Source organism: Homalodisca vitripennis, chromosome 4 (genome assembly GCF_021130785.1).
Source record: "Homalodisca vitripennis isolate AUS2020 chromosome 4, UT_GWSS_2.1, whole genome shotgun sequence".
Taxonomy (NCBI): domain Eukaryota; kingdom Metazoa; phylum Arthropoda; class Insecta; order Hemiptera; family Cicadellidae; genus Homalodisca; species Homalodisca vitripennis.
Window position 1 is genome coordinate 164,766,754 of NC_060210.1, and position 57,395 is coordinate 164,824,148.

General features: G+C 32.8%; 1 protein-coding gene across 4 annotated transcripts; it reads right to left on the reverse strand.

Annotated features, from left to right (window-relative positions):
• Positions 1-556: 556 nt before the first annotated feature.
• On the reverse strand, positions 557-39,266 carry LOC124360522. Of its 4 annotated transcripts, XM_046814219.1 has the most exons (7): positions 39,155-39,266; positions 21,319-22,477; positions 21,099-21,270; positions 16,689-16,796; positions 9,845-9,934; positions 8,000-8,128; positions 5,611-6,405 (listed from the first exon to the last, which is right to left on the reverse strand). In XM_046814219.1, exons 2-7 carry the CDS (start codon positions 22,452-22,454, stop codon positions 6,325-6,327), a joined length of 1,716 nt encoding a protein of 571 aa, XP_046670175.1. In that variant the 5' UTR covers positions 22,455-22,477; positions 39,155-39,266; the 3' UTR covers positions 5,611-6,324. The 4 variants fall into 4 exon arrangements, with proteins under 4 accessions (XP_046670173.1, XP_046670172.1, XP_046670174.1 ...); XM_046814217.1 differs by lacking the exon at positions 5,611-6,405 and adding an exon at positions 557-5,572 and having other exon boundaries at positions 21,099-22,477; XM_046814216.1 differs by having other exon boundaries at positions 5,610-6,405; positions 21,099-22,477.
• Positions 39,267-57,395: the final 18,129 nt, after the last annotated feature.

Below are 57,395 nucleotides of genomic sequence, written 5' to 3' on the forward strand. Positions count from 1 at the left end.
ACAAACACATTTATTAGAATTATTCCTGTTTCCATACAAAATTTCCAAAAATACTTTGTTAGATACGTTAAAAAATATTTTTCAAAATTAAAGCTTTAAAATAATTAAATAACTCAATTTGTTTGGTAAACTATAAAATTGCTCTGAAATCAGGGATTGTTGATTTTTTTTTTAAACCATTCTTTAAATATTGCATAAACAATACTTTTGGAAAACAAAAATTAGATTTTTCAAAGTAGAATTCAGTTACATTTCTCAGGAACATGTTTTTCTCCACCTGTAGTTTCGACATCCACATTTCTTCATGAAACCCCAAAAGCTATTTAACAACACGTTCTTCCATAAAAATTTTTATGTACTAATAAGTCAAACCATTTTATCAAACAGTAGTAAACAAAATATTTATTACGGAACTTTACATAATTCAGTTACGTTTCTCAGGAACATGTTTTTCTCCGCCTGTAGTTTCAACATCCACTTTTCTTCATCAAATCCCAAAAGCTATTCTACAACACATTCTTCCATAAAAGTTTTTATACACTAATAAGTCAAACAATTAATCAAACAGTAGTAAACAAAATATTTATTACAGAACTTTACATATATATACTTAAAAAACTTACTTTTCTAAAATTTTATAACTAAGATTATATTTATACTTAAGGTACAGTAAGCCAGAAACAAAAGGATATGCCCCATAAAAATTTAAGAGTATAATATTTCATCTATGTTATATTGTTATACTCAGAATGTATTCCATTTTTTTATAGTATAATTAAAAAATGATGTAAATAATCATATTATTATTCTATTATTACTTGAAACAATAACATGTGTTCCATATAGGTATTCTTTAACAGTCACCATGTGAATATATATATATATATATCAGGTAATGTGTATTAATGTTTGCACACATGTTGGGAACATATTCAAAGTGTACTTTGAAACTTTGGTATTAATATCTGCAATAGGAACAATAGCTGTAAGCACTAGCAGTACACTACTCAGTGAGTTATAAATTCTGATTTTAATATTTCTCCTTCATTTCTGTAATTATTTACAAGCAATTAATTACTAAGGCTGCTATTAGCCATGGACAACTAATAGTAAAACTTGTTGAACAACTGGTGTGACAATCAGATGACTCGCAAACTCTAGCCCGGTCAACCAGATGTACAACAACATTAGTTCAGAATCATCTCAGTTAGTGAGATGGCATTGAATAGTTAGTTGGCTCTACTTGCTTCCTGACCTTGTAATTAAAGAGTACGGGAAGAAAGATAAAGTATCAGAAACACTTGTTAGTACCTAGGTTTAGTGCTTTACATAGTATTTTATGACATCTGTGCTGATAAAATTTGTTTTCTATTACTTCCAGATGTCAGAACCTTCTTCATTTGATGAGTTACGTGTTTGCTTTGAAAAACTCCTTTGACACCTTAACATACATCATATTATAAGAAAGTATGAATTTTAACCGTAATAGTTTATCTTTAATTTATAGTTAAAAGTATATCTTGACTTGGGAGTTGTGCTACAATACTGACATTGTTAATACTTGTAAAAAGCCTTATAACAATCGATTGATTTGAGTGCTCTAGCCTATTGCACATTGCTGTATAACAATGCCACCACTAGAGTTGTCTGACTAATAAACTTGATATACAACAATGCCTCCCCCACCCACCGACCCAGCTAAGACACAAAAAGTTGACGGAGCTTTTGCAGGGTCTGAACACCCTTTTCCTCTGTCAACAAGTTGTACAATTAGTCCATAACTAATAACAGCCTAAGATCACCAAAGAATACAGTCTGAAAATTGAAACTTCTTATTCTTTTTTTCCTCTCTTGTTCTGGCAAATATATTACAAACATAACCATATAAGTATAAATATAGTCACAGCCTTTATAGAATCACATTAAAGTACAATTTAATAATACAAAACTACAGTACTGATAATATAATAGTAACTCCCAACATACTATTTTGAATAGTTTGTTAAAAAATATTTTACTTATAGTAAAATAAACTGAACACTTTCCACACATTTTAAATGTACTTGTAAAAAATTTAAAACTCTCTTAAACCGGTTTTTAGGATCTTGGCACTATATTTGTGTCTTTGGCAATTGAACAAATGTTATCAAACAAAAATGCCTCAATATCCATTTTTCATCATCATTAATACAAGGAATTACCAACAAATACAAACTGAGAGTTGTCAATGCTGTACTGTCTTGTTCGACATGATTCTATACCTGTACATAGTGCCGTTCTCGGTCATAAAACAATCAAATTCAAAATATTTTGTATAAATGTTGTGTTTTTTTAAACGTAAGAGCAATCTATATTAACTCAGCAATAAGTAGACTACATATAATAATAATAATAATGAAACAGATATATCCCAAAAAATTTAAATACACTCAATAGTATACAAGGTTTAGAGTAGTGTGTAAATTCACACTTACATGATGTAATTGTTATATGAATAGTTCAGTCACATCACAATATTCTCCAGAGTAATTTTCCAATGTCTATTAGTTGTCTTCTTCTAACCATTTCACCATTTATTTCAAGTAAGTTTTTATAAAACTTGTTATGCTAATAATTATTAAATAGGAACTAAAAATTATTTTGAAGACAATATAACTATATATAATAAACTTTGCTTTTGAGCTTGTGTGCACTCAGTTATATTGAAAATTTATTTATTAAAAAATTATCAGTCTATGGCACAGTCTAATGTGCTTTTCCTAATAGCAGCATCATTAGAAAAAGAAAATCTTTTCTTTTTTAATTTTATTCTTATAGAACAAGTGCTATAAATTATTTATACAATAAGATGTATACATTTGCAGATTTATCAAGTTTTAATAGTACATAAACATCTTAAAATTAGATTAATATAGCTGAAATGAAAATAAGCCTACTCTATCAAACGTAAAATGATTGCAATTTACTTTGGTTGTAGTTTCTAATTGTCTATTTTAACACTAAGTCCCTGTATACAAATTAGTGTTTTATTACACTGTTTTATTAACACACTAGTCACAGTTCTATAGCATTAAATTTTACTGCTAGGGATAATTTTCTATCAGTATGACAGTATTAGTAATCCTAATACAAACTATAAAACTCAATGTAAAATACACCTTACTGTACAACATACATGTGGAAATCTTAATATTATTCCTAAAAAAATTACTTACATTTTTCATATTCTATCTTGACTTAATAATCTTTGGAAGAGGTAAGTGAAAAAATATTAAAATAAAAAATTTAAAATATATTATCACATCAAAACATTTTATGCAATGAATAGCCAAATTTTAATTCAGTGTTAATCAAAAGTTGTTTGTCAAGATTAAGATTATTATTGTAGCACAATATGAAATAGAACATTAAAAACAAAGATTAAATTACTCTGTAAAATGCATGTTTCTTCTCTGCTTTTTGCTACTTTGTGACCTCCTTTTCTCATTCATAATTACTGAACTTGTCCTTAATTTTCCTATCATTCCTATCCTCTCCTCTATTATCCAATTTTCTGTTTCTTTCAGTTGATATTGCTGGTAATGTAGAAAAAATTAATATTAAACTTAGGTTAGTTCTAATTAGCAAGTCTTTTGTATTAGACATGCTGAACTGTTGCAGCTGTTCTTATTGCATCTTTAGGCCAGACAAAGTCTAGTTTTATTATACAGGGTGTACACCCTGTATATTAATAGACTATTTTATATTGTGTGGATGGATATACGCACCAATAACTATGCCTTATATCATGTTACTCAAAACTAAAGTATAGACTATTTATTAAAGAAATTAATTGATCACATAAAAAATACATATAAAGTAGCTTCCCCTCAACTGACCATGGTGGAACCAGGTATAGGACTGATATCCAAGAGTCCGTTAAATCGAAAATCGTAAAAATAACCTCAGAATGGTAAAAAACAATGCAGTAATTTAAATTGATCATATAAAAATACAATATCAATGATTATTTATGTTCATTAAAAAAAGTAATATAATAGTAATGATCAACTTGTTCACTGTTCCTTGTACTGAAATTTATAAAAGGCAGTAAAAAACACTAACACATGTAAAAACAAATCCTTGGTGTTGATTGGTCCAAGGGCAGTTAAGAGGGAGCTTACTGTACAGATATATTTTTTAAGGTTATTTATGAAATTGTTTAGGAAAAATATAACATTATTGGTGCACAGATAATTAAATATATCTGTTGAAGCAAGTGTAAATTTCATAAGCACAACACTTATTATTAGAAAACAAACCTATAATAGTAAATAAAAACATTATAATAGAAACACATTTTTTCAATACAGCACAAAGTGCAAGAATATGTCATTAAACTCAATTCAAACGTGCAGAAGACTGGCAAAATTAAACAATTGTACTGCTGATTTTAAATCGATGTTACATTATTAACAAAGAAGAAGCAAAGTAAAACATGTAAAAAAGAGAGTGCAGAGCCCGGCATTCTAACAATACCTAAGTCAAATTACTAAATAGAAATTGAACACTATGACAAATTAAATAGAGTACTTAGAAAACTGAACAAAACCATTATTTTCAAGCAGAACAGTACTGTTTTACCAAGTAAAAGTTTCACAAACTAAAAACATTTGTAAATATACTCACACATAGGCAAGCATTTGTGAACTGAACACACAAAGACAAAACCCACTCACATGCAATATCTTCTGATCTGATTAGGACATAGCTACATAGTTACCTTGTTATGGTTTCAAGCTAGAGGAAGTAAATTACTGGCATCTTTACAATACAGATTTATTTTGTGCTATTAGTATTGAATAAATAACAACCATTAAGAAAATGTACTAAGTTACAATTGTATTTACACAATAATTCATTGTAAATTACTCTTCATTTTGTTCAACTAAAAAACACCTATGGATAAAATTACAAATTAGCTATATCTATCACTTTAGACTATTATAAAAATATTCATCTTTCTAATGACAGGTAACTGTGTAGTTTCAATATCCATTAAAAGTCATTGACATTTTACAGATACTTTTTGACGACGGAAGGGATATGGCACTTTCAAATTTCTTCATGACACATGTGCAATAATAATAACAATAAAACAAATAAATAGTTTTAGTCAGTTTACTGTACATTTAAATTTGTTGCAATAGAAAACTATTAATGTACTAAGAAATAATCTTTTGTTTATAAGACACGAGAATGGTAATATTTAAATATTACTTACATCATAATTAATAATTTTCTAATCATAACAAGTTTTAATCTGGTCATATTTTATACAGTAACAATAAACTACTTTGCAAATTTAAAATGCTTATTAGTAAACTAACAGGTGTAAAAATAAAAATATTTACATAATATTTTACTGTACAAAAATAAATAACACACTGTACATAGGTAACTAGCAACACTATTAAAAAACATAGAATGGATGAAAATGTATAGTTTTAGATCAGCAAGTGTTGCTGTAAAACAGACTTGGATCTGTACTTCCACTGCAAGTCTTGTGATGGCTCTCGTTCCAATCCTCCTCCTATCAACAAAGAATAAAAATATAGCTATGTATTCAGATCAGCAAGAAGTACTGTTGAACTGGCTTGGATCTGTACTTCCACTGCAAGTCTTGTGATGGCTCTCGTTCCAATCCTCCTCCTACCAACAAAGAATAAAAATATAGCTATGTATTCAGATCAGCAAGAAATACTGTTGAACTGGCTTGGATCTGTACTTCCACTGCAAGTCTTGTGATGGCTCTCGTTCCAATCCTCCTCCTATCAACAAAGAACAAAAATATAGCTATGTATTCAGATCAGCAAGAAGTACTGTAGAACTGGTTTGGATCTGTACTTCCACTGCAATTCTTGTGATGGCTCTCGATCCAATCCTCCTCCTATCAACAAAGAACAAAAATACAGCTATGTATTCAGATCAGCAAGAAGTACTGTTGAACTGGCTTGGATCTGTACTTCCACTGCAAGTCTTGTGATGGCTCTCGTTCCAATCCTCCTCCTACCAACAAAGAACAAAAATATAGCTATGTATTCAGATCAGCAAGAAGTACTGTTGAACTGGCTTGGATCTGTACTTCCACTGCAAGTCTTGTGATGGCTCTCGTTCCAATCCTCCTCCTATCAACAAAGAACAAAAATATAGCTATGTATTCAGATCAGCAAGAAGTACTGTAGAACTGGCTTGGATCTGTACTTCCACTGCAAGTCTTGTGATGGCTCTCGTTCCAATCCTCCTCCTATCAACAAAGAACAAAAATATAGCTATGTATTCAGATCAGCAAGAAGTACTGTAGAACTGGCTTGGATCTGTACTTCCACTGCAAGTCTTGTGATGGCTCTCGTTCCAATCCTCCTCCTATCAACAAAGAACAAAAATATAGCTATGTATTCAGATCAGCAAGAAATACTATAGAACTGGCTTGGATTTCAATGCAAGTTTTATGGTAGCTGTCGTTCCAATCCTCCTTCTACCATTACAGCCCAAAACTTATATAGTCAAAAAATTATAAGATTTATATACCTTTCAAAATATGAGAACATCTGAATAACATAATGGTTTAATGTGATCCTTTATGTCAATTGGGATGCATTTTAAATAACGCTACTTCTGTCCACAGCATTTGGTATGGTTTTAATAATTTTTTTGAGATAAATTTATTGCATTTATATCTTGTACAAAGGTATATTAAGGTGCACAAGGTCACAAGAGTATTTTGTGATATCAATTCGATGTGCTTTATATATTAATTTTATATGTCAAAATGTATGTTTCAATGTAACTTTTTATTATTTGTAACTAATATTTCCTGTTTATGAACTGTTTATATATATATATATATATATATATATATATATATATATATATATATTTAAAAACATATTTAACTATACATTTTCTAAAACTGGAATAAATGTTGGTTTACTTGGAATATTTAATTTATTCAAATAACTAAATCTTTCCTAGATATTCCCCACCAATTTTTTCACTATTTACAACCTGTTTTTATAACATTTACATTACCCTTCGTACAGGACTAATAAATTCTATAATTTTCTATTAAGGCCAAGACAACTATAAAATATTTTTTACACTCAGAAATAATTTTTATTATAATTATGCTAAACGAAGTAATCACAAAAAATATAAAACTGACATTTAATTTAAAATTAGCATATTTACTGATAAAAAAGCTAAAAATAATTATTTACAAAATTGTTAATATGATCTGAATTCAAATTCATGGTACAATATAATAAAACAGAAATATTATATATAATTATTAGAGCATTTTCTTATTTCAGATTTCATAGATAAAGTCTATCATCTCATCATTTTAAAGGATTTTACATTTCATTACAAAATTAAAATTCTACTCATCACCACCATAAAACAAGATAAAAGATTTAATTTTAGAGCTTAAAAGAGATAAAAGAGAATTTTAAGTTTTTAATTTTTTAATTTTTTTGGGGGATTAAAAAGTAAATACTACTAGTTTTCAGAATTTTCCTATAAGTTATACAGCAAAAGCCACCTGCATTCCAAATTTCAAATTTCTACCACTTTTAAAAGTAGTTTATTAGTGAGTCAGTTTCACATGCGGCTGTATAGATATTAGATGATAAATTCTGGAACTCTAGCAAGGAGTAGAGAATTGCTATTAAATTTCAATTGATATTATTAACAACTCTTCAACACCTACATTCATGTACATGATAAAAAATAATAGTTCAAACATTATCTTTGAAGAAATGATTATTGATTTATGGTACAAATTTAAAACTCCATTTGGTCAGGATGTTTTAAATACATGCATATCTAAAACAAAAAATCGTTCTAAAATTTGAAATACAAAATATTTGAATCACAATATTCAAACTAATACAAAATCATAAACTAATATGATCTAGTTTAAAACAAACAATTGGGAAGAAAATATGTCAATACATACCCTGCATTTGAAACCACAGTATGCCCTGGTCTTGCACACACATATGATTAAAGCTTTCTTGCCACAATTGCTTCTCCAGCAAACTGGATCATAAGGCATTTCATGATCCTTTACCACCCTATGCCAATCCTGTAAACAACCATATATGTTATTAATAATGTCCTATACCAAGTAAATTAAAACAATTTTGAAAAACTTCATAGATTAAGGAAGTAACTAACTCCATAGTTAATAACTCCATAGAGCTATAGTACTTGTAAGGTTTAGACTGAAAGAAGTAACCACCTGATGAATGTGATATTTAAATCACTAAAGCTTTAAGGATCATATAAATTTACCCAAATCTACTTTTTATTATAATTTAATAGCTCCTAACCCATTCAGAAATGTATTTGGACATGTTTGCAGATAAAATTCTAGTTTCAATTATCATACTTCAATGCTACTCCCTATTTTCTAATATTTGTTAAATGAAAAATACATACATAAAACTAATTGAAAACATTTAAAACTATTTAAACTATCTATAATCTTACTACAATTGCTATTCAGAAATTCCAGACGTTTTTGAATAGTGTGGCAGTGGGCGAGACTACAGCCGCCATCTTGGTGTCAAAACACTGGCGTTCACTACGCATCGAGCTGTAGTCGCGCGCAGTCTTTATATCTTTTACTATTCCCACCACTTTTGAAGTGTGTTCAATGATAAGGTTTTTGTTGCCAAAAAATCATAAACCACTTGAAAATTGAAATCTATCGCCAACTGAGTGAAGTTTATGGAAATGGAATAATGAGTGAAAGCAGAGTAAGGCAGTGATATGTTGACATTAAAAATAGCTGCACCAATGTTCATGACGATAGCTGTAGCGGTAAGCCTAGCCTTGTGACTATGATGATGAAAATCAATGACAAAGTTTGTGAAAATCATCGTTTCAAAATTACTGAACTCTTGGAACATTTGCCAAAAATGTCATGAAGTTTACTTCATGAAATTGTTGTAGGGAAGCTTGGATACCACAAATTCTGTGCCAGGTGGGTTCCAATAATCCTTACAGAATTTCACAAAAAACAAAGACTTGCTGCATTGTTAATTTTACTGATGAATACAACAAACATGATAACGAACTTCTTGATCGTATCGTTACTGGTGATGAAATATGGGTGAACCATGTCAATTGGGAAGAAAAAATGCAGTCTATGGAATGAGGGCACACACATTCCCCAAAAAAACCAAGAGAATGTCTCCAAATTCTGTTGACAAAATAGATTATGGCACTGTTTTTGGGGGATGCTAAGGATGTGATTCTGGTTGATTTCCTTGAATGAGGATCAACAATCAGCGCAGGGTACTGTGAAACACTTTACAGAATTGCAAAAGCTACGGTGAGGGATACATAAGAAGCATGAGGGAAAATTGAGCTCAAAAGTTTTGTTATTCCACAACAATGCTCATCCCCATTCAGCCAATCGTACATGTCTTGGATGATTTTGATTGGGAAGTATTTGGTCATCCGCCTTATATCCCAGATTTGGCACCAAGTGATTACCACCTCTTTCCAGCGATCAAGAACTTGCTCGCAAGCTAGCGCTCCAATGGTAACGCTGAACTTCACACTGACTTTAATCAGTGGTTAAGATCTCAGATGACAAATTTCAACAAAGCTGGAATCGAAAACTTTGTGTCAAGTTAAGATAAATATATCAATTTGAATGAGGATTACATTGAAAAATAGCCTAAGAGTTAGCTTTTACATTATATAATAAATGTTCCTATTTCAGTTGGTTAATTTTTTATTTCAGAACGTCTCTTACTTTCTGGATAGCCCTTGATGTATGCCTACTCACCGTAGTGTGAGCTTCTTCCCAAAAGGCAATAAAGCTCTTATGTTCATTACATGAGATGTATTTATCTGCAACCATCTGATCGTCTTCAACCTAAAATGAAGATTAGAAAATATACATACATTTGCATTTCCCAAATTATTTAATCCTACAACTGGTAAGTGTTATAATCATGATTCATTTATACCACACTCAACCACAAACGTCAAGAATGTGATGCAATAAGTTGCACATTGATTACTGCATTATTAATATTACATAAAATGAGTTTTATATATTCTCATGTCCGGCAAGTAGTGTACCATTATGTGTATACATAGATGTATTATTTTATTCCCACAGAAATTTACCTTGGTAGCACTAACAAACATTAATATTTGTTTTGTATATATAAATAGTATAACATAAATTTGTATTTACAAATTTGGATTTATAATTTTGTATTATAACTTTATATAGACTGCTAGCAGTTTTACCCACGGCTGTGCACGCAATTTCACTTTGAAAAACAGAGACACTATGAGCATATTATTTTAAAATGACATTACAAACAATTCTGAGATAAGTAATATTCAACGAAAGACACCTCAATCTCTTGATACATTTTAGATTGAAGCTTAGAGATGGAGGGAGTCCTAAAATTGGAATGAAAATGTTATTTATAAGTACATCTGAAGTTTCTCAAATTTTTGCCAATATTTCACGATACTTTATTGAATAATTCCAATGATTTCAGTAACAATTGAACTGTTTTTGGCTATTGTGGAGAAATCTTAAGTCTGGGAGAAATAAATCGAAGTCCTTAGCTTTTCAGTTAACACACTTATGATTTAATAAATAATAGCATTTTATTGTGGTTGATAAATGTCCTAATAAAAAAGACCCAGATGAAGAAAAGCTTGTACACCTAACATGATATTTATAAAGTGTAATTAAAGTGACTTTGACAGATGAATAACAACAAACATTTACTATCACCTTTTTAAATGTTTATAAACTATTATACTTATTATTCTTGACTTTAGCAAGTGATTAAAAAACATTTACAATCTGCTGATTAAGCCAAGTCCATAAATGTAATGAATAACTGAATGTTAAGGCAGTTTTCAAAATCAGTGGGGCAGAGACTGGAGGGATTTTTAAAATAGGAATAGTCCTATGTTAACCAGGGACCCTAAAAATGTAAAATTTCAGTACAATCAATCTCATAGTTTTTACAAGATTGAGTTATACACATAGAAACACACAGACAGAAACCATTCATTTTTATATATATTTCTTGTGAGCGTGTGCATGTCACTGGACTTCTCCTAAATGACTAGACCGATTTTTACAAAATTTTGTGTGTGTTGAAGGAGATTTGAGAATGGTTGATTCACAATTCGGTCCAACTTAAATTTTTTAATTAATTATTTTTTTATTTATAAACTGTTGTTGATTTTGGAATGTTTTACATCAGATCCGGCAAACTGCACTATGACATGTAATTCAAAGTGAACTGATACTTAATAGCTGTTAACACTTTCATCTGAAATTCATCGAAGAGACAGAAACATTTGTTTAGATTTAAATTTTAGAAAATATTAAATTATTGTAAAGTTTTTGATCAGCAGTGAATGCAGATTTCGAAGTTATAATCACCAACATTATAATATTACCATCATATCATATGTTTAATTAATTTAAGTAGAATTTCAAATGTATTGATATTTATAGCCTTGAAAGCATGGATTGTATGCTTAACACATATAAAAATAACATCACTTCTTACTTCAATATTTTCTGTAATCACTTTGGAGCACAGAGGTTATCCAGATATAAAAGTTTTGTAAATTACACTTTTAATTGTAATTTTTAGTAAATATTAAGTATACAGCTTAATTAGTAGGCCTAATATAATGCAGGAATTAAAGATAATGTTGCTACATATATTTTGCTACAGATATAAAGACTTTTATAAAACCAAACTTAGATGTTTTTGTAAGAAGTGCGCTTCTCAGACCTTTATAGGCTATGTATATATTTCTTGCCAACAAACAACTGTGTCACCACAAATATCTTAGGCTGGATGTATATAACAATGGGTATAAGTATACACTTTTTGAAATATTTTCTTGATCGTGGCAGCAGGGCAAACTCTACCATTTCGTAGAATATATAATTCTTTCAAATCAGAAGTTCTCACCTACACGCAGAGTAAAAAATAAGAGCCATTAGCAATTTTGCTTATCAATTGAAGCTGTTAACCATGGACACTAACATAATACATAACAAAGAAAAGCTTGCTTCCATTTCTAAACTGCACAGAATCCTACCATGCATTATATCATTAATTGTAATTGGCTTTGACTTAAGGATACCTCCACACTTGCCTAAAATAGTTCAATTGTAACTGAAATCGTTGAAGCAATTCAATAACTATCATGGAATGTTGGAAAGAAATTTGAATCCTATAAAAACAGTTTTAACTCTATGACTTCAGGGTCCTAAAACACTGTTCTTTCAACTTAAATCTAAAATGAATCAGGAGATTGGAATAACTTTGAGTGACTTTCAATTATCTCAGGAGTATTTAGAATGTTGTAGAAAAAGAATACATGAATATAATGTCCTGTTTACCAACAGAAAATTGTGTGCGGAAGCCTCAGGTAACTGTTAGTAATAATATAGATTAGGGTGTATATAAAACTATATACAATTTGAAGCAGTATTTTGAGTGACTTGAAACCAACATTGTACTCTAGGGTAAAAATCTAATATTTCGTTCAAAGTAAAAAATGTTTTCTAATTTGTATTTTTTTTAATCGGTATTAAAGACATAAATAGCATTTATTTGTAGGTTTTATTTCTGCATAATATTATATCTTGTACTTTACTGAAAAATTATATTTAGTACAAGTTGGTATACTTTGTTAGAAATTTATTTTTTGTTATTTCTCATAAAAATGTGAAATGAACATCTGAGCTTAGCGGTTGAGGTAAACAGACCAACTGGTTGTAAGGGTTAAATGTATAAGAAAATCTGCATTACTTAAAACTAATTATGTAATGTATTCTAATTGCTAAATAACCTATGGTAAGAGAACTGAGCATCACGTCTTTCCAAACTTCCTACCCATAAATGTTGGTGCCATTATTGTTTCACTGCATACAGTAACTATCTTGCCCTTGGCAACACAAAGACACAAATGGATTGACACTTGACAAGTGCTATTCCCCTAAATGTCGGTGCCGTTATTGTTTCACTGCATACAGTAACTATCTTGTCCTTGGCAACACAAAGACACAAATGGATTGACACTTGACAAGTGCTATTCCCCTAAATGTCGGTGCCGTTATTGTTTCACTGCATACAGTAACTATCTTGCCCTTGGCAGCACAAAGACACAAATGGATTGACACTTGACAAGTGCTATTCCCCTAAATGTCGGTGCCGTTATTGTTTCACTGCATACAGTAACTATCTTGCCCTTGGCAGCACTAAGACACAAATGGATTGACACTTGACAAGTGCTATTCCCCTAAATGTCGGTGCCGCCTTTATTGTTTCACTGCATACAGTAACTATCTTGCCCTTGGCAACACAAAGACACAAATGGATTGACACTTGACAAGTGCTATTCCCCTAAATGTCGATGCCTTTATTGCTTCACTGCATACAGTAACTATCTTGCCCTTGGCAACACAAAGACACAAATGGATTGACACTTGACAAGTGCTATTCCCCTAAATGTCGGTGCCTTTATTGTTTCACTGCATACAGTAACTATCTTGCCCTTGGCAACACAGACACAAATGGATTGACACTTGACAAGTGCTATTCCCCTAAATGTCGGTGCCTTTATTGTTTCACTGCATACAGTAACTATCTTGACCTTGGCAGCACAAAGACACAAATGGATTGACACTTGACAAGTGCTATTCCCCTAAATGTCGGTGCCTTTATTGTTTCACTGCATACAGTAACTATCTTGCCCTTGGCAACACAGACACAAATGGATGGACACTTGACAAGTGCTATTCCCCTAAATGTCGGTGCCTTTATTGTTTCACTGCATACAGTAACTATCTTGCCCTTGGCAGCACAAAGACACAAATGGATTGACACTTGACAAGTGCTATTCCCCTAAATGTCGGTGCCTTTATTGTTTCACTGCATACAGTAACTCTCTCAGGCGGCGCAAAGATACAACTGGACTGACATTCCACATGTGTTAATTTTTTAAATGGATATTATGTCTTAGTCCCCTGACATGTATTTACCTTATAACTTAGCTGGCATAATTAGTATTTAAGTTAGTTTTAATTTTTTTACAATTTAAGAATTAAACCCAATGCAGATCCATTTAAAGTGGTGTAGATGGCACTAGTGGGTACAAATTACTTTGCGTGCCCATTCAAACACAAGCTTTGAACGTCCCCATTTAAAGTGGGTAGCAATAGGGTGCATTCCAAATCATATACATTTTTGGCAATATGATTACAACTACATCAAGGTTCCTACTCAATCTTAATCATCAAATTCACGGACCCTGATAACAGCTCTAATCGAGCCCAGACACAAAATTCCCAAGTAAAAATTACAAAAATATTGCATTGCGGCCAAACCATTGAGGGTAGGGCAAACAGTTACTAGACCTTTTTTGTAGATCACGTAATTTCTTAGTTCCTTTAGAAAATTTGTTTGAGTTAAAACCAATGGTTTGGCCATTATCGAGCCTGGGAACTACATTCTCATGTGAAAATTACAACAATTATGCATATTAATTATGTTTTGCAGTCAAACCAATGGAGATACAGCAAAAAGTTACTAGACCTTTTTTTAAGTTACATTATTTTGTATTTAAATCAATTTTTTTAAGCTACATAAATGGTTTGGCCACAATTGAGCTCAGAAACAAAATCCGCACATAACAATTACACACGTTTAGCGGCCAAACCACTGAGGATAGGACAAAAGTAATTTGACCTGTTGTGTAGATCGCACATCATTTTCTAATTCCCACTAAGAATTTTTTTTTAGCTACGACCAACGGTTTTGGCCACTACTGGGCCTGGAAACTAAAATATGACATGAAAATTATAACACTTTTGTATTTAAACCCGGTTTGAGGCCACACCAATGGTGATAGGGCAAATAGTCACTGTGCCTTTTTGATAGTTCATTTTATACCTGACCAACGGTTTTTGGTCAGATTCCAACTACCTCTAATGGTTCACTTGCTATCAGACTTTAAAGAAAGACCTGTAAGGATGAAAAGTGGAAAAGTTCGGGAATTTTTTAAAGGGGATTAAAAGTAAAAATATCCGGTTTTCAGACTTTTCCCAGTGGTTGTAAAAACTAAGTAAGTGCCAAATTTCGCATTTACAGCACTTTTAGAAGGGGGTTAGAGTTTGTATACCTTATCAGTCACTCTGAGTTAAGCATGAGGTTGTATATATATTTGACTGAATGACTGTATAAGTGGTTAGATTATTATATCAAGGTTTTATAGAATATGTTTTGGAAAAAAAAAGAGTATTTCAATTATCTTATTAATTACAGAATACTACTGAGTAACAAAATCTGATATTAATAATGTAATACTATATGAAATAATAAAAACATAAGAATTAGAAAATTATAAATAAAAATATAGTAATGCATTACCTAAGCTATAGCAGTTACACAACTGATACAATCAAAGGCACTGCATAGTAACGTAGAGGATATTTTCATTTTAATATGACTATAAAGCATATTGATTTTTATAGATAGCTAACTGTATGAAGCATTATTGTATGTGGGGTTTACTGTATAAACGCCATTTCCCTCTTTACAGACAATTTCTAAAATAGTGTTGACATCACCAGACAACTCTTAGTGTGAGATATACATGCCACCGACACATTATGTTCTGATAGGAAACATAATCCTGTACAAGTGACAAAGGCAAACATCAATAAAGGTGAGACAATAGCACAGTGTGCAAAGGGAGTAATGGTGGGACGCGATGGAGAGACAGATGAATGTCTTATACATTCCCTTTCAACTCAAAAACAACAGTGGTGACCATATACAACAGTCATCATCAGGAAAAATACAAGCCACTTCCGATAATGCCCACATGAAAAGAGCAGACCGTGGTAACCAATTGCTCTCTTAACACCCATATGAACACAAAAGTATTAGATGGAACTACATAAAAATATTTTTACATGCAAATGTTAGTGGTACTATCCCTCTACAACATGAATGTGATCCTTCTGATCCCCAGGAACCACTAAGAATGTTGCCACGAAATGCATTGCACAAGCTGACCAGGACAGAAGAGAAAGATGCTAAAAGCAACCGAATAAGAAAGCACTGCAGAGTTTGTTTTAGGAAAGCCAAAAAGAACTGTTTTTGTTTGTTGTACTTAACAAAGGACATTTCTATAAAAGTTTACAAAATGAAACAAATGTGTCTGTGGGTGGTATTAATTAAATAACGTTGTAAATATCATTCAATCATGTAGACAGTAAAAACAATAATAACAATGTTTTTTTTTTGCATACAACTAGTAGTTTTAGTGCCAATGAGACAAATATTGACTTGTGCAAGAAGCGACTGAGTTAAAATCGACCCACAAGCTGAGGTGTCATTTATCATGACACATCATGCTACATAGTGAAGTCATATGGTCTTCTTGAGATGTTACAACACCATCTGGGAAGTAAGATACAAAAATAAAATTTTGCTCTTAGCGTAAGTTACATAGTTAGACTAAAGAATTCAATGTTTTAAAACATAAAATTAATGAAACTTTGTGAGACTACATTAAACTCATAACTGATTTTGATATTTATTGTTATACATGATAAATACCTGACAAAAGTCTGGACAGCTGCAACAATCTAAGCAGAAACAACAGCGCTCAGTTAACTTGTTGACACACATCCCATTTGTGCAGCTTTGGAGTAAATCTTTACTTTCCTGTAAATCACAAATGATTGTAAAAATATTATATTGATCATATCAACGTTCTTAAAATTAAAATTTGAAAATATATCCTTGCTTTTAGACAGTTGAAAGATTTTCGTAATGATGAAGAAATTAAGTTGGAACACTATTCCTACATTGAACCATTTACAATCATTCAGTGATACAAAAAATCAATTACACCACTGAACGTTTTGTATCACTGGACAATGGCAAATGTTTGGAAAAATTCTGTTTCCTTCACAATCTTTCCATTATACGTGTTGTACCAAAATCTCCGTCAACATTTCAACAACTATGATCTCTTTCAGCTGCCATCAAGTCAATTTTCATAAGTTGTGTAAATGAAATTTTACATGTCATCAACATTATAATCAAAATATTTATATACCCGAGTTTTAAGGTTAACCGCAAACTAACCAGTAGAATTACTAAAGGTGTCCTGAAGTATTGTACATATGGATCACGTGTAGACTCAAGGGCAGGGTTTGGTATATATGGGTTAGGAGTAAATTTAATAGTGCCTCAGGGAAAACACACCACGGTCTCACAAGTGGAAGTCGTGGTAATAGAATCATGTGCTTGAAGGCTCATACAAATGTGGCCAAAATGAGCAGAACACTTAATACTTTCATTTGGCCAGGCAGCATTAAAGGCACTTGATACCTGCTCCTTTGACTCAAAAGCAGTATGGGAGTGTAAGAATGTACTAGTGGAACTGGCAAATAAAAACAAAGTTACTCTTGGTTGGGTGCAAGTCATGAGGGTATTCAGGGAAATGAAAAAAACAGATCACCTCGTCAAAATATGTACAGAAACCCTTCTAGTAAGGCCAGAGCCAGGCTGTGGAGTATCCTTCTTCTACATCAAAGCTCTAGTAAAAGATTGGGAAAAGAGGATTAGATCCTTAATTTGGAGAAAGGCCTCTGGACTTAAGACAAACTAAAATGTATATCTCCCCTTATCCAAAAGGGTGGTCAGCTCCCCTTGAACAGAGTAAAGAAGATTATGACTGGTATTAGGGATGTTGACAGGACATGGCCCTTTTAGGAAACGTGATGAAGGATGGTCTAAGCCAGACGGATAAATGCAGACCTCTGCGGAGAAGCAGAAGAATCAGTGGAACATGTGTGGCTAAACTGTTCTGCCATATGTAAAATTAGGAAACAATTCCTAGAGGTATATCTTCTCAGCCCGAAGTATATCAGAAAACAGAAGCTCTCAAATCTGATAGGCTTCTATAACAGTCTCTGTCTCTGATTCTCAGGCTCTAAACTTTAAGTATGGGAGACACAAGGGTCCTTTTAGGACTACATGCAGGAACTCTTGTCTCTTTTCATTTACAAAAAAAAGAAAAGAAAAAAAAAACAGTAGAGCTACAATAATGAGTTACATTAATATTCAGCTTGTTTAGTTCTGCTTTATAGACATATGAGGTAAATACATTACAAACATTAAATTCTACTCTTTGTTTAAAGTTTGTTATTGACGATGGAAGGTTGTAAAGAATAAGAATAGGAGTTTTTTTTAGCTTATAACAATGGCAAATGTCCCATAAGCCCTATAATTCTTTTAATAAATTCTAGTTTTTATGTAGATAACAAGTTTTTGCCACTTTTCAACAAAATTGCAACTTTCAAAATTCATAATTTTAATCTTGTGATCCTATCAATACCAAATTTGTATACAATATAGGTTTTACAAATGTACTGTCACTTTAACTTGTATAATTACATATAAACACTTGTTATTAAATTACCATTTTAACTTTTATTCTTAATCAGACAGTTCAAAAATATTGTCATTGGTCACGTTAAAGAGTTCTTGAAGTCACTGTCATTGGCCACCTAATTTTACAAAATACTATTTGAAACATAATTTCAAACACAGATTTAATAAAACAAATTTTGTTAGTTTAGCAAAGCTGACAGCCACTCATTTGAGCGCTCAGAGCAGTGTTGCCTTGGAAGGACCCTTTATTGCTGCTCGGTATATAATTACATTCAAATTCCTTGGCTGTGTCGATATCATTTGATTATAACGATTGTTTACTTTTATATGTAAAAGGCATCTTTCAATCATCTGGGATTCAAGAATTGAATAAAAAATAGATGATATAAATTTATTTGACTTAAAAAAGAAATTGGTGCTCAGTAGGGTTCAAGTCTATGTCTCAATTTCTGTTTGAATGTTTTTTACACTTGAGGGAGAAAACCATTAAATTTTCACTGTAAAATATTCTTTGTTAAGAAAATTACAATATAGAGCTGAAAGACTATTGCTACATGGTAGACAATGATATTATAATTCTATATATCATATCAAAACACATCATGCAACCTCCTCTCATCGTGGCTCTATGGCGAGGCATAAGGATAAATCCAGCACTGGTGGCTTCAATTGCAGTTCTCGTTTTATATAGTGTATTACCACCATTTTCAAGAACATTGTTGACAAAATGGAACATTCTTATTAAGAGAACAAACCTGTCCTGACTGAGCACTTTAGAAAGAATGGGTGTTTCTATCAGTGGACCAATACTCCAACACTGTTCAAAGTATTTTTTTCCAATGTGGTATTAGAAACGAAATAGCTAATAACAGTATAGCTTATCTGCAATAGTAACTGCCCATTGCTTCAGATTTGAGTATTCAAGAGTATTCTTCAGACTCTTATACATGTTATCAAACTCTCCTTCCGTAACAACATTTTTTCATATGATTTCAAAACTTGTGCTTTTGTCACTTTCACTATAGTCATAAAATGAATGTTTTATTTCTTCACTGCACATTTATCAAGTGAAGCAAAAATCTTGAGCAAGCAAGAACTACGGCTATATGAGGCATTGACACACTTAGCAGAGTCACTTGCCTGTATTGGAGTTGCCAGGAAACAAGAAGTGTGCAAAAATAGGGTGGAAAATTCTGACAGTAAATAAATGCACACACAATGCAACCTGGGCTCATTAGCAATTTCAACAAACCAATGCGTGCGCAAACATGAAAGTTGAAAAAGTGACCAATAAATTTAACCAATGTACAGACTAACCTGCTCATCAGTAAGCCTTATAGGCAATGTTTTCAGGAAAACAAAATAATTCAATGTCATGACGTTCTTACTCTTTAGGGCCACTTCTATGTCAATGACATCCATGCTCATTTTATAGAGTTTGTACAGACTCCGTAATAAAAGGTTCTATTCCATAATCAGGTGTCATATGAGTGAAAAATGCAGAATAACAGTTAATTACGATATCTTGAGTGCTTTTATAAAAACCAAGGAGTAAAAAAAGTCAAAAAATCTAAATGTTTTAACGTGGCAATGTAACGCGTAATAGAAGACTGCTAGCACAAATGGGAGCTATTGTAGACAATATTTTCATCTACCCACAATGAATATGGCATGCTCATAAACAATACCAGCTGTATTTCTAATTCCACTTAACTTCCACATCTAACTGTATTACATTCGTGTAACTTACATGACATGTTAACTGTTAACACTACGTTCACTGTTGGCAACTGTCTGGACAGTCACAGGGATTGTGCATACGAGTATGTAGGTGTCTTATTTTATATACAATTACTTTTTTTGGACATATTAAACAAATGTAACGCATATACATAAAAAATTTAGATTGAATTTTGCAGCATATCGGACCCACCTTTGGATGATCTTGCTTCATACTGCCTGAGGACAAATTATTGGAAACTATCATATCAAGATTGTGCCATGAAGGTATTTACTAAAAAACCTCTTTTATTGATGAATTAATCAACTGGAAGATTAAGTGGGACTTAATCACATAAGCATTATATTTATAATAATAAACTTGGCAAGAGGCAAGTAAAATAAACAAAGATGCATAACAAAGAAGATATGGTTGGTGGTGCCTCTGGCGGCAGTAGTGTATTCTATGTTGGAATGTTCTAAGTTGGAAAGAAAACCTCTCAAACATACTTTACAACCAAGAATAATGTTTCTTACAGTGAACACATTCAATTACATACAATCATGAACAATATATTATAACTTTAACAGCCAATATATGTGGCTTAAGATGGCCTCATATGGAAATCAGCTAGCCTTAATCCTTGCATGTGTATTTCTTCATATCTCTTAACTAATCCAACATTCAGACATTATAGATTCAATTCTACAGTACCACATTTATGTTAAAATATATATCATTCTGATTTATAATAAAATAGATATCATTATCATTTATACTGATATAGATATCATTCTAATAGAATGTGATCTAAAAAAAATAAATATGTACTGCCTATTACGTACCTTTGATTCAAAGTTGCTAGATGTTTGTTTATTCTGCTGCAATGAACCCTGTACATCCAAGCTTAGTGAGTCTATGTTTGACGTTGGCTTTTTGTGATCAACATCAACACTACTCACAACTGATGACACAGCATTAGAGTTTTCAGTCACTTTGATACTTCTGTCCTCAATAGTACATTTAGGCTGTGTATTCTCACACTCAATGTTTTGTAAAATACAATCACTTCCATTGTTTATTTTATTAAAACGGCCAAAAAATGTTCCATGTTTTGTATTGTACTTTTCCAACCATCTTTCATAAATAATAAGCATTTTTTGAGACTCAATATGAGTTTTGCTGAAAATTACATCATGTTCACAATTGTAATTTTCTAATATCAATAACTTCAAAATAATGCTTCTTACATCTTCTAACTTTACGGAGGTAACAGTTTCTGTCAGGAGAACTAAGTAGATGATTGGAATCATTTCTTTCTTATGAAAGTTCTGAAATATTTCTACAATGGAACAAAATGTTTTAAAAAACTTTTTACTGTACTTTTGCAGAACTGATCTATAAGAATCATGATCCAGTAGAATATCTTCTATTGTAATTCTATGTGAAGAAAAAACACTTAACCTTTCACAATTATCTGAGATTTCTTTTAATAGTTGTTTTAATAAGTCAATTAGATTATATAACTGTTGTTCAAAGAAACTATTAAAATAATAATCAAACATTCTACATACTTTTTCTACTAGTGAATTACTGCTACTTATTTGTTCTGCTACTAACAACTTAGTTCTACAATCCTCACTTGTGTTATACTTATTTTCTTCAACAATGCCCAAAGTTTGAGGGTGTTTTACTTTAATTATTGGATTTACAGAATTTGTATTTTTTCGTTTCCTTTTAAACGGTTTAGGAACTGTCTCAGCATGCTTCTGAAAAGGTACTGTTACCAATTTATGTTCATCAACTAATTCAATGACTGAACTAGAATTGCATTGATGATCATTGTTTGGAGTAAGTGGTTCGTTATGCTCAATTTTGACACAAACGTCTTCAAGTTTCTTAATACGTTGTATTTCTGAATTTGTGTGATCATCCAATTCTTCCTCCTTCAATTCACACTTTACATCTTTAAATGTTTCAAATTTTATATTGTTACCTAAGTAATTCTGAAATTCACTGAGTTCGCTTTTGACTGCATTAAAAATTGTATCTTTCTTTTCTTCTTTAATATCCTTATTACTATTTATGATCCCACAACTAAATGTCTTTAATTGTTGTTCTTCTACAAACTTTACACATTCTTTGTCTTCTTCACATTCATACAATCTCACATTGGTGTCATCTGCTGCCTTACAAATCATTTAAGAAATTATCACTATTTAACCTGAAACAAACATTAATATTCTTAGAACAAAATTTTAATGATTTGAAAAATATATACACAAAGTGTAATTCTTACATTTAAAAATTACGAAACTACTTAAATAATATGTAACAAAATAACAAATAAATAAATACAACATATTTATTGTAGTATCACTAGATAAAGGAATACGACATTTTCCAATATATAATTTTTTATTTTGTGCAAGATGTAAACATTTGATAATTTGTGAAGTGCTGATGATGGAATCTTTGATTCAAAAAGGCCTTGCACAAAATAAAAAATCATATATTGGAAAATGTCGTATTCCTTTATCTTAGTGATACTACAATAAATAGTTATTCCAATGCTCCAAGATTCTACATTCAACATGGCACTCAAGCCCAGTGAGCTAAACAGACTTCACAAATACAAACAAAAAGTAAGGTTATTAGATTTAGACATTCAGTTTTTTAAGAAAATGTAAAGAGAAACAAAGTTTTTCCAAAATTTATTAAAGTTAACATACCAATCAAAAATAATACTACAGATAAAGTCTTATATAATTCAAAATTAAATTGGCTTAATCTTGAAATAAAAAATCTTTTACTCTAAGCAAGAAAACTTATCGTTACAGGCCCTTAGAATTACACTTGGAAATAACTAAACATTTATCAACTATTTATCATGAGGTTTTTCAAGAGAAAATACTTTAATATTCTTGAAAGTATTGAGTTTAAATATAAAAAGAAACAACAAAAATTGGAAAACAAATTTAAATCACTTAAGAATGGCAATGAACCCACTTCTTTATGAAGAAAACAAATCGCCTTTTGAAGATCAACAACTGGTATGTAACTTGTCATCAGAAAGCTTCTCCAAAGAAGAAATGAATCTTTTAAATAAAGGTTTACATTTTAATCTAAAAAGTAAGAATGATAACGAAAATATGATAATAGATGTAGAAAGTAACATTCAAAATTTAGATGAGAGTAAGAAAACTGCAATTAGATCTGATATTTATTCTACTGTTTCTAAAAGTATAAATGAAGCAAAATCTTTGTATACAATATTCAATAAACACAGTTACACTGTAAAGAGTTTAAAACAAAAGGATGTATTTTATTTGAAAGCCGACAAAAGTAATACTATTGTTATTATGGACAAAGATGAATATTTTGAAAGAGTAGAAACAATTTTAAATAATGGGCAATACAGCAAATGTTTAAAAAACCCTATACTAAAGTACAATAAATCTGTTTCGGAAACCTTTAAAAAACTGCAAAAATTTAATCGACCACCAAATTATACAGAAAAACTTTACAGTTCCCAATCCTACAATTCCAAAATTATATTGTCTTCCAAAAATACACAAAACCTGGAAATGGAATGCGTCCCATAGTGTCAAAACATAAAACTCTCCAACCTATTTCTTATCACAATGGTTATCAAGAACACTTCAAAATTTAAAACCTCTTCCTTCATTTTCAGTCAAGAATAGATATGATTTTATACAATCAATTAAAGACACTATTATAGAAGAAGACGAATATCTAATATCCTTTGACGTAGTTTCACTGTATCCTAATGTTCCAATTAGAGATACAATGGAAATAATATTGAATTGGTTTGTCTTCCATAAATTTACAAAAAGAAATAGTTGATTAATATTCCATGTTAATAAACCTGTGTATGAATCATAATACTCTTTTCAATTTAAAGAGTCATACTACACTCAAATTGATGGTACAGCAATGGGAAATCCTCTTTCATGCTTCATTGCAAATATATTTATGAGTTATTTTGAAAACTACGGCTAAAACAAAAATGAAATATTTCCCAAGAAAGTGGATAAGATATGTTGATGATAATCTTCGCAATATTTAATAAAAATGAAAACCTACAAAACTTTATCTCTACCCTAAATTCGTTTTACCCTACCATTAAATTTACATACGAAATTGAGCAAAACAATAGTATACCATTTTTTAGATGTGTTAGTAATTAGAAACCAATCAAAATTTAAATTTGACATTTACAGGAAACCGACGCATATAAATAGATTTATTGTCAACGAATCTAACCATCCACCTCAACAAAAAAGAGCTAGTTTCAACTCAATGATTTACAGACTTTTGAATACTCCACTATCTATCGATAACTACAACAAAGAGTTAAACTAAACTACATCAAAGATATTGCTATTTTTAACGGTTACACCACACACAACTTATTGACAACATACTTCACAAATCAATCAAGAGAAAATCAAGAAAATCTAGAACAACATTACTACCACTTCAAGATAATAAACAAGAATTCATCTGTACAACATACAGTAACATTTCAAATCAATTGCAGAAAATTTTTAAAAAACATACAAACAAAATCTATCACTTATAAAACAAACAACAAAATTATCACAAATATTAGGAAATCCCAAGGACAAAACCACATTCGAAAACAAATCAGGAATTTATGAAATTAAATGCAACGACTGTGATAAATTGTACATTGGCCAAACTAAAAGGAACATTAAAACACGATTCAAAGAACACTTTGCACACATAAAATATGGAAGAAAATGAAAAATCTGCTGTGGCGAATCACTGTATTGAATCTGGACACACAATCTCTAATAAAAATTTACGATTATTAAAAGAAGTTACAAACACAACACACTTAAATGCTTGGGAAACATTTTACATTACCATAAATCAAGAAAAAATTATCAATAATGAAGACGGACCAATTCAAAATTCAGTTTTAACTCTCATCTCAATTTATAAAAAAATTAAAATTAAATTCTGATTAAATATTTGATACTGGCTAACCATACATCCAAATTTTTTACCATTATGTTATTATAAAATTAATTATTATTACAAAAATGTAAACATTTGATAATTTGTGAAGTGCCTGATGATGGAATCTTTGATTCAGAAAGGCCTTGCACAAAATAAATAAAATTATATATTGGAAAATGTCGTATTCCTTTATCTAGTGATACTACAATAAATAGTTATTCCAATGCTCCAAGATTCTACATTCTACATACAACATATTTATATTCGGTCAAATTAGATGTGAATGTATATATATATATATATATATATATATATAATATATATCATATATCCACTGTCAGAAACACATTTGATGCATTGTAATGATAATAACTGGAGAAAAAGTCATTCCATTACACACTATAATTAGGGGAGTAGATTATTTCCTGAAAACAAACAACTCGTATCAATGCATGATAATAAAGCATAAACACCATACCACAGAAACTCCCGAACGCTTAAATGTACAGGCATCGGTATAAGTCCGATAATGAAATTAAGAATAGATGACCAAAAATAATTATAAATTTATTCAAGCGCATTTTCAAAACTTCAAGCATTTTACTAACAACTAAAATTTAAACCATAATTCCAGATCATCCCGATCAGTACATACATGTAACCGTTACTCGGCGATACTGAGTAAAAATACTGGATACTTGAAAACAGTATTTCCTGGTAACGTTTAAAATACTAGATACTCTAAATTAGTATTTGTAACGCCTTAAATACTGGATACTTGAAATCAGTGCATGTTTGGTACATTAACACAGTTTTGTATTATGAAAAAATTAAATGAGTTCTCATTCGAAGTAAAAACATAAAATATTATAGATTACATAATTAAACACTTTTAACTCAACATACTATATAAACTGTTGAATTTTCTTTGAAACAATATATTTATTACTCAATAATGAATTGAAGAATATCACACTGACACCGGAGTTGGTAAGTGATTTACGTTGTAAAGTAGCAATATTTTCCAGCTGTAGTGTTGCGATCGAGGTATTTATTTTTTCATTTGTCAGACTGGATACGCCTATGGTTACAAACTAATATAAAATTATAATGGAATAGACAAAGTTGACAAAATCTGTTTAATATCCACAATTCTACAAAAAAAAAAAAAAAAAAAAAAAAAACAGGTGTAGGAACTAAAAACAAAACTGGGTTAGTTTATTTAGAAATACGGCCTCTACCCAAAATAAAACTGGGGGAAGTCTACAAACTGTTCGCACACCAAACAATGTGGAAAGAGAGTTACAGTTACTTGCAGTCCAAAGCGGGCGACCTGGTAGCAAGCTTTGGCAGTAGGGTTTTCAAAATGCTGAGGATTTTGCACCAGGACCTTCGTTTTATCCTTACAAAGTTCAAATTGTGCAAGAACGTAAGATCTAAACTATGGCAGAAGAGTTGTGTTCTGTGATAAATTTATTGACATTAAAAATGAGTTGCCTAATTTTTCTAACCTGTTGATTATATCTGATGAAACCACTTTTACCCTTCTGACCACGTTAACAAACAAAAATGAGTTATTAGAGTGATCCTAACCTCAGAGAGCTTCAACCCAAGCCTTTACATAGCGTCAAAGTGCAGTAACGATCGACAGAGAGAATTTTTGGATTTTACTTTGAAGATAACGGGGAAAACATGTTATGCAGTATGTTGTAATGTTAAATAACTTTTTTATTCCCTTACTACAGGAGCTGGATATTGATATGATGCTCTGTACTTTTAGCAAGACGGGGTAACTGTGCACATTTCAGATCTACCCATGACTGCTCTCAGAATTGTTTGATGACATACACTGGCCAGCTCTCTATCACCAGATTTATCTATTTGCAATTTTTTCCTATGGGGCTACTTGAAGTTCAAGATTATTTAAACTCGTCCGAAAAATTTGCATGACTTGAAGCAAAGGATTACAAAGGAAGTCAGGCAGTTCCTCAAGAAATGCTGGATCAAGTGTTCAGTGGCTTTTTGAGCCGTTTCGAGGAATGTTAGCAGGCTCAAGGTCATCATTTAAAGTACATGTTTAAAAAAAATGAGTTTGACCAAGTAAATCGCATAGTAACACCCATCTCTGTATCTGTTATTTAGTGATAAAATATTAAAAGTATAACATTTGTGATATAAAACAAATGTAGAGTTCTTATTGCCTCACTCTGTATTACAGTTTTCAATTTCATTAAAATATTATAATATACAGATTGTCTTGAAATTCCTCCTCTAGATATTTTCTTAGATTAAAATATACTGGAAATATTTTATTATTTATGATCTTATCTTGCTTAGTTTTCCCTCTTTATATATTTGTCCTTAAAAAATACATAGCTCAAAAAATATTTGTTGTGATGTTGATGTTGATTTGGCAAGAATATTTTATTCTAACAAATTATTGCTTAGGTGATAGTTATAAAATTGAGTTAGAGCCATAATGCTATGTGACATGTCTTATAGATTTCTTTTTCAATACTAATTAATCGTAAGGTACCCGATTAGAAACCGATTATAACCATTATACTAATAAACATTTTGGATACTGTTATAATGTTTTTAGTGGTTCTTATTTCATAAAGACAATTATCTAGTACATAGGCTATGATATATTTTCTTATGTGTGAATGGAATATATTTTGACTGTTTTCAACTACAGTAGAACTCCGATTATCCGAATTAATTGGGGATCAGGCCGATTCGGATATGCAAAAATTCGGATAGCTGGATTTAGCATGGAAATTATGCAAAAAAGGAGTATTTTACATTAAATAAACAAAAGTGCATTGAAAACGTTGTTATTTTAATACTATAGAGTACAGTAATAAACATGAGCAATAAAAATGCAGTACAGCAATACAGATTAAACGAAAAGTACTAGTACATAAACTAAATGACAAATGAAAAATTAAGTGATGAAATGTGCAATAGGGCTACATACAGTACATATTTGTCCTGTGTAGTTTTTCACTTGAACATTTCCAATAAAGTACGTTGCCTTGAGGTTGTAGCTCGTTTCCATGCAGCAAGGTCCCGCAGGTGCTTGACGGCAAGAAGTTGTACAGCTTCACATTCTGGTTGCCGCTCCATCCACTTTAAGGCGTTTTTCAAAAACAAATTGAAGGCTTCTCCGTGTGTTGGCACATTTTCCTCTTCAGTTTCATCACCGCTCTCATCACTGTCAATGATATCACTTTGCTGTTCGTCCATTACACTTTCTGCTATTTCATTGTCTGTCATTATCTGAAACCCAGGATCAGCGTTATCAGATTGCAACCACTCTTCCATATCTTCAACATCGACTTCTGAACAACCTGCGATGTTATTGGCAAGTTTTACAAATTCTGCCACAGTCAGTTCAAGTTCTTCATCATCAGCTAGCTCATCTGTTATTTGTTGTAACCTCTGTTTTTCTAGTTCCTGCAGTTCTTTTGTTGATGTACCGTTTATTCTGTTCCAAGCTCGTTTTAGTGTAACGCTTTTTAACCATATTCCAGGAATCCGCAATCATGTAAACAGCAGTCTTTCAAGTTAATTTTTTTGTATGAATCCAAAACTCTCTCTTCATTGTTTTCTTCAGCCAGGAGCAGTTTACGGAGCAGTTGACGTCTGTAGTGTCGTTTTGTACACTCAATAAACCCCTGATCCATGGGTTGTAATAGACTTGTGACATTAGGCAGCAAAAAGAGGCATTTAAATTGGCCCTCGTCCCGATCATAACATTCAATGGGTGGATGAGTTGGAGCATTGTCAATGATGAGCAACACTTTCCCCCGTTTTTCCAGTTTCTTTTTTAAATTTTTTTACTTCAGGGATGAAAGTTTTATTGTACCATTCCAAAAATATATCACTCGCCATCCATGCACTTTTTTGGTTGGTGTAAGCCACTGGTAAATGGTTTACATTTTTAAAAGCTCTTGGCTTTTTTGGTTTACCTATCATTAGTAAAGGCAGCCGATGGGTACCTGTAGAGTTAGCACAAACAAGGATTGTTACTCGTTCCCTTGCTTACTTTATGCCCTGGAGCACTTTGTTCTCTTTTGGATGCCAAAGTCTTCCTCGGTAGGGCCTTCCAGTTTAACCCGGATTCGTCGGCATTGTAAACAAGTTCGGGATCATAGTGTTTAGTCTCTTGTTTAAATGTTTCCACAAACTTAATGGCAGCTTCACGGTCCGGCAGAAAGTTTTTCTCCCGCTACGTCTAATTCTCGAATGCCATGCCTAGATTTAAAATTCCGAAGCCACCCCTGGTGCTTGCCTTAAAATCAGTCAACTCACCCATTTTTTCGCTAAACATTCGAGCTTTTTCACATAAAATTTGTCCATAGGTTGCCCACTTGACCGTTGTTGAAGAAACCACGTAAAAACAGCGTTTCAATAGGTTCACTTTTTAGCGTGCTTCATCACTTTTCTAGATGAACATCCATCTTCACTTTCCAATGCACCACTCACGAAGCTTAAAATTTTTGCTTTGTTAGTTTTAATGTCACATATAGTCGCAGCCCCTACGCCAAACCGCTCTGCTAGTTGCTTTCCTGCGACGCCTTTATTTAACTGATTAATAATTTTCCACTTTTATCGCTGAGAGAAAGTACAACTCGTTTACGTTTTGCACTCATCGTTAATGATTTTATAATATCAGGCTATGCAACACTACACACATCAACGCAAACTCTCAAGGTACAACGCAACTCGACTGCTAAATACACACGCGAACGGAACTGGCATACGGCTTCAAGCGCACTGACCGGCGGGCGGCGAGACTGCAGTCGATGTGCAGGTGGAAGGGAGCGGGGTGTTCTAAATAATAGCATGCGGGAGTCACGTTACCACGGTAACGGCACGTACGCCTGGCGCGCCGGGCTCCTGCCCCTGTCTATGTCATGGCACGTTTCGTCGGGCGGGCGCCGTCACTGTTATTTGACGACTTTCAAATTTTACATAATTTCACCGAATCGTGATTCGGATAATTGGGGATTCGGATAATAGGGGTTCGGATAATCGGAGTTCTACTGTACATAAATTAATATTATAAACGTAATAGATGTATTTTCTATGAATCCGTAAATTAAGGAAATAAATATATACATACAATGTTCGAGGCTACTACGCTTAGGAATAGGCCGCCAGCAGGAAGTGGACTGAATGTCAAAAATAGGGTGAAATGAGAATCAATACATTTGGTTGTTTTTTCTCTTGTCTTGTTGTTAAGTAAACTTGTTTTATGTATCAATGACGTATTCTGCATAAATATTTAAAGTGAATATAGTATTTTTATATTATTACTAAATACACAAAATATTACTGAGTACCGTATTGTTAATGTTACTATGTACTAATATAAGTTCAGGTCTAGTACACTAAATAGGTATCTGAACGTCCGGCTGTTAAACAATAACTGTATTCCTCCTTCAAGTATACATATTATTCATGGAAAATTTAAAAAATCTGATACTTAAAAAAGGTATAGGTACAGAATTTGTTTTAACTAAAACCAAAAGGTATTCACATAGCCTACAGTAGTTCAAAATAGCATGCTAACAATAATTAATTATGCATATACAAGTATTAGGACTAAATTTAAAGCAATTAAAATTCAGTATACAACATGCAAAATCATAATGACACAAAGCTGATTGTGTAACTTAATTACAATCATTTGGTGATAATATTAATACTTGTACAACTATTATTTAAATAACAATGGCAATCTATTTTTAAACTTTTAAATACAGAAATAAGCACAGAAGTTAATTTACACAAACGTAATTCTTTCCAGGATTATCACATAATAGGTTAAAATATCGATTCAAACAAATGGAAAAAATTTTGCCTGGTTATTGCGGGAATTATAACTTTGGAGGTTGGTACAGGGAAGGTGGGTTACCCCTCCTGAGGGTGCTTCCCCACTCTCCAGCGTGTTGGCACTATGAGCTGTGGTGCTGTGAGCATGGATCCGATTGTTTATTCGGTTGTGTTGGCACTGTGAGCACTTGGACAAACTGTGGCGCAATGAGTTTAGGCACTATGAGCTGTGGCGCTATGAGCAAAATCATGTTGTTGTGCTGTGAAATTAGGCACTATGAGACACCACCTCTCATGACAGGAAATGCACTAGGGTATTTGTCACAGTCAATATGTTTATATGGGAAACTACTATGATCTGTTGAAATATACAACTTATCAAACAAAATCAATATTTATTGATACCATTGAAAATTTACATTTTTTGGGTGCACTAAATACAGTACACTAAATATTTTAAAAAATTATATTTAAAGTGATCAATTTCATATTTTTTGTTGATTAACGGAAAGAAAACTTGAATCACAGCACTTAATCAAGACTGTAGAAAGCCTCAAAGAAAAGGAAGTCTTAATCTTCTCTTGAAAATCAATAGGCTTTGGGAATTTTTAATATTAGGTGTTTAGGTATTTATTATATGGATTTAGCTTTTGGTAAGACATGGGAAGAATTCTTTCCTCCATTACACAAAACCCGTTACTTATTTATATGAAGCTGGGCAAGTTATAAATATTGTAAAGTTTCTTTGGTACTTAAGTCTAGGCCGTAGTGTTGGTTTTGTTGTTTTGTAATGTTATTGTGAAATTTATGCTTTTAAAACTGTAATGTACGTAAACGCTAAGTGTAAATGTTACAAGGACAGAGACTGAAGACATCACTGACCAAATGGCTCTCTAGCCGTCCATTCTACACCATGGATGAGTTCGTGAATTGGAAAAGAGAAGAGCAATACTCTTAATAAAAACTAACCATGTAATATTTGACACCATTGCATTTCTTGATGATTTGTTAAAAAAGAATTTGTCTATTGTCTATTGTCTACAAGATTCTTCTCATTACCGTAATTTATTATAACTCTTATTGTTTACGATTTTTACATATCGAAGTTGGATAACATATCAAATTGTAAGAAAACAACAATCGAAAAACGAGTGTAGGCCGTTTATTTAAGTCACCCTGAGGAATGTTTCTCTTCTCTACCAAAGATTGGTATTTTCCCGTGCCAAATCGTCTAACCAATCCGAACATGAGAAATACCAATCAGAAATGCTCTTGGTCATCAGCGTGGTTTTCTGTGGAATCTTGGAAGCCTTAAGACTAGAAATATCCCTATGGATACTATTTAAAAGCTCAGCTCATGAAACTATCTCAACCTCTTTTCAGGTTGGAAAAGATAAGAAGTATAGTTTATAGAGAGTGAACTATACAATATCGATACTGTTTGTAGCTCGATTTTTCGGTATCTATGAGGTTAAAGGCCGACCCGGCAAATCACGAATTTGACGTTATTAACGTAGCCTACTCACTGAACAAAAATATGTATGGTTTTAGGGGGTGCAAATGACAAATCACATGGTTTTAGGGAGTATATTCATAAATAGTTAAGTTTTTATATTTTAATGTTCGGTTTGTGTGCTATGTGTCTTGATATCTGTGTACTTTAATGTTATCTGCGGCCGGGACTGACAGCGTATCTGTTATGTGAGTGCTCTGGGGCTGTGGTCCAGTGCTTCATAAGATAACGTGTACTGTAGTTCGGATTGAGTGAGTGCTTGTCAATCATAGATCAACCATTCACTATACAAGGAACCACCAGAGAGTGCAGTTGGCGGCGACCAATAGAATGGACTGGCCTGCGCGACATTGCCACACAACTGCCGCTGCCGCCCGGCACGGCTGGCGCATTGTGGCTGATAAACCGCTGCGCTGTCACAACTAACACTGATACTGAACATTTAAAACTTATCAGTATAATTGAAAAACAATATTTAAAATGCGTTGACAGTTTGCTATATTATATTTAAATTACTTGTATAGTTTATTAATGTTATTACAAACTAACTATCGATTAAAACAAACAAATTGTCCCGTCAGTTAGTCAGAGTAAAGTACTTGCTTATTTCCATACGATACAACAATCTTTTCAGTGATTTTAAACAATTACTAAACACACACAAAATTAATATACATGTTGCTTATATTGGACATTGCATGACGTGTTGCTTGATTAAAAATAATTAAAAAAATATAACAATATAGTCAATTTTAAAATTATCGAACAATTATATTTTTAAATTATGAAATAATCAAATTTTCCTCTAAATAACTTTTAGGGCCTACTATTTTAAAATAAAATACGTTAAAAAGCATGATTGACTTAATAATATTCTTACCTTTGCACTTGTATATTATTTATTCGCTCTCAGGCGGCAATATCGTAACCAAAACTTCGGAGTCTTCTTCATTTTCACTTTCTGCCTCACTGCTACTCGTGTCAGAATTGTCTGCTAAGTTTATAATTATTTGCTCTACAACACTTGTGCGGATACATTCCTTTTCAAAATCAGCTTGCTGCAAGGCTTCTGCGTGCTGAACTCTTGATTGCCAGTCTTCTTTAGTCACTTTGTCCAGAGCATCATGAACAAATTTCTCAACGTCGGTTATTTTAAATGTCTTATTATTACGTGCTACCTCTCCCTTCACTTGAGCCCATACCATTTCAATGGGATTGTACTGGCAGTGATAAGGAGGGAGCCTGATAACTGTATGTCCCATTTCATTGGCTAATACATCGAGTTCATAAGTTTTTTGTTGGGTTTTATATGGGAGAACCATCATTATAAGTTCTGGTTTCGTTTCTTTCAAACAGTATTGTATGTTTTTTCGAGACAGCCAATTTTGAATCTCTTCCTTTCTCCACGATGAATTTGGAATTTTCTCGGCGAGTACTGAGTGGTAGAATAGAATAGAATAGAATAGAATATATCTTTATTGAACATATTCTTAGAGAATAGAACAAAGGTCAGTGTTTATGTCACAATCAGTGTATGAGTCAGTGTATGTAAATTACAAAGCGCTTGTCCTCCACTGAAGGTACTCCTGGACACTGTAGTATGGATGCTCCAGCAGCCAGCTTCTTAAGGAGGCCTTGAAGTTCTTCTCTGGAAGCTTTCTTAGGTAGTCAGGTAGATTGTTAAAGAACATGGCTCCTTTATACGATGGTTTTTTCTCGAACAGAGTCAGATGATGAGGGTCAAGGAGGAAGTTGTTTCTATGTCTGGTGTTGTAGGGGTGGATGTCGCCAGTTCTTGCGTGCCCTGTTTTTGTGGCAAATAAGATCGTCTCTAGGATATAGAGTCCTATGATCGTCAGTATTCCTAGATGTTTGAAAGCTGCTCGGCATGAGTCCATTGGTCCTAATCCACTTAGAGTCCTGACAGCCCTTTTTTGTATAACGAGCACCCTTTTAAGATTTCCAATTGTCGTACCTCCCCAGGCTATCAGTCCATATCTGAGATGACATTCAAATAGGGAAAGGTATGCTGTCAAAGCTACTTGAGGGCTACTGATTTGTTTTATTCTTCTCACTGCATACAGGCTACTATTAAGTTTGTGGCAGAGTTGATTGATGTGAGGTTCCCATGAGAGGTTTTGATCAACAGTTAGACCAAGGTACTTTCCTGATTTAATTGTAGTTATTTCTGGGAGCCCGTCATATTGGTTTGGGTTAGGTGTAAAGACTAGCTGTTGGGTCTTTGAGTCATTTAAGACTAAATCATTGAGGTGGCAGTATTGCTTTGGTATGAAGCATTGTCCATAACGATGATCGAGCCTTCTTCCAAAATGCATAGCAATTTTTTAAACCATTTTCTAAACGATTCAGCGTTCATTTCATCGTGATAGTCCGAACTGGATGATGTCTTAGACCGAAAAACCCACTTACATTCTTGCAAAAACCCATCTTTTGCCGAACCGACATGACAAATTATTAATCTTCTACCTTTGCCGAGAGGAACCTTTAGTCCACCAGACTCAGTCGTATCCTGCCATATGTATTTTCGAGTATGGTTTTCATTAACCCATGTTTCATCGAGGTAATATATGGGCCTACAATCACCAGATTTTCTAAGCTCTTGCATAGTTCTCAAAAATTTTAAATGAGCCGCTACAATATCATTTCGTTCCAATAAAAACTTTCTACCATCATTGGTTTTCTTATACCTGAAACCAACATGCCTTAATAATCTATTTGTTGAAGTTACCGATCCGTTGTAATCAATCCGTTTTTGTTTGAGATCCTGCGTGATTCTTTTTGATGTGGGAAATTCCCCTCTGTCGTAGTACGAAAGGACAGTTCGTCTCAAAACATCTTTTTCAAAGTCATCAAAGCCTGTTATTTTTGATTTTCGACTTCTTTGTTTTCCTGGTGTTGAAAAATTAATTTCTGATGATGAAGGTCCTTCTTCTTCGGACAGCTTAGCTTCTTTACTTATTTTGTTAACGGTTCTTTCACTTACACCGCAGGCCTCAGCACACAGTTTACCACTTTGCTTAAAGTTTAGAGTTCCTCGGAAATTTGTCAACGACAGTTTTTTGAAAAAGTTGTAAACGTTGTAAATAATACGTTGTTCTCCACTACGTAGGGTTTTTCCACTACCGCTCTTACTTCCGGATGGCTGTGCACTTGAACAAACATCATCACACTCCATTTTGTCCAAATAAGGAATCACAATAACAAGTATATTATAATTTAATGACACTACACAGAAAATAATCGGTACACTGATAATAGCTACCAATAAACAACACTTAAAAACACGAAAACGTTCATCAACAGTAAAATTCAGCACAAAATAATATACGCATACTGGAATTGAAGAGAATGCAGTATTTTCAACCGCCACTGATTAAGTGACAATAGGCACTGACTGACGGTCAGAGACCGGAAGGAGGAAGGGGCTCCTTCAAGGGGCTGTTTCTTGGAAACAGTATGACTCATCCGTCTGGTATTACCACCACTGCTGGCTGGTGCGGCTTTTGTTTACAGGTATTTCACCCGTTTCCTCCACATTTTCACTCGTCTGACATCATCTATTATGTACTGTGTTCAAATTTCATTGGATGTTATAGAAAACCGTTACTTTAGAATTTTATAAGAAAGTGCATTCATATTATAAAAATACTTGTGCTGTATGATTTTTCAACTATGGCCAGTTTAAATATTTAAATCACCCACGTGTGAAAACAATTTTACATAACACAGATTTAAGACTATTAATAGCCAGGTAGGAAAAATGCTTTCAAATGGTTATAAATTTATGAGAACCGAAGTGCGTAACAAAACCGTTGTGGCAACAATTCCCACCGTTATGTACTGAATAAGTATATTTATGAAAAAGAACATATATTTCAGAAGATTTGATAACTTTCTTACCAAATTGAAAATCCATTTAACATAAATAACATGATTATACTATGCAAACATGTAATTCCTTATTATATATCAGTGATAATGGCAGTGTTACTGATTTCTTGTTTCACTGAACAATGGCAAATGTCCGGAAAAATCCTGTTTCCTTCACAATCCTTCCATCGTCAAAAATAACCTTCAAACAAAGAATAATGACATTATGTAACTGTTAAATACGGGAAATTAACGTTTTTGCAGTATTTTTATGTTTTCTTTTTAATTTATATTTCGGCTAAAGATTTTAATCCTACGATCTTCGTATATGAGTAATATAATACAATAATTTATTTCAATCCATTTAACTCAACATGGAAATAAGCTACAGAGATGTACTTTTTTTTTAAATGACCGTAAAATTACATTTTGTAATACGTAGTTAATTAATTCAAGACAGCTCTAACATTTCTTTCGAGCGTAACGGTTAAGTATTTTAAGAACGCTGGAATCTCGCGGCTTGTGGTTACATACAGCGGGGAAAAAGTTTGGCAACGTCGCTCAGTTCTCGTTGGCCGCTCCAAGGTCACGGGCAAAATAGGCTCGTCCCTCAACTGCACTCTCTTGTGGTTTTTTGTATAGTTCGACAAATTGTAGTAAATTGTGTGTGTCAGAGCATTTGTCAGGCATGTTAGGAGTTTACGTTTTGACCGAAACAAGATTATTTCCTATTAATGGTACGTTTTCTCTATTACTGTCCATTTATATATTAATATTGGGTTTTTACATGATTTATTATGTTTTTTAAACTTTACATAAATTTCTTTGCATTAGTTTTCAATTTATATTTATGATCAGTCCCTCTAGAATTTGATATTTTATTGATGGGTACAATCTAAAAGGATTTTTTCCTTCTTGGCCGGAGGCACTCGTCTCAACCCAATAACACCTAATTAATTTGTAGCTCGAAATTAAGAAAAACATAGTTCATTTGGGTCAAAATTCTGCTTATTTCAGAATTATTTTTTATTTACGTTTCCAAAGATGGCGGTGCATCAGATGACATCATTACGAGGATGAATCACGATCACAAAAGGTCATGTGACACCCGATGTGGATGTAACTTATAACATAAAAATATTGCTCTGTGCATGAAGTAGTTCCATTTTTTATGTTCAACAACTTCGTTATTTCTCATTTCCATCCTGTAAACCTCATATTGTTTTGTTCAGTAGGACGATTCCGATAAGTTAATAACGCGAAATTCGTATTTTGCCGCTCCAGCCGTTATTTTCACAATTACTAATTTTTCTCCTCGTTCTAGTGCATCATTCCTTTGCTTTTATTTGAGAAACCATGTTCAAGTAATTAAAACCAAACATGGAATAGTTTCAAATTACAGAGTTGAAATAGATAGAGGTAAGTTAGATAAAGAAAAAAATATATATATACTACATAGCCTATAACAGACTAATTTGTATTTTTCATTCATTTACTTTTTATGACACAATATCATCGGAAACATATTTTAAAATTTAATGACACATTTTAACCCTTTCCGAGCCAATGATGTTACTAGACGTCATGCCTAAACTAGCGCTAAAAGCCAACGACGTCCACTGACGCAAAATCAATTTTTTTTTTAAAAAAATATTATTTAAAAGCATTTCTGGGTAGCAATCTTAGTAAAAACTGTAAACAAAGTTTATTTAAACAAGGGACAACCGTTAGTGTCTATTTTGAAGGTCACGGCTCTTGTTCGATCGACAAAATAGCGGGCGGCCGGATGTTCATAGTCTCCTGTAGAGCCAACGACGTCTACTGACGCGCGCGCTCAGTCTGCCTGTAGCCTTCCGCGAGGTTAGATGTTTATTCGCCCTTCTATTTCCGATCTGCGTATTTATCTTTTCAATTTTGACGTTAATCAATATTTTTAATCAATGTACAGTGTGGTTTATGTATTATTATCGTGATGTAGGGCTTTATTGTCAAGTTTTTTTTTTAGTTTCATTGCTTTTATTTAATTTGTATATATACATTTTTACTATATTCTTTATATTTTCTCTAAATAAAAATTGATATATGCATGTTTTTTGTAAAATATTAAATAATTGTGTGTTCAACTATTGTTAATTTTATATATGAACACATAGAATGTCAAAATTAATTTTTTCTGTGAAATTATGATTTTACCATTTTTTGGCTGTAAATTAACAATAGAGTAAAAAAAAAATATTTTTGTCGTTTTTTTTACCTCTTATGTTATAAGAATTATTTTTTAAAAAATTGGTTTTGGTATGTGGGAATTTTTTTATTTTTAAGGTGTATGGCTCTTATGAGTAGTTTTGGTTATTTATTTGTGGCTGGCTAAGGGTTGATAAAAGAATCTTTTATATAGGCCTAATAATAGAAAAGAATTGCAAAATTAGTAGTAACTCAGTTTTCTTGGCGGTTCTTGGTTTATAAAAGCCAAGTTAGTTGGATGTTAGTTGGATTAAGAATTTATAGCATAGTATCAATACTCACTCTAGGCAAGTTTAGTAAAATCCTAGCCTAAGAAATTTCGGCAAGAACCCATATACGTAGCACAATAAAACTATTAGACTTAGTAGAACAATACATTTACTGGGCAAATGTACTTACAACTATGAATATAACTCCAAATGCTTTAGTGGCTAACTAAAACATTTATGGACTTATCTTTCGATAACACACAGGTGTCAATGTAAACACCACAATTCTAGCCCTAGAGCAAATTTTCTCAGCTTTGCATACTTTACAGAGGGCATCACATTTGTAGTCATGAAGCCTTGCTGCGCAAATATATTTGTTCAATTTAATTATATATAACTTTTTGGATCGCTTAACGAGAAATTATAAACATTTGAAATAGTAATTTTGAGTATTTTTATAATCAGGCCCAATATAAAAGGTTTGATGATAAGGATTTTAAATATTTAAACTATGTATGTGAAATATGCTCGGAGGGATTGATATATCTTTATTTTTTTTAATATGAGTTATTTTCCCATTATGTTTAAAATGTTACGAGAAAATACATATTTTTTGGATGTAAAAATGTTACTCCCTCTCGGAAAATTACATCTTAAATTTGGCGTTTTAAAATTGAAATAGAACGTATTCATGTGGAATCTTGATAAAAAAACAACAACGTCCGCCTTCGTATTTTCAGCCTGCTTCCTGCCGCGCTGGTGTGGATGCACGCGCAGAGAGGAGGCAGTTCTTAAAAATCGGTTTTCGTCGGCAAGTAATTGCGGAAATAAGGTGTTTGTACTCCCCGTAAACAGACTTAATTTATTAATTGGATGTATTTCACATCTCATTGGTTTTAACTTGGTTGCAACATTGTCACTAAGCAGCAATAAAGCTGCAGCCTGTTCGCTTGTAAGTTCCATTGTACACTGATATCTTTTTGGTGGCAGCTCTTTCTGCGCTGACAACTTGCTTACATAATGGCCACATCCGCCGGCCGCTCAGAGTCAGACAGTCGGCGCCGAGAAATCTGACTCTGTCTACCTGCTTTTATCAGCGTGCATCTTGGACGTACCCGTTCACTTGCCATCCTTACCCCTTCAGCGCTTCAATTATAGATGAGCCGCTTTGAAAGAGACCTCCGCGAAGATTTCTTGCACATAGGGGGAGGGAGGACCAGGAGCAGTGACAGAGAGAGAGAGAGAGAGAGAGAGAGAGAGAGAGAGAGAGAGAGAGAGAGAGAGAGAGAGAGAGAGAGAGAGATAATTTGATAATTTCTTTATTTTCCCTGCCCTGGTTTAGACCAATGGTCCACTCTTCCACCAGGACAGGCTCCACAATTTGTACAAAGTTTTTACTACAATATTCAGTTGTGGCTTAAACTATATGTTACAGAAATCATGTTTACATTTACTCAATAACTATTAACAACTACATTTATATCAGATATTACAGTTCAACATCTATAAATATATTTCTATACTATGTTCAGTATTACGTATATTGTAAAAGAAAAATGTTATTTATCGTTATACTATTAGTTTAACATGCTTTTAGAACGTTTAGACTTTTTACTTAATCTAATATTGGTAACTTTATATCGGACTTCAGACTGTCTATATTTATTATACAATAAGCTTTCAATATGCTTTGAGTACATTTAAGCAAATGCATATACAATTTTATCCATTTTTCTTTTTATTTCTTTTTAAACTTATATATTTTACTACAATACACTTTGATGTTGTATATATATATATATATATATATATATATATATACAACAATTATATATATATATAATTTCAAAAAACATTGAATCGCAAAAAATTAAATAAGGCTATTGCCATTTATAAAGTTTAACATATATATATATATATATATATATATATATATATATATAAGTAACAATTTTTTTATATATACATTAGGTTTAAAACAAATCCTTTTAAGTCGATATAAACATTGGTAAACCTTTCTATGGATGTAATTGACTTGTTCTGTTCATGCCATTGTACTACACATTCTTATACCTAAATAATTAACAACTGATTGCTCATAATCAAGTACCATACCATTTATTGTTACAGGTAAAATAACATTCGAATTCGCATTAGATAACATCCTTGATGTTCCTAATACTATTGGTTTGCATTTTAGATGCGTTCAGACTTAGCCCATGATCTTTGCACCACTTACATAACATAACTAGGTCTGCATTTATCTGGTTCACAGCGTTATCAATAGTATCTAAGGAGCAGTGAATGTACATTTGCATGTCATCGGCATAGAGCAATGTCCTGCAAAAATTTACAGGTTCATCAATTCGGTTGATATACAGGGTAAACAACAAAGATGACATAGTTGACCCCTGAGGCACCCCAACAGGGTTATGTTGCCATTCAGATAGCCCTCCACTGCAAGTTTTTACTTGTTGAAGTCTATTAGTCAAATAAGAACTAAACCAACTAATTACAATGTCTCCAAAGTTGTAAGATTCGAGTACAGATAATAAGAGTTTATGGTTTACACACTCAAAGGCTCTACTAAAATCCAAGAGCATCAATATTGTTAATTTTATTTGATCTATGGCGTATCTAATATCATCTGTTACTCTCAACAAGGCAGTCTGAGTACTGAAATAGGGTTTGTAACCTGATTGGAATTTATACAAAATATTATTTGCACCAACATATGCACTGACCTGCTTATAAACTATCTTATCAAGTACTTTTGCTAAAACGCACAAAATATTTATGGACCTGTAGTGTTTACATTCTAAAGGATTTTGAATCTTAGGCAAAGGTAAAATCAATGATCTCTTCCAACGACTCGGATATATACCACTGGTGAGTGAAAAATTAAAAATAAAACATAGAACATGCTTTATTTCATTATAAACTAATTTTAAAAAATTTTAAAGGAATTCCATCATTGCCCATTGTATTGGAGGAGATATCGTTGATTTCCTTACAGATCATAATATCTACATTAACATTAGTAAAAACAAATGAATTCTGAAACTCCCCTAGTCCTTTCTTACTCCTATAATAGTCAATTAAGTTATCATCATACCATGATTAATACCACAAAAATAATTGTTCAATTAATTTATATCTATAGTGGGATCTCCAAAGGCGTCTCAGCAAAAAGCTATGGCATAAAAGACAAAAATGGACAGTTAGTGATGGACAAAGAATCAGGGGTTAAAGTGTGGAAAGACTACTTTGAAGAACTCCTGAATTGTGACCACTGTACAAACAGAAGCGTTGACGATGAATTAAATTACCAACATGTACAACCGGAGGTGATGCCACCCTCTACGCAAGAAGTGGAAGACGCGCGGTAGCGAAGCTTAAATGCAATAAGGCTCCTGGTGTGAAGACGGAATTACAAGTGAGATTATTAAAAGTGGAGGAAAATTCCTGATAAAAGAAATACATAAACTTATTACAAAAGTATGGGAAGAGGAAATTATACCGGAGGTATGGAGAGAAGCAGTGGTAATTCCTCTGCACAAAAAGGGGGATAAACAATTATGTTCTAATTATAGAGGAATATCTCTTTTGAACACCATCTACAAGATATTTTCAAAAATATTACTATCAAGATTAAGTCCTTATACTGAAGCAATAATTGATGAACAGCAATCAGGATTTATGAAAGGCAGGTCCACAATAGATCAAATTTTCCTACTTAAACAGGCAATCTCAAAATATTATGAGTTCAACAAAGGCTTCTATGGAATTTTTATAGACTTCAAGAAAGCTTATGACAGCATAGATAGGAATGCTCTATTCAAGAAGATGGAAAAACATGGAATCCCGCAAAAACTGATAAGACTGTCAAAAATGTGTATAAGTGACTCAAAGGCCAAAATAAGAATAGATGGAGAAATGTCGGAAAACTTCCTTATCAACACTGGAGTAAGACAGGGAGATGGGATTTCTCCCACTCTCTTCAACCTGGCTGTGGAAGAGGCATTACAAATTTTAAAAGACTACAAAGAGGGGTTAAATTAGGAGTGGACCTGAACGTAATGGCATTTGCGGATGATGTAGTGATCTTGTCAGAAAGTTTGGATGACCTCTCCACACTAACAAAAAGTTTTATTAAAGAATGTCAAACAGTAGGCTTAGAGCTAAATGAAGATAAAACTAAAATTATTCATTTTGGAAGACATGCTGGAAATGTGAGAACAAACTTAAGCATTGACAACTACTCGATTGGCTGTGTAGAAAGTTTTAAATATTTGGGTGTAACAATAAACAGCAAAAACGTGGAGGATATAGAGATACAAAGCAAATTAGCTAATGCAAATAGGTGTCTTGGGGCGTGTACAAAACTCTTTACGTCAAGATTGTTGTCACAATGCTCCAAAATAAGAATTTATAAAACAATCATTCAACCAGTCCTAATGTATGGAAGTGAAACATGGACATTAACGAAGAAAAATGAGGGGCGGTTGATTGTTTTTGAGAATAAAGTTCTCCGAAAAATATTTGGACCAATATGTGATGAAGGGGTGTGGCGAATAAGAAAAAATAGAGAATTACGCAATGTATACCAAGATCCTGATATTGTGGCTTTGGTGAAGGCAAAGAGAATTAGCTGGCTAGGACATGTACATTGGAGACAGGAGGGCACAAGGTTAAAAGAGGTCTACCAGGCGGTACCGGCAGGAAGGCGCCCTTTGGGTAGGCCAAAGATAAGATGGTGCGATCAAGTGGTCGAAGATGTGACCCGGTGTGGAGGGTCTGTGGATCTGGCGGAAGACAGGGTGGCGTGGAAGAGGCTCATAGACGAGGCAAAGAATCGACTGAGATTTGTTACGCCCCGGCAGTAAGTAAGTAAGTAAGTGGGATCTGACATATTCTTCTGTTCTTTACCAGCGCCTTGGTTATTCAAAACTCTCCATACATTTTTACCAGATTTGTGTTCCTCTAAGAATACAGTGAAGTGTCGATTCCTAGCATCTCTAAGCAGTTTCTTAACTCTATTTCTTAATTGTCTATACTTCTCCCAGACTACATTATTTTTTGTCCTTACATAATGCCTATACTTAGAGTCTCTTTGTATCATTAATGCCTTTAGTTCATTAGTTATCCAAGGGCATGGTGTTCTTTTCTTGTGAATGACTCTTTCAGGTACAAATTTATTAAATAAATATAACAATCTCTCCTCCAACATATTAACCATATCATCTACAGAGTTACTACTATATACATAATTCCAATTCGTATTTAAACATTTACAGTATTTTGAAAATCCTTGTTATTTACATTTTTAAAATCCCTAACGACTATTCTATTTTTATTTCCATGTAACTTAACCCTTAAATTTAATTCCAAATAAAATAAATTGTGGTATGAAATACCAGATATGGGATATTGTCCATGCCGCTTCACTCGGTTTAGATTATTTACAATAATTAGGTCCAACAAAGTATCACTATTTGGTAAATGGTAAGTTGTATCCAGTGGTAAAACATTTAAATTTAGAGTCTCAACAGAATTTAATAATGTAAGTTTGTCAGCAAACATTCTATTAGTACTAAGATCTGTATTGAGATCCCCTAATAATACAAAGTTGTCATACATAGGTAATAGGTTTGCCAAAACATCGAACAACTCTACAAGCCCTCCTGCTTTGGGCGGTCGATAGACTGCACACAATAATAGTTTCCATACACATGTCACCTCTAATATTACATATTCAACTCTCTTACTATATCTAGGATTTGATGATGTTATTATTTTACAGTTTAGACTATTTCTAAAGTATACAGCTATACCTCCCCCCTCCTTTCCTTCCCTATCATGCCTTATGATACAATAACCATCAATCATATATGGTACAGATTGCAAAGCTGGGTCCAAAAAGGTTTCAGTTACTACTATAATATCAAAAATACCATCACTGAATACCTTAAGAAAGGCTTCTCTGTGTGCTCTTAAATTTTCAACGTTCACATGTGATATTTTTAAAGTTTTTTTTTACTCAAAAAAATATTTTTTTTAGTTCACTTAAAAGGGCCCCAATTTCCACGTATTATAATATTATTTGTTTCCATAAATAACAAAGACACTTACATCACAATAAAAACATGCATTCATCTTATGATAATTGTACAAATAAAGTATTTTACATGCATTTAAAACGGTGTGTGACAATTGGATTGTATTGATAAAAAACAATTCTACAACATACAACTCGACAATGAACATATAACAAATAAACAGTGTAATGTAGGATAAGGACTGTCAGATTAATTTGCCAAGGTCAGCCTCACATTTGATTACGATACAACGATCCCCTTGATTTTTCCTCATAAATATTCGCCCGTTCTTCACCCACAGGAAAGCGTAATGTCTGTCTGTTTTTACTTGACGCGCAGCATTCAATAGTTGTCTTTTGGCCTTAGTAAGACACTCATTGACGTATATCTGCGAGGATTCTCCGTCCATGTAACCCAGGTCCCATGAATTAACTTTTCTCTTTTGCCTTCTCAAGTCCATAAACGCCTCCATATCCAATTTGCGGACAAATTTAACAACAATCGGGCCAAAACGTCCTGACGATGACTTGAAACGATAACAGTTATCTATCATGTTTTGGTTAAAATTGAAACCAATAACCCGCGATAATTCGCTTATTACAGAAACAGACTTTCTTGTTGTTTAAATGGGACACCAAAGATCTCAACAACATTTTCTTTAGTGGCCTGCTCTAGGGCGTTAACTTTTGCGGTAAGTTCAGAGTTAGATTTTTTTTTTTATTGTTGTTTTCCTGCTGCAAATGTTCATTATCTGCTGCAGTTTTAATTAACACATTACTCAATTCCTCCATTCTTTTACCGTTTTCAACAATCCATTCGAATATTTATTCATTGACGTAGTAATCTCAGCGTTAGACTGCTTAATCTCACTTCGCAAATTAGAAATTTCAATAAACAGCTGTTGCATTGTTACATCACCCAGTCCCAGACCGAGCGCCAGTGGAGAGACCGCCGATATCTTATCTGCAGTTCCAGAGTGCTTCATTGTTGCTTGAAAATGGGTATCAAAAAACATCAACACCTTGATGACTATGAATTGTATTTAGCTTTTTGTTTGGTGGCTGAAAATGATCCTAGAACTTATGAAGAAGCTATAAGTATATGAGTGGAATGGCAAAAAGCAATTCAAAATTAATTGAATACTTGCGAGAAAATGAACACATGGACAATAACATCGTTACCAGAAGAGAAGAAAGGAATAGACGCTAAGTGGTTATTTAAAACAAAAGAAGGTGGAATTAAAAAGGCTTGATTGGTCGCAAGAGGTTTTCAAGGAGAAAATAATTTTACAAATACTTATTCGCCAGTTGCAAGCCTGATCAAAATAAGATTATTACTTGCATATTCTATACAGAAATATTGCAGTATAAAACAACTGGATATACCACCTGCTTTTCTAAACAGGGATTTAGATATGAAGTATACATGAAAATGCCCAAAGGAATCAAAGATGAAAATGTTCAAAATAAAGTTCTCAGAATGAATAGAGGATTAAGATGAAGTCCGAGTTGATTGAACACAAGATTTAATTGATTTGCTGAACAAAATGGTTTTAAAAGGTTTTCTAACGAGTTCTGTTTGCATATTGGAACAAATGTTTGGCTTGTTTTATTTGTCAATGAAATTTTGCTAACTGAAGAAGAAGGGGAAATAAATAAAGAGGTGATTAAATTGAAAAATGAGTTCAATGCTAAATACCTAGGATAAAAAGTAAGTTTCTTGAAAAGGGAATAAAAATATATTAAAATCAATTGAAGATAACTCAGAAAAGGCAAATTGATAAAATGCTAGAAAAATTTAATATTATAAAAGAGTGTAATGTTAGATAAACTCCTATGACTAAATACTACCTCAAGACCAGAATTTAAAGACAATTTCTTGATAAACCAAAGAAAGGTGCCTGGAACTTTTTCATTTTTTTAGATATTTTAAAACTATTACAGAAATGGGACTCGTGTATAAAAAATTAATTGCAACATATTCTGATGCAGGTTTGACTTTCATGACAACTTAACAGAAAAAGAATTAGTGGCTCTATCAGTTTTTATTAAGGAAACGTAATATAACGGTTTTCAAGAAATCAAACGTGTATTTTGCTGTCAATATCGGAAACTGAGTATGTTGCTGTTGCTTTCAGTGTATGTGATATAATAAATATTAAAGGACTCTGCAATGATTTAAGTGAATCGATCGTAAGAATCTTATACATCGACAACAAAGGTACAATAGACATGACCCAGGCTTTTGAAAATAGTAAAAGAACTAAACACATTGATACAAGGTACCATTTTATAAAGTATTTGATAATTACTGGAAATGTATGGAAGATAAAGTATGTTGAATCAAAACACAATTTAGCAGATATTTTTTCTAAGAGTTTACCAAGACAGTTTTGAACAAATGAGAAAGAGTATTTACAAATTTTATAAGTTTGCGATTTTTATTATATGAATGAACTAAAAGTCGAAGAGGGGTGTTAGATTTAATAACTTAGCCACATACTTTATCATGTGTTGTAAATCTTTATTTTTATTGCCAGGTGTAAATACTATGAATTGTTTACAATGTTGTTGATTGATTAAAAAATAATGTTATAAGAGTTTTACTAATGTAATTTTACAGTGATGAAAATATAAATAAGGTAGGCTTAAGGATCATTTCAGCTTCTAAATTATAAAATAGGGGGCTTATTATCCTTGAGCGTATCCATGTGCTGAATAAGCACGCCCTGGACCTGGACATAATCCACCTTTGCTCTGTTGTAACTTTGACATCACAATGGGAGTGCTAAATGAGCACAGTGCTATGTCCATACCCTGATTAGGCAACCCTTTGAATAGGGGGCTCATTATTTCAGTGCCTTGACCGGATCCATGCTCTGAATATACATACCCCAGGCTTAGAGCCCTTCTGGTAGGTGCTTATTCCAGGGAGTGCTAAGGAAGAGCCTGTATTATAATATTTGTACTGTCATTTTGATTTTTGAACCATAAGAAAAATGTTATACTTCAAACACTTTTAAATCCTCAATTTTAGTTTTAGAGCTATAATGAGGAAGATCTCATCTTAAATATATTATTAATAGCTCAAATGCTTTTAAGTTTGTTCTATATTTTTATTGGTTATTCAGAACAAAATCTCATGTTTTTTGTACTCCAACATATAAATTTAAAAAAATTATAATATTTACAAGATAAACTACATTTTGGCAATTGGAAGTCCAGCAGCACTGTCAACCTCTCCACCTCTACAAGGGATCCAATCATTCAACAATGTTTTTCTTTAAAACAATACCCTTTATTACGTGGTAGGCCTATATTGGCTTCATCCCAGTTTATATGATGATTTTCAGACTAGTGTGATCTCCACACCTTGAATTGTTAATCTCCTTTAGAAGCTTAACCTTTTAAGAATTTACACCTGAAGAAGAATGGCAGATACCGATTCTTGACTCATGTTTCTGTTGTTGATACATATGACATGGAAAATGTTCATATTCCAGATACCCTTTCAAATCGTCCATCATTATTAATAAACTTAGACAGTTCATAACTAGTACAGGTGACCTAACTGGTGTTTAAAGATTGATTATACTTTTTGAAGTCACTTGTGGTACTTTTAAAGTATATAACTTATTAAACCTATAGATTAGTTTAGATAGTACAAGGTAGGAGTAAAGCAGACCAAGCACTGCGTAACAAGATTCATTAAGAATAGAATGAAAAACACCCCATGGAGAAATGTCCATCATCATCAAACTCGATCTTGCATATGTAGGAAATAAAGTTTCATGCAACATTCCAAATCAATAGCTCAATTTTTCTCGAGATATCCTCCTAATGATAGACTTTGCTAGCATTCAGCCAAAACCCATAGATAGACAAGCACCATTTATCCAGCTCAAAGTTGCCTGAAGAGGTATTCTCATTGTCTCATCAGTTGCACAATTGCACTATTTTGCCCTCTTCACCCAGATTGCACTATTTTTTTGTAGTTTGGGTGTCTCTGATGTCAAAACTATTCAGGGGATTCGTTTTGAACTATTTCATTCTTCGTAGCCGACCTTTTTTGGATCCCTTCAGATGAATTGACTCCACATTTCAGGAGTCAAGTCTGCAACAGCATCAGATTTCAGGTGCTGCACGTAAGAGGAAGGTGAACTGGAGCTAAATTCAACATTCTCATCGAATCAGCCCTTCTCACCATAAATATTTGAAGTTATCCATATCTATACTATTATATAAAACTACTGCACTGATTGTACTGAAATTTTACATGTACACGGTTTTCTTGTTATAGGGAAAAGTATTGCACTTAAAGGTATTGGACACATCTAATGTTGCATCTGTAACATAAAACTATATAACAGGAATATAGGCAATATCAGTTAAGGTTTAAACAAAGCACAAACAGTGTGACTCATTCCAGTGTAATGTGTTCTCAATTTCAAACAATCCTTTACTATGAATTAAAATGTGATAAAGGGAAGGAAAGTAATATTTTCAGGGCCTGCTGACATTTAAAATGATTCTTTATTATTCATTTAAGATACAAATAAGGGTCCCAACTTGACATTGAAGGCCATATCAAATTTATGCAATCCTCATGAAACAGATAATATCTGAAGATGAATAAACATGCTTTCTTACAAGGCGAACATAAGGAATGTAACTGGAGGCAAGTACCTGGACTAATGCAACCTGCTCTACTTGATCAAGAAGTATAGAAAAGTTTAACCTAAAAGAGAGATCAAGGAAGTAGCCAGTGAGGGGATTCAAGAAGTCTGAAAGATCATTCTCAACATAGATATGGGTCAAGAACTTATTAAGGAACAAAATGGGGTCTATATTTTTGTCCACTCTGGGAAAATATCAATTGTCTTGACACCCCCAAAATTTTTCCTGGCTTCGTTACTGCAAGAGAACATCACCAAAAACCAAAAAATCGACTCACTGGCTCTCAATGTCAAAACTGAAATTTTTTACTATGAACCTTAAACTAAAATCGGTAACAAAAGCAAAACAAAATCGATAAACTGTAAATAGATATGAAAATAACTTAAACATTTTAAAGTTAAGTTTGTTTTCCTTTTTATGAGGTATTTTTTTAAAAGCTATGGGCAATGTGGCTATAATTAAAATTACATGAGATTTAAATAGTTAATTTATTTGTAAATTGAGAAGTCAATCCTCCATTTATTTTTAATATGTGATTACAATCCCCAAAAGTCATTCGGCTATGTTTCAAGCAAACAGAAAAACAACACATTTTTGTCTTGTAGATACAGGGTAGTAAAAAACAATGTACTCGCTGTTGGGTATTCCATTACATTATGAGTTATAAATTACATAATTATTACAGAATTTATTAATTACTGAGTTATATCATAGTATGTTCGAAATGATAACCAACAACTTGTATACAATTCTGATGTGTGATGTCATCTAAAAGTAACTGAACTACAGAGGGCAGTGTATCTATAGTAATGGCTATACTTGATTTGATACTACAATTTTGTCACATCATTGTAGCTGGTTTCCGTCGATATGGCACCTCCAAGTCCTACCTGGTTCAATTGGATAATATTACCTATGCCACAGATAAGTGAGCTTTGGTGCTCCAATCAAGAAAATATGAACTTAGTCTCAAAAACCCATTTCATTAAAAAGAAGGTTTATTTCCAGCACTTGTAATCTACTTGCGGTCTAAGATATTTTTAGTTCCATAATTGGGTTTGCCTTGTTGTCTCGATGAAGGAATTATATGTACATATGTAAGACTGAGAAGCCTACTACTAACTCAAAAAGTGTCTACTTTCAGCTTTCAATTCACTTCTAGTCCAATGTTTGTATGGTGTCAAATATGATTTGCCTTACTGTTGTGATCAAGACAATATATACATATGTAGGTCTCAGAAACCTACTTCATACGATCAAAAAGTGTCTACTTTCAGCTTTCAATTCACTTCTAGTCCAATGTTTGTACAGTGTCAAATATGATTTGCCTTACTGTTGTGATCAAGACAATATATACATATGTAGGTCTCAGAAACCTACTTCATACGATCAAAAAGTGTCTACTTTCAGCTTTCAATTCACTTCTAGTCCAATGTTTGTATGGTGTCAAATATGATTTGCCTTACTGTTGTGATCAAGACAATATATACATATGTAGGTCTCAGAAACCTACTTCATACGATCAAAAAGTGTCTACTTTCAGCTTTCAATTCACTTTTAGTCCAATGTTTGTATGGTGTCAAATATGATTTGCCTTACTGTTGTGATCAAGACAATATATACATATGTAGGTCTCAGAAACCTACTTCATACGATCAAAAAGTGTCTACTTTCAGCTTTCAATTCATTTCTAGTCCAATGTTTGTATGGTGTCAAATATGATTTGCCTTACTGTTGTGATCAAGACAATATATACATATGTAGGTCTCAGAAACCTACTTCATACGATCAAAAAGTGTCTACTTTCAGCTTTCAATTCACTTCTAGTCCAATGTTTGTACGGTGTCAAATATGATTTGCCTTACTGTTGTGATCAAGACAATATATACATATGTAGGTCTCAGAAACCTACTTCATACGATCAAAAAGGGTTCACTTCTGGCTCTTACAATCTTCTTTCAGTCTAAGATACTTCCAGTGCCATAGTTGATTTGCCTTACTATTCCGATGAAGAAAATATCAAATAAAATCTAATCTGTTTTATTTCTGAGACATTAATTACATTGTATGGCAAACGTCAATTAATAAGGATATCCTAAAATTTATGTCATTCATACTATAATACATATACACTCATACAATCTATACAATCACACTTCTTTCATTCATCGCCAATGCAACCCACTTTGAACAGCGGGGTCAGTCTTCTAATTGGGCGGCCTCCCAGTTGAAAGCCAAAAACTCACCTGCATTATAAAATGCTTGAGACACCAAGAAGCGTTTTAGGCGAGTCTTAAACGCTTTTGGCGTTGGAGCATCTATGATTGAATTGGGCAATCTGTTGAGGAATTGAACACCCGCTCGTGATGGCAAGCGTTCATAAACCACCGTTCTGTGTCTACCAGTTTGGTAGTTTGCTTTGCCACGCATCTCATACATGTGTATGTCTTGACACGTATTCTCGAGATTAGCGTTTAGTAACACAATTAGCAATTCATTTTTATTTATATAACTAGTAATTATTCCTGGTTTCACAAAAAATTTTAAAAATCAAAGGGTGTAGCCTTCTTAGTGAAAGCATTTATGATCTAATATGATAGAGCCTTATGATACTCGTATTTTTCGAACAGAACTAGACATAGGTACATATTATTTCAGTATCCATATTTGAGAAATTCAATAGTTAATTATAATTTTGACTAGTTCTATTTTGTTGTATACAAAAATATACACATGTCTCAGAAACCTAATTTGGTCAAAAAATAATGACAGAATAATCCAAGGATTAACATTATAAGAGTGCAAGAACAGACTCATGAAGTGTTTGCAGCGATAGAGGGAATTCAATCTTCATTTGAATCTTGAGAAATGTAAGTTCTTCGAACAAGAGATAAGTTACCTTGGTCATGTCACTGCTGATTCTGAATAAATCTCCAGTTTAGGTGAAAGCTATTTCAAAGCTCTCTCAAATATTGACAGGGATATTGAACATACAGTAAGAAGTTGTGAAGTATGTTGTGCAATTAAGAACAATCCAAATAAGGTATATTACATGTGTGGGGCCAGCCAGAGAAGTAGCATGGACTATGCAGGTCCATCCATACAAGGGACATGATTTTATGATTCATATAGATACCAAATCAAAGTGGTCAGAAATCAGAATAACGAACTCCTCTCCAACTTCCAATTCCACAACTGGAATGCTCAGTGAAATGGCTTGCCCAAAATACTCATCAGTGATAATGCCACAATTTTTACTTCATCAGAATTCAGATGTTTTTGTCATCGGAATGGAATTAAACAGAGATTTATTGCTCCAGGTCATCCTAGTTCCAATGCACAAGCTGAACATTATGTTAAAATACTAAAACAGATATTAGCGTATAAGTAAAGTGACTAAGAACCTCTCCAACAGAAGCATGACTTGTTACTCTTCAGGTATCGAGCAACTCCTCTCTGGCTTGTGAAAAAAGTAAATCAGAACAACTGTTTCGGTATAATGTTCGAACAAGACTCGACTTACTGAGATCACAATCTTCTAATAGAAACAAAACATTTTAACACTACTTAGCAAATTCATTGCGTAGGAGATCAGATGCAGGCTAAATTTATCTCCTTCAGGTTCTTTTCTCTATGGCATAGTCGTAGAAAAACTGGGAAGACACCATTATATTGTCAAGGTTGACAGAGGTTACATTATAAAAAGACACAGAGACCAGTTGCGAAAATGAGATAACAAAATATTATTAAAAAAACTTATACTCAGCTATTACTCCTACAAGGAATTATTAAACTTCTCTACACCTTCAGCCATCTATTCCTAAAAACACAGAAACCAAGGAAATGTTAATGCAATGTTTGAATGAACAAACTTGCACTAATTCAGAAGCTGCAGAAGGGACACTAAGAACAAATCAAGATACAAAAGACCCACCAAATTCGACTACAATAAACAAACCGCTTGCAAAGAAACCTGCGCAGAAGCAAATATCTTAGCAGCCATATACAGGAGGGTCCCCCTTTCAGTGATTTACACTGCAGCTACTTACCTACTCTATAAGTATATTACATTTTTGTTTGCTAAATATTAATTTAACAGACTAATATAGCATTAGACGTATCCAGAGAGCTTGCTTTTTGGTGTCAGGTTAGCTCCTGAGTGGCAGTGACTAGGTCAGGGGATAGAGCAAGTGGGCGAATGCCGAGCAGTGGTGGGGATAAAAATAAAATCACCCAGTGTCTTTTTGTAAGCGGTTTGTTTACCTATAAAAACAAACCAGGCATCACATTTTATGAGCCAACTGAACTATGCTGCTCACAATGAATAAAACATCCAGTCATTAAAATAGACTTAAAAAAATACAATTTTTGGTGACATATTGTCTAGTGTGGGAGAATTGTAAATAAGTTTGTAACTCTATGGAAACATATGTTATGTTTATGACATGATTGTTAAAAGGTGATGTGTTTTTTTAAACATTAAACAATATTAAGAGTTACAGTTTTGTGTTAAAGGTATTCTTTACATTTCTTCATTTAATATTAATAATTATCATGAATGCATACAACAGTGACATAATAATGGTGACAAGGGGTGAAACCATGAAAGATATATTGAACTGTAAGAAACAAAGAAGCACAACAAAAAGTTAACTTATACTTATAACAACAATATAAAACATAAACACTTTACCACAACATGAAGCGCAAAACTGGTGGAGGAAAACTGTCAGAATGTTTAACTATACAGGATGAACCAGTAAATATACTACAATAGACGAAGAATTGGAAAAGGAATAGGATTATAGATATGAATTGGAAGATCTGTATGTGGAAATTAGTACATTATTACAAGCCAGTGACTGTTTCTATTGTTAATGACAAAAATAAATAGATGATGATATTCCTAATGTTTAATATATATATATATTCCTAATAGTACTTTACTCAGTACTAAAAAAATGAAATATTTGCAAACCCTGTAAAGTAAACACTGATTGCTCTGGAAATATATTACATTACCCAATATTAAGGTGTACATGTTATCAAATACCTTAACTGCTGAATTTCATCAAACTTTATGTGTGAACTTACTCCAGAGTCCATTGGATAAAACATATGAACAATTGATTGATACGTTACAGCAACTCGTTGATCCCAGACCAACACAAGCCAACACAAAATCATATGTTACAAAACCAGGTACAGGGGGAATCAATTGCAGCCTAAGAAAGAGAATTTAAGCATTTAACAGATAATAATTTGTGACTTAAATTGTAAACATTGTGACGAATCAATAATTGTTGTAGATAAAAAGAGGAGTAAGAAAAATTTGTCTCAAATTGTTAGCTTAGTTAAATTAATTGAACAATCAAAGCTGGAAAGCTATGAAAAGGAGGTACTATATAATAAACCTGAACACACACTTAAGTTAGTTAATTTTATTGGAACAAAAACGAAAGGCAAATATTAAGTAAAATAAAGAAATCAAAACCAAACTATCATAAAGTAAATTGAATTGTGTTGAAATTAAAGATGTAACGATTGATTTATGGTAATTCTATGTCCCTAGTATTCAAAACTGGCATTGGGGAAATCCCTACAGATAGAGAACACCTTTATTTAAGTAAAAGAGTGAAAACAACATTTTGTAAACCAGACTAAAAAAAAAAACCAGTTGAAGACCAATTAAAACAGGTAGATAGAAGAGCTGAAATCATCTCAAAAATGGATAGTTGTCAATGTAGATCTCCAATTGGACCATTCGAGAAGCCGGGAGGCAGCATCACAGTGTGTGCAAACTACAAAGTAACAGTGAATAAGATGATTCTGAATTAAAATTATCCTATTTCCCATATTGATAAGATAAGATTTTTATTGATCATTAGACATTACATGCAATAGATCACGTCAGAATACTTATACTAACAGCAAAATAATATCAAAACAAAGTAAATTATTATATAGTCATCGATGCAGAACAATACACTAAAACCCTATCCCACTGATGTTAGATGAATAAAACTGATGTCAGAAAATGGCCTTTCTACCAGCCACTCATAAATAACCGTTTTAAATTTACTGAAGGCAAATTATTGAAGAGATTTATTCCAACTGACCCATATGAAGTTTGAATTTTAGAAAGCCTTGTGAAAGGTTTTCTGATCAGGCTAGCACCCTGAGTATTGTGAATATGAATGTGCTTATTTAGTGTAAGGTTTTGAAAATTATTTTTGACATGGATCAAGCAGTAAATAATGTAAAGATTGATAACCGTTAAAAGGGCTTTTTTTAAATTTGGCTTACAATGGCCTTTGAAATTTGCATCCGCTATAATTCTCATGGCTTTTTTCTGAGACATTAAAATGTTATCAATATCAGATGCATTGTCCCACAAGAGCAGACCATAACTAACGATGCTCTGAAACAGTGCAAAGTACACCATTCTTAATCTTCTTTATCTTTGAAAACATAAAGGTTTAGTTTTCGCAATAAATATACCACACCGCAAATTATACCATATGAACATAATCAACATGTATATGTCAAGACAGCATAGGATCTAGTAGAATTCCTAATAATTTTACACTCTCAATTGTTGTTTTTTTCAAAATTGCTCTATTCAGAGTAAATACCAAGTGTTGGGTCTTCTCTTCATAAATAACATATTAGCTTTATACCAGTTATTGGCTTGATTGAAAATAATTTTAAAATCATTGCAAACTAAACCTAATCAAGGTTGAGTTGTAAAAAAAAGTAACGTCGTCAGCAAACATAACTGACTGAAATTGACATTGGTATCTAAATTGTTAACTAAGACTAAAAACAGAAGTGGGCCCAGAACAGACCCCTGTGGTACCCCATGATAAATCTCAGCATAATTAGAATAAATATTATTCCTGAATACCGTACGAAAACGATTACTGAGATAGGAATTAAAAAGGGAATTTTCAATACCTACCAATTATTTGATAATACTCCAATTTTTTTAGCAGAATTCCCAGGTCGACGTAGTTGAACGCCCCAGAAATATCACATAATGTGGCATACGGTAGGTAAACATAGCTCAAACTTGGAAAGTATGTGGGACACAAGTCCATCAACCGTGTTGATCATGGACATTCCACACCTAAATCCAAACTGAAAAGATTGTTAATTTTGAAAAAGAAGTTAATTGATTTTTTAAGACAGTTTCAAACGCTTTGGAAAAGCTGGGGACCAGATAGATCGCTCTGTAGCTGTTTATTTCAACGTAGTTACCTTTCTTAAAAATAGGTGCTACCTTAGACATTTTCAACTTAGCGGTGAAACTTCCGCCATTTATAGTGGTCAAGCATTTATACATTTAGCCAGTCGATATGCTATTGCGATTACACCCTTCACAATTACTGATGTTATGCCATATATGTCACAGATTCCCGAGGATTTAAACCACAAAACCAAAAGACCCACTTCACTACCGGTCACTGGACACCAAATGAAGAGTGGGGAAGGGGCCGGGGTGCTGCATTGCAGCAGATTGACAGCAGAAGATGATGGAAGAGATAGGCTCTGTCAAATCTCGTCAACAGCTTTCATACAGTAATTATTTAAGTCTTCAGCATCGGGTTGCACATGATGTGATTATCTATCTCTGCTGGTTTCACGATTCACAACA

Bases quoted from the DNA above. Each gene is read 5' to 3' on its own strand.
- LOC124360522 (XM_046814217.1), bottom strand. From the start codon at position 22,454: ATGATTTGTAAGGCAGCAGATGACACCAATGTGAGATTGTATGAATGT. The intron at 16,797-21,098 runs GTACGTAATAGG...TGTGATTTACAG, and splicing joins CTAGCAACTTTGAATCAAAG to GAAAGTAAAGATTTACTCCA. The intron at 5,573-7,999 runs GTATGTATTGAC...CTTTGTTGATAG, and splicing joins ACTGTGGTTTCAAATGCAGG to GAGGAGGATTGGAACGAGAG.